This window comes from Cervus canadensis, chromosome 28, assembly GCF_019320065.1.
Source record: "Cervus canadensis isolate Bull #8, Minnesota chromosome 28, ASM1932006v1, whole genome shotgun sequence".
In the NCBI taxonomy this organism is placed as follows: domain Eukaryota; kingdom Metazoa; phylum Chordata; class Mammalia; order Artiodactyla; family Cervidae; genus Cervus; species Cervus canadensis.
Window position 1 is genome coordinate 21,757,766 of NC_057413.1, and position 60,948 is coordinate 21,818,713.

Genomic DNA, 60,948 nt, shown 5'->3' on the forward strand with positions numbered 1-60,948 from the left:
TATTGTTTTAATTGGGCCTTTTGTAAAGTTTAATCATTTAATTTATATTTATGTAATAAGTGTTCTGTCTGTTGCTGAATATTGGAAGGGCTAGATGTACCTTGAAATGGCAGAATTACAGCTTTAATAAGAGCCCATAGGGGCTAGAGATCAATTGGAATATTTTTTCCTTGTTTGGCTGCTCATTTAACATTTTCTTTGACCTGGAGCCAAATTTCTAAATCAAAACTGCATTTATCAGGAAACTAAGGATTATGTTCAACTACTGTTTGAAGGCAAGCCTCTATTCATTGGCGTGAAACAAGAAGTCCCTGAAATTTAAACAAATGGTGAAGTAAAGCAGAAAAATAATGGGGCTGGCCAGCTGTCTAACCCATGCCTTAGTACTTACTGACCTCAATAGGTCCCTGAGTCACTCCGCCCGATATGCCACATATACCAGTGTTCCTGTTCCTTGGCGCCATTTGTTGGGGTCCTTTAATGGACTGGAACCTTGTGGTACGAAGTCGACAATAAGAAAGTGAAAGAGAGAAAGAGGCTGATATCCCTTGGTTTACGCAGAAGACCGATAAAGTCCTTGACACAGGACTTGCATCGCTCACGAAGGCACCAGGCGCCCTCTCGAGGGGGTCTTAGAAACCCGGGCAGAAAAGTGAGCACGATGGGTCTCCACGCTCCAGAGAGTCAGCCAGAAAAAGAGAGAGAGAGAGAGAGAGAGAAAGAGAGAAAAGACCCAGGGACCTAAGCTCTGATGGAGCAAAGGTGCTTTAATGATTTTTCTATGAGTATATATAGGCTGCAGTACAAGAAACTTCTTTCGGGAATGATAGAGATCAGAAAACCAAAGGTACAGCAACCGTCACCAAGGGAACAAGGGGTAATGTTAGTCACAAGGTCAGGAGACAATCCATATCTCAAGAAAGGGGAAGGAGATTAAGCTGTTTTGTCCTAAGGAGAATGTTTACTAAAGGAGACTCATGCTTGCCTCACACAATGACCTCAGTCCCTGGGAGCAGCATGTTGTTCTGCTTGAAGAGGGACAAAGGACTCATGAGAGACAGCATGTAGGAATCCTCCCGTCAAACATTCCCTGACACTATCACTTTGCAGATGACATGATCCTCTACACAGAAAACTCTAAAGACACCACCAGAAAATTACTAGAGCTAGTCAATGAATACAGTAAACTTGAGCGATGTAAAAATCAACACACACAATCCCTTACATTCGTATACACTAACAATGAGAAAACAGAAAGAGAAATTAAGGAAACAATACCATTCACCATTGCAATGAAAAGAATAAAATACTTAGGAATAAACTTACCTAAAGAAACAAAATACCTATATGTAGAAAACTATAAAACACTGTTGAAAGAAATAAAAGATGACACAAATAGATGGAGAAATATACCATGTTCATGGGTCAGAAGAATCAATATAACGAAAATGAGTATACTATACAAAGCGACCTACAGATTCAATGCAATTCCTATCAAGCTATCAATGGTATTTCTCACAGAACTAAAACAAATAATTTCACCATTGGTATGTAAATGCAAAAAAACTTTGAATAACCAAAGCAATCTTGAGAAAGAAGAATGGAGCTGGAGGAATCAACCTGTCTGATTTCAGACTATACTACAAAGCTACAGTCATCAAGACAGTATAGCACTAGCAAAAAGACAGAAATACAGATCAATGGAATAAAATAGAAAGCCCAGAGATGAATCCACACATCTATGGACACCTTATCTTTGACAAAGGAGGCAAAAATATACAATAGAGAAAAGACAATCTCTTTAACAAGTGGTGCTGGGAAAACTGGTCAACCACCTGTAAAAGAGAAACTAGAACACTTCTTAACACCATACACAAAAATAAACTCTAGGCTGATTCATATCAATGTATGACAAAACCCACTGAAATGTTGTGAAGTAATTAGCCTCCAACTAATAAAAAATTTAAAAAAATAAAAATAAATAAATAAATAAATAAACTCTAAATCAATTAAAGATTTAAATGTAAGAACAGAAATTATAATACTCCTAGAGGAAAACATAGGCAGAACACTCCCTGACATAAATCACAGCAGGATCCTCTATGATCCACCTCCCAGAGTACTGGAAATAAAAGCAAAAATAAACAAATTGGACCTAATTAAACTCAAAAGCTTCCACACAATGAAGGAAACTATAAGCAAGGTGAAAAGACAGCCTTCAGAATGGGAGAAAACAATAGCAAATGAAGCAACTGACAAAGAATTAATCCCCAAAATATACAAGCTGCTCATGCAGCTCAATACCAGAAAAATAAATGTCCCAATCAAAAAATGGGCCAAAGAACTAAATGGATATTTCTCCAAAGAAGACATACAGATGGCTAACAAACACATGAAAACTATGCTCAACATCACTCATTATCAGAGAAATGCAAATCAAAACCATAATGATGTACTGTCTCATGCCAGTCAGAATGGCTGCTATCAAAAAGTCTACAAACAATAAATGCTGGAGAGGGTGCGGAGAAAAGGGAACCCTCTTACACTGTTGGTGGGAATGCAAACTACTACAGCCACTATGGAGAACAGTGTGGAGATTCCTTAAAAAACTGGAAATAGAACTGCCATATGACCCATCAATTCCACTGCTGGGCAGACACATTAAGGAAATGAGAATTGAAAGAAACATGTGTACCCCAATGTTCATTGCACATTGTTTACAATAGCTAGGACATAGAAGCAACCTAGATGTCCATCGGCAGATGAATGGATAAGAAAGCTGTGGTACATATACACAATGGAATATTACTGAGCTAATTAAAAAGAACACATTTGAGTCAGTTCTAATGAGGTGGATGAAACTGGAGCCTAATATACAGAGTGAAGTAAGTAAAAAAGAAAAACACCAATACAGTATATTAATGCATATATATGGGATTTAGAAAGATTGTAACAACCACCCTATATGTGAGACAGCAAAAGAGACACAGATATAAGAACAGATTTTGGACTCTCTGGGAGAGGGTGAGGGTGGGATAATTTGAGAAAATAGCATTGAAACATGTATATTACCATATGTGAAATAGATGACCAGTCCAAGTTCAATGCATGAAACAGGGCACTCAAAGCCAGTGCACTGGGACAACCTTGAGGGATGGAATGGGGAGGGAGGTGGGAGTGGGGTTAGGGAGAGGGGAGACACATGTACACCCATGGCTAATTCATGTCAACGTATGGCAAAAGCAACCACAATATTATAAATAATTAGCCCCTAATTATAATAAATAAAATAATTTTAAAAATAAAAGATGACATATAATGGAATCATCTATAGGATTTTATAAGCCACATGGCTATGCCACCTCCCAAAGCAATGAATTATATTTGCCAAAAGGCTAGTGCTCAGCCAAGATTGAAAACAAGTGCCCTACAAAATTAGAAAATCTAGAATAAGATGTTCAGAAATTTGAGTCAGTCCATCACTTCATGTAGTTTTTGCTAGGGTTAACATATTGTAGTATAGTGACAAAATTGAAGATGAAAAGAAAGAAACAGATATAGTAACTGTGAGGGAAGCAAAGATGTTGGAAGTAAAAAAAGACATTTTAAGTATGGTCCTTGAAATGCCCACTGAAAGTTTCCAGTGGAAAAATTCACTAGCAAATAATTCTATATCCAAACAAATTGTATTTTATATGTGAATGAAACATAAGTTTTTCTGATATGAAACAGCTCAGATAGTAGAAAATTCATGTAATTTCTTAAATTTTTCAGAAGTAATGAAGCCAAGAAAAAGATCAATGAAAATGCCAAATAACCCAGAACCAACAGACTAAAGAAAGAATTGTTAATAGTGTGTTAAATATATTATTGATTGATACTCAGAACTCATTTTAGCTGCCCTCTGTCTGGTTTTTGGACTATAAGGCAAGAAAGTGAGGACAATTATATATATTCATGTAAGAATCTAAAGGAAGAGGCAGGTAGAGACCATTCTCTGCAGTGTTCTTTTCTAGAAAGTGAAGATGTAAAGATACCAGTATTTCATCTCTAGATTAATGGTTGTCAAGATGCAGACTGGATGGAAGTATCAGCCAGATTTTCTGTTTCAGTGTCCTTAATTAATTTAGTAAAGACTAGTTACCAAAAACAGCTTGAACTACCACTATGTTTAATAATGAAATAATGAATATTTTCCTCCTGAATTCAGGAACAAGGTAAACACACATTCAATTTAAAACTGTAGTAGAGACTGTAACAAGAATTAATAAGTGAAGTTGAATGGTGGCTCAATGCAAGGTGAAAACTTAAACCAAACTGTATTTCTATATGAGCAATAAACAATTGAAAGTTGAAAGTATAAAATAATGGCAGTTACAATAGCATTTGAAACAGAATAATTTAAATGAATGATGTACAAGACCTCTACTTTGAAAACTACTAAACATCACTAAGAGAACTCAAAGAAGGCCTAAATAAATATGGAGCTAGACCATGTTCATGGATTGGAAGACATAATATTGTCATAATGTCAATTTTCCCCAAACTGATCTCCAGATTCAAAACATCTCCAACTAAGTAGGAAGAATAATGGCTCCCCCAGAGAGGTCCTCATTCTATCCCTTTGAACTTGTGAATCTATTATGTGATGCAGTAAGAAAGAGTTAAAGTTTCAGATGGAATTACGGCTGCTAATCAGAAACCTTAAAATAGGGAGAGTGTTCTGAACTATATGGATGGACCCAATACAACCACAGGCATCCTTAAATGAATGAAAAAGGATGCAGAAGAGTCAATGTCAGAGTGATCAATGTGAGAAAGGCTAGACTGGCCATTCCTAGCTTGAAGAGGGAAGGAATCGATACACCAATGACCATGGCAGCCCCTAGAAACTGGAAAATGCAAGAAAATGAATTCTTCCTAGAGCCTCCAGAAAATAATGCAACCCTATCAACACCTGGTGGTTTTCTCAGAGATACCCATTTTGAACTTCCAATCTCCAAAAATGGAAGATAATAAATTTGTGTTATATAAAGCCACTAAGTTTTTGGTAGTTCGTAACAGCAGCAATAGGAAACCAATACATCAACCAATTTTTTTAAGAAATTCACCAGCTGATTGTAAAACTGACATGGAAATGCAAAAACCTACACTATCCCCAAATCTTCTTAGAAGAACAAAACTGGAGGAATGACATCACCTGATTCCTAGATTTACTATAAAACTGCAGCAATCAGGACAGTGCAGTATTGGCCTAAGCATAGACAAATAGGTCAATAGAGAGCTCAGAAATTGATGTATAGGGTCAACTGACTTTTTGCAAAGGTGTCAAAATTTAATAAGGAAAGATAATCTTTTAATGAATGGTGTTGAACTTACTGGATATTCTATGGAAAATACGAAGTTCAACTTCTACCTCACACCATAAGAAAACTTTAACTTGAAATGAATCACTGACTAAAAATAAAAGCTAAAATTACAAAGCTTCTAGAATAAAATATACAGAAATATCTTCATAAGCTTTGAGTAGGTAAAGACTAATCATAGAAGAAAAATTCGTGTGTTGAACTTTTTAAAATTAAAGTTTTGTCTCTTCCAAAGACACCGCTAAGGAATTAGAAAAGCAAGCTATAGCCTAAGGTTCCTGCATATTCAGGAAGATCTGTGCAATCACCAACAGACAACACTGCCTTTCTGAAACCCTGGGAGTCCAGTGAGAAGTACCAGCACATCATTGGAGCAGAGACAAATACAAGATGGACACACTGATGAGGTTAAGAAGAATAGTTTTACTTTACTACCTACCACCTCTCCTCCAAGGTGTCACAGCTCAGCGCCAAAGGAGACATCCTTAGCCTGTGATTTCTCCACTGGGAGAACGTGAGAGTACCTGAGTGAGCAACTGCCTTCCTTAGTTGTGCAACAAAGACACTGACAAACAAACTGACTCCTTTCTCACCATATTCAGTATGCTGAGATGTGCTGCAAGACTCGTGGAGAGTGGTGACCGTGAGGAAGGAAGAGCCTGAAAAAGCAGTAGCTTGGGCTCTTGGAGGGCAACAAAAAGATGCAGTTCCTACTACACGCATTGCAGATTCCATCAGCAAAAAAAGACAGAGGCCAAAAAAAAAAAAAAAAGACAGAGGACAAAAATAAATAAAATCATTTAAGAGACATTACAACTGCTACCACACAAAATAGATAGGATCAAAAAAGACTATACCAATAAATTGGACTACTTAGAAGAAACGGTTAATTTCTAAAAACATACAACCTACCAAGACTGAATTAGAAAGAAATATTGGTAGAAAATCTAACAGACCAATTACTAGTAAAGACATTGACTCATATATGACAAGCCCAGAGCAAACACCATACTCAGTAGTACAAGGTTGTAAGCTTTTCCTCTAATATCAAGAGCAAGACAATGATGACCACTCTTGCCACTTCCATTCAATATGGTTGGGAAGTCCTAGAAAAGGAAAAGAAATGAAAAGCATCCAAATCAGAAAGTGAGAAGTCAAACTGTCTCTGAAGATGACATGATCTTTGATATAGAAAATCCTAAACACCTAATAAAAAAAAGCTCTAAGAACTAATAGACAAATTCTGCAAAGTTGAACATAGAAAAAATACAAGCTATTTAGACATTCTGCACATATGTAGGGGAGTGTATCAATGTATAAATTATATCCTAATATAAGTACGTGATGAACACAAAATTCAAGACCATGATTCCCCTGGGAGTTAAGCAGGAACACAGACTGGACAGTGTAAAGCCATATAGGCAGCTCTAAGCTATTAGAGCTCTAATAGCTTGAACAGAATGTCAGGCTGAAATGTATTCACAGTATTATCTTTAATTTATTGAAAATGAAACAATGATTATATGGCTCATGAACCTAGAATTTTAATTATTCCATGATTTTTTAATCAAATATTTTATTTCCTATGGACACAATAATTGCCCATATTTCTCCAACTACACGGATATCTTACCATTGAATAAACCAAATTTCAATTAAATGTGTTATTTTAATAAATATGGTTTACATTATATTTATAATATTCAATAGTAAATTAATACAATACATAAATTTACCTCTAAAATTAATTTCCATGGAAGAAATCTAAATAGAAATGAAAAGATAGATGCCAATGTCTTAAGGGAAATTTTTGTAAAATTGTTGTTTGGATAAGATTCTGACCATAGTCAAAGATTGGTTAATCACCTCCCTGGGGCACCAGTCCCCAAGGTCTAAATCACATCCACATAGTAGCCTTTAAAATTACACACAAATATTTCCCTGCTACATCATTACAATTCTTGTAGTACACGTAGACCAATATAGCACTCTTTTTGTTTAATTAGGCAAAAATCAATCTAAAATGCATTTAACAAGAGTATACACTAAAAGACTACAAAAACACTATCAAAAATACATTTAACAAAACCTAATTCATCAACTCTTCAACCAATCCCACATCTAGCTTTTCTCCAATCCACATTAGATGAAGACATCTATTTAATCTCAGTTCAGCTTTTGTATTTAAATGTGAATTTGATTGACATGTTATTAATAGTATAAGAAACTGGTGGCTATTCCAATATTTCATAGACTCAGTGACTTGCCACACAATTTTTCTGAATTATCAATGAAATGATCATCAAAGTGCGCACAGAAGTACATATGGACTACATAAGAGCATGACAGCCGTGAATTCTACCCTCATGAAAGTATAATTACATTCTAATATTTTTTTTCTTCTGGTAAGTATGCCCTGCTATCTCCAACAGAAGACATAGAGTAGAAAACAGATCCTAGGTAGCACAGATGTTAGATCTCAGTCTAACATGAAAGCAAATATGTGACAGATATGTGAGATAAAAATAAACCCTAATATACTAATTCCCTCTCAGGAGTGAAGATTATATTAAATTTCAACAAGAGCAGTTAGTGAATATTTTAACTTAGTAAATGCTCTCTATGCTGAGCATCTTACTAAACAGTTAATATGTAATATATCATTTAATTATCCTCACAAACCATTCTATGAAGCAGGTGCTCTAGAATAACTATTTTACAGATGAGGAAACTCTGGCTTAAAGAAGATAATCAGTTTGCCTCAGTTCACACAGTGAGAAAGTAGTTGAAGGGTGTTCTAATACCATCACTGATGGTCTGACTGAGTCGGGGGTCTTAACTACTTTTATATTGTATTTTTCTGCTTTGGCTTTGTATGGTTACAGCAATGTACATCTTACTTTACAGTTACAAAAGATCCATTTAATATCTTTTTATTTTTTTATAAAATTTTAGACAACTATGAAATAACTATTTATGGTGAAATTTTATGTATCTAGTTTTATCTCCATATCATTGTGTACCCTCAAGTTATGTTTAAATATGTCTGGTTATGTTTAAATATGTCTTAGATTTCACTGAAGAAAGTAAAATGTAAAGTTATGCCTCATTATTAGAAACTGAAGTTCATACTATGAAAAATGAAAGTGAGTTTTAATTAAAATATAGCATGCCTCTTTTTAACATCTATTTCTTCAACTCATGTTCTAAGTCTCTTTCTTATATCATATTGACTTTTAAATTTAAAATGATATCTAAATTTTGAGACTTCAAGGCTTAAACCGAAATACTAAAAAGCATAAAATGAAGTCTTATATTTGGGTTCACAAGAGTAAATTACATAAAGTATAATCCTTGTCTTGACAGCACTTCTAACAAGGGGCCTTATATAATCCAAAGTTTAAATTAAGACTGCAATGTTTTCCACCTGCTAAAACTGGGTACATTTTAGAAAGCTTGTGTAAATCATAGACTGTCACTATTCTCTTCAACAGTGTAGCACACCTGGTGCACTGTGTTTACTTCTAAACTCACTATTCTGAGGCATTTGATAAACCATGGTGCATCCAATGGACAGCAGCCAGAAGAGCATAGTAGTTAAAGATTGTTCAGTGACTTATGCACTTGGTCTGGGAACATAAATGTAACTGTATATTTAACAATAGATTCTAATATTAAAAGAGACTTAAAAGACATATAGAAATTCTTAATGAACCAAATTAAACAATAGTGTCTACAGATGCACATTTGAGTAATTAAACTAGTAAAATACAAGGAGGTGGTTACTATGAACATCAAGATAGTGGATACTTTCAAGGACAGAGAAGGGTTTATGACTGGAATGAGGCACAAAGAGAAGCTCCTGGGGTGGCTGGCAGCATTCTGTTTCTTGACCTGGGTGTCAAATGACAAAAATATTCACCTTAGCCCACCAACCTTTTATTTTTCTTTCTGTACATATGTTTTATAATAAAACTACCTTTATAAAACCATGTCAAATTGACTTATTCTGTATTTATTTCCAGAAAAAAGAAAAAGAGCCAGTGCCTGGATGTTACAGAGGCATCTTTGAGTTCTACATAAGTAAGTAAGAGACACTGATTAAAGGAAAGAGGTTGCTTCATGTGCAAATGACTTTCCTGTCACTGAATTTATGACAGCAGGAGTGGAAGTGAATCCTCCTGTGGAAGGATTTCCTGTGCAGGATAGAAGGCTGGATTCATGGTGCCCGAGGTTCATTTCAACTCTAAAATTCTGTGGCCTTTTAATTCCCAACACTATCCCAACCTGAAGTGGTCAACACAAGCCAAGTGCATTCTGTAATCAAGTCATCGTGGAAACCAAGTCCTCTCCTCCTTCCGAAGCTTATTGGTTCAATCTGTACACTGTGTTTGAAAGTAATTTTGTGTATATAAATATGCTTGGGCACTTAAAAAATCATGCCAAAAAAAAGTACTTAAGCATTCCACTTTAGTTATAGACCACATGGTGAATCATCAGCGTGAAAGACAAAGGAAATGAGGGATAGATAGAGTAACAATGATTTGGGGGTAGGTGAATATAGCTTTTCATTTTTAGAATTAATTGTGAACGAAGGATTTCTGCCCTGCATAGGAAATCTTTCCACAGAAGGATTCACTACCAAGTGTCTTCACAAATATTAACCTTCACAATCTCCCTTCACATAACACATAGAGAACCTAGTATACAGACAGGTTAAATAAATTGCCCAAAGACACATTGCTTCCAAGTGGTGAAGCTGGAATTTGATCCCAAGCACTCTGAGTCAAGAACTGGTGCTCTTAAGCAATATGCTTAACTTAGTCTGACATCTACTCCATAAAAACTGGACACTCATAATTAAATTTCCATTTTATATTGAGAAAAACTACATCTCTATCTCATACTACTTAGTAATAACAGTTCTTTCTTCATGATTATAACGTGTAATTTCTAACTAAAATGCTTATAACAATGGAACACTGTAGGTAATTTATCTTTACTTTAACTCACTGTAACTGCAACTAATAGGTAATTATTCCTTGGCCCCAAAGACACTATAAATGTAAAGTATACATTTAGGTCTGAAGTTTATGGTCAAAGATTATATACATTAAAAAATTCATAAATAAAAAATAAAGATATGATACTGTATCTATTCACAGTAAGACTGATATAATTGTATCTCTTATCTATATTCTTTTAGAGATGAAATTAGGTGATAGTTTTACCTAGAGAGTTCCAAAGCAGCTAAAGGATAAACTCATGCAATTAGTAAATTCCATGGGGAAAAATAACTCATTGATTGTTTAATAAAATGCTTTTTGTTTCAATTAACTGCCTGGGTAATTTTGCTGAATGGCCAGGTAAATAGGAGCTAACACAGATTGCTGCCATGTGTATGTGTGGATGAAAACCTTTTGGAATTAGTTCAACTTTTAACTCTGCAACAAATCAATAAGACTACGTAGATGGTGTAATAACATTTATAAAAGGTGTTCAAAGAATTATACAGCCTCTGTACATGTGAATAAAAGTTAATAGTACTAATAAGGACTTTTATCCGGCATCAAAAACACATGCACAAAAAAAGGGCAGGATAGTAAAGAACATCAAAATTAATACAAGAACAACAGTGTAATGTTGAAGAGGGGGGAAAAGAGGAGGATGCTGGTTGTGATGATAATTATGATTACAATTATAATGGTTGAGATGTAGACGTTTGAAAGTGAATATAGAAAGTGATTCTCTTAGCAAAAGGTAGAGCTTACCACAGGAAAATGTCATTTAACTTTTACCTTAAGCTCAACAGCTTTGTAAGAAAAATATCTGTGTGACTCAGTGGTCAAAAATTATTTTTAGAAGCATTCTGGGGAATTCCCTAGCAATCCAGTGGCTAGGATCCATGTTTTAACTGTTGGGAGTGCCAGGCTCAATCCCTGGTCAAGGAACTAAGATCCTAGGAGCCACATGGCAAGGCAAATAAAAAAAATAAAATAAAACTACACTTGATATGATTAAATATGTAGATATTTGGGGAAATGAACACAGCAGATATGTTAAGAGGTGTTCCAAAATGGGAGAAAGCATGCAAATAAGTGGCCTTTGGATATTCATGAAAAACTTCAGAGGTTTTTAGTTCTACCTAAGGCTGACACTATTTTTTTCTTACCATGGTACAGCCTCCTAGTTTTGCAAAAGGAGCAATGGGAACCAGCAATGGAAGTTCCAGAACAGACTTCATCCTTCTGGGCTTTTCTGATCGGCCCCAACTGGAACACATCATCTCTGTGGTTGCCTTCATCTTCTATATTATTACACTGGTAGGAAACACAACTATCATTCTTGTATCTTACCTAGACACCCAGCTCCATACGCCCATGTATTTCTTCTTATCCAATTTGTCTTTTTTGGACCTCTGTTATACAACTAGCATTATCCCCCAGATGCTGGTAAATCTGTGGGGTCCAAAAAAGTCTATTACATATGGAGGGTGTGTGCTCCAATTCTTCTTTGCCCTTGACTTGGGAGCCACAGAATGCCTTCTCTTGGCTGTGATGGCTTATGACCGCTATGCTGCTATCTGTCAACCTCTTCACTACACAGTAATAATGCACCCTGAGCTTTGCCAGAAGATGGTGTTGATTGCCTGGTTAGGTGGTCTTGGCAGTGCCTTAATTCTTTGCTCTTTGACTTTGAAGTTGCCAAGATGTGGGCACCGGGAGGTGGATAATTTTTTCTGTGAGATGCCAGCATTGATCAAGATGGCTTGTGTCTATTCAAAAGTAATTGAAGTTGTTGTCTTTGCTCTTGGAGTGGTATTTCTTCTGGTACCTCTGTCACTAATTCTTATCTCATATGGAGTTATCACTAAAGCTGTCATGAGAATCAAGTCAGCAGCAAGGTGGCGAAAGATCCTTAATACATGTGGTTCACATCTCACAGTAGTATCTCTGTTTTATGGAACAGTAATTTACATGTACATGAAGCCACAAACTAGCACCTCACAAAATGAGGGGAAATTCCTTACTCTCTTTTATACCATTGTCACACCCAGTCTTAACCCTCTGATATATACTTTGAGAAACAAAGATGTAAAGACTGCAATAAAGAGAATATTGTGGATAAAAAAATGGCCAGCAAAGTCATGAATTAGATGGAAAAATCAGAGTGTAGAGAGCTAAAGATATAATATTGACCTTGCCCAACAGAAGATGAATCAAATCATTTATTCAAAGAGTATTTCTAGGGTGTTTACCACATACCAAGAATTGCACTAGGTACTGACTCTGTAAATAAATAGGAAGTAGGGATAAATAATGAGACAGATAAATAAATATACATAAATAAAATGTAATTCATGCATTCAAAAGCTTCAAGATTAATCAGGGACTATAGATAAATAAATAATTATGAAATGTGGTAACAACAACATACAAAATATTGAGAAATTATTTATCATAAGCATCTATTCTAAAATAAAATTGTACTGACTTTTTTCTTCCCAGACGTATCACTTTTATTAGAAATAACAGTCTTTCATTCACCTGATTCTGCCAAAGGAGACATTGTGGTGGAGACTAACAGCTCACAAGTACCCATTCCACCATCTGCCTCAAGTTTTAACAGAGCAGAAGGCTACTACGCTGGGGCTTCCCTGGTGGCTCAGTGGGAAAGAATCCGCCTGCCAATGCAGGAGACACAGGTTGGATAACTGGGTTGGGAAGATCCCATGAAGAATGAAATGGCAACCCACTCCAGGAGTCTTGCCTCAGAATCTGCTGGGCTACAGTCCATGGGGTCACAAAGAGTCAGACACAACATAGCAAATAAACAACAACTACAAGTTGACCATTTATACTGAAGTCAATATAAAAGGCTATTCCTTATTTAACACTACCTGCTTGCACTTTCACTTTATAATGTTCTTTCTTTTCTTGAATTATAGTGGTAGTAGACAGTAATTTGGAGGAAAGGTTTTGATGCTCTTACTTGACAAAACAAAAATTTAGTAATCATATGTTTAATCCCATTTTTATTTTATTTTCTTGGTAAATACATTCAAAATCTGGGGATCTCTATGCTGGAGAATAAATTAAACTTCTCTACAAGTTGATCATTTCAGAGACTGAAAATCATCTCTGCAAATGAAAGAGTCTTCACATCCACAGTGCCACTGCTATGTCATTTCAAGTGCAAACAAATCCACCATCTGCCTGAAGTATCAAATATTTGGGAAAAACTGACATTAGGCTATTTCTCACCTGTACTTTCAGTTCTGTTAAACAAAAGCAAACCTTTGTTAGGAAAAACAATTCCTTTCTGAGAGAATAATATTAGCTATTTGACAGTTTTCAGAAACAGCAGATACTTCTTGAAGAAGACACTAATTATTACCACTAGTCTAGAAAAATACAGGTTTTTCTTTGGAGTTGAGGATTCAAGAGAATTTGTAATTTTTTTAAGATACAGTAGTATCATCAAAGGAAATAACATCAAAAAATAACATAACTTTAACGCATGTTTATCTAATATTTTAAGTGCACATTCACAGTAGCCACATGAAAATGATGGGTTTTAAGTTCTTGTGCGCCAACCAAAATATCAAAAGAAAAGTTTCCATCCTTGCTGTCCTGCTGGTAAGAAACATTTCATGAACTTAAATATGGCCCATTGCTTTTCTTTATTGTCATTATTTTGCAATTTATTCATCAGCCCCCAATTGCACTATTAACAGAACGTTGTCTCCATTTTGCGCGGCCTTTCCCCCAGAACGATCTCCAAACCTGAAATTCCCAAAATGAGTTTATATCCGTTCGCATACCGGACCAGGAAAGGACTGGTAGCTAAGTTCACTACTGGCATTTCGGCTTACTGCCACAAGGTGGTGCTATGAAAAACGGTCCTTCGAGATCTAAGCACTGACATTCTAAGAGCTAAGGAGGTTTTGCCATACAATATTGTAAAGTAAAATAAAAATTAAAAAGAGCTAAGGAGGTCACATTGGTTCTTATAAGGAAACTGACTCTCCCCTTTGCTTTTTCATAACAATTCTGTACCAGTGAGCCCGGCCTTCAGTCTCCCTTAGTGGCAGATTTTTGTTTCCAGATTTTCCAGTTTGAAATTCACCCATCTTCATCAGAGGACCTGCAGCCCATTAACTCTGACCGAATTTGCTTCGGCATGAGGTTCTTGAGGCCCGGATCACTTTGCTCTCTTTTTCGTTCTGGATCCCCATCTTCATAGGGTCGGACAATTTTTCCTACACCCAGCTCTACACACACACACACACACACACACACACACACACACACACACACACACACACACACACACACACACACACACACACACACACACACACACACACACACACACACACACAAAGTTTTATAATTAATTACACTCTTTCCCAAGAAGATGGCAAACTCTACCCACATCCTCTCGATATCCCCAGCATCTCTAATTCATAAATTTGCTGCAAGAATGTGGTGCAGAAGGCATTAGGATAAATACTGCAACATCACACAGTGAGAACCAAAGAACAAAGATTTATTGGGGAAACAGAGGAAACCAAGAGTCAGGAACAAGAGGCAAAGTACTTCCACCCTCTCATAATCTCAGGGAGAGGAGAATCAGCACCAGGGTCAAGCTGTTCTAGTCCTGACACAACTGCTGTACCTTCTCAAAAGGTAAACTTGAATTCTATTTCTCAGTGAGACATCAAGACTACTTGGCTGCCAGACAGTCTAGGTTTAGATGCCAACTGTTTGAGGAAGGCCAGCTGCCTGGCACCTGAAGACCATGAATACCTGGAAAGTTGGAGCCTATCCTGTTAGGGAGTGTAAGGCACTGGTCCAATGGAAAACTGAGTTTAAGTGCAGTCCTTCCCTCCAGGAAGAGGGGGAAACCCCAGTTCCAGCTAGCCCCTTTCCTAGGCAACCTAGAGTGAGATCTCAGGATCACTTTTGAGTAGTTCTATTCATTGCCACACAGAAGATTAAGAAAAATATTTCACCCAGTGTTCAGTATAGTCTGTAGTTAAAGTTCTCAATAAATAGTAACTATTGTAATTAGTTCTATATGACTATTATTGCTTTTATATAAGTCTATTAAAAATCTCATATGGGAAAAGTATCAGAAGCAATTGACAGGGATGGACTTAGTCTTTTCTGACTTCATTAGCAAAAAGAAAAAAAAAAAATCTAAAAGTACCTCAAACCTCACCCTCAACTCTGTGTGTGTAAACTGGACTTAAACTATGCACTAAACCAGATGGACAAAACATTCCATCCAAGAATAGCAGAACACATATTCTTCTCAAACACCCATGAATATTCTCAAGGATAGATCATAAGAACTAACATTGTTAAAATACCCATACTACCGCCCAAGGTAATCTACAGATTCAATACAAACCCTATCAAAATTCCAATGGCATTTTTCACAGAAATAGAAGAAACAATCCAACATTTCTGTGGGACCATAAAGACCCTAAATAGCCAAACCAATTTTGAAAGAACAAACTAGAAGGCATAACACTTCCTGATATCAAACTATACTACAAGGCCACAGTAATCAAAACTGTATGATATTGTAATAAAAACAGACACATAGATCAATGGAACAAGAATAGAAAGCCTAGAAATAAGCTCATACATATACAGACACTTAATTTACAATAAAGGAGCAAAAACCATGCAATAACCAAAGGACAGTCTCTTCAATAAATGATGCTGGAAAAACTAGATAGCTGCATGCAAAAGAATGAAACTAGACCTCTCACAGTATTTAACTCAAAGTATTACACCTCTCACAATAATTTACTCAGAAAAGGATTAAATAAAGACTGAAATTTCATGACCTGACCAAAAAATTCCTAGAGGAAAACATTATGGGAAACAAATGGTTTTTAGGATATGACACCAAAAGCACAGTTTAAAAAAAAAAAAATGCAAAGACAACCTATGAAATAGGAGATAATCTCTGTAAAACATATATCTACCAAGAGGTTAATATATGAAATCTATAAGGAACTCATACACGCAATTGCAAAAAAGCAATTATCCAATTTTAAAATAGACTGAGTACCTGAATATTTTCCCAAAGAATACATACAAATGGCCAAAGGTACATGAAAAGAGACCCAACATCACTAGTCATCAGGAGAATGCAAATTAAAACCACAATGAAATATCACCTCATACCTGTCAGAATGGCTATTATTAAAAAGCCAACACAAATAACATGTGTTAGTAAGATATATAGAAAAGGGAACTCTCTACACTACGAGTAGCAATGTAAACTGGTATAAACCATTATTTTTAAAAGTATAATGAGTTCCTCAAAAAATTAAAAATAGAAGTACCATATGACCCAGGAATCCCACTTCTGGGTATATATCCAAAGGAATGAAAACAGAACTCAAAATGATATCTGCACTCCCATTTTCATTGCAGTGTTAGTCACAGTAGCCACAATATAGAAACAATGTAAATGCCAATCAACAGGTATGAATGGATAAAGAAGGTGTGGTATATATGATGTAGAATATATAATGGAATATTACTCAGCCATGAGAATGACATCCTGCTATTTGTGAGAATATGGATGGACCTTCAGTAAAATGTGCCAGAGAAAAACAAATACTTCATGGTACCACTTATATGTGGAATTAAAAAGAAAAAAGAGGAGAAAAAATGGTTGACAGGGGCTAGGGAATGGAGAAATAGAGAAAGATTTATAAATGGTTACAAGGGGAATTCTTTGCCAGTCCAGTGGTCAGGTTCGATGCTTTCACTGTCAGGTTCGATGTTTTGCACAGACCTGAGTTCAATCCCTGGTTGGGGAAATAAGATCCCACAAACCACATGGTGTGACCAAAAAGGATGGGAGGGAAATGGTCACAAACTTCAACTATAAGATAAATAAGGTCTGAAGAGCTAATGTAAAACCTGGTGACTGTAGTTGATAACATTGTATTTTATAGTTGAAACTTATTGAGAGAACTTAAATGTTCTCACTCCCCCTAAAAGAAGAATAAATATGTGAGGTGATGGTGTATTAATTAACTAGATGGGTGGGGAAGAGGGTGATATCCTTTCATAATGCATACACATATCAAATCACAATGTACACTTTAAATATCCTACAATTTTATACTTCAATAAAGGTGAAATTTAAAAAAGAAAGGCAAAGCAGGGAGGGGAAAACAATCATGGAAAGTGCTATTTAGAAAGGATGGTCAGGAAGTTCTGAGTGTGTGAATGTGAGTAGAGACCTGAATGAAGTAAGGGAGTCGGTCTTGCAAAAAAATATAAGAGAATTCCCAAGAATTGCAAAAGATATGTTTCACGTGCTTGGCAAAGAGCAAGAAAGTCAGTGTAAAGCAAGTGGTAGAACTGTAGGAGATTCTTTCTACAGGGACAGTGGGGGGAGCTAAAAGGAGAGGCCTTATACTTCACATACTATAAAGCTTATTCTGAAAGTGATCATTCAGAACGTAGGATGGTTCTATAGCAGCTGTTCCCAACCTTTTTGGCACCAGGGACAGGTTTCATAGTAGACACCACTTTTCCACGGACTTGGGGGCAGGGGGGGAGGGTGCAAAAGGGGGATTGTAATGGTTCAAGCTCATTCTATTTATTCTGAACTTTATTTCTATTATTATCACATCAGCTTCACCTCAGATCATCAAGCATTAGATCTTAGAGGTTGGGGACCCATTTTCTATAAATCAGATTGCCATGAAAGAAAAGTTGAGTGATTTGTTCTAGTTCCACATATCCAACAAAAATACCACATAAGCAATAAACGCAAGTCATGTAAGTATTTTAAGTTTTCTTGCAGTCATTCTTAAAAAGGTTAAAATGAATAGCTGAAATTTTAATCATTTAATTTGTATATCTAAAATATTATTTCAACATGTGATCAATATAAAAACTGAGATATCTTTTTTTCTGTACAAAATCAAAACTGGTGTGCATTTTAACTGACAGCACATCTCAATCACATTGACAGCATTCAGCTCAGTAGTTACATGTGACTAGAGTCTACTATATTAGACAGCATTGCATTAGACAGCATTGTTGTTGTTCAGTCATTAAGTCATGTCCGACTCTGTGACCCCATGGACTGTAGCCTACTAGGCTTCTCTATCCATGGGATTTCCCAGGAAAGAATACTGGAGTGGGTTGCCATTTCCACATAGTTCTAAATTAGACTAAAGAAACAACTACTGCAATGTGTGTACCTTAATTGAATTCTGATCAATGGTACAGCTATAAGACTTTGGAGGATAATGGGGAAATTTGAATGTGGGCTGGATGTTAGCTGTATTATTGAATCAGTAATTTTCTTGAGTATGATAATGGTATTTTGACTATGAAAAAGAATGCCACTATTGTCAGGAAAGTATTCTGGAGTATTTAGGGATAAGTATCATGATATCTTCAACTCATTTCCAAATGGTTCAGACAGAGGCAAAGTAAATATGACAAAAATGTTTTATAAAAGTGGGGAATGATGGGAAGCCACTGGAGAATTTTGACAGCACCTGATTTGTATGTCCAAATAATCTGATTGACTGCTCTGTAGTCTGTCTGTATCTATCCTGTAGGGTGGCCAGTGTGACATGACCTAAACGGAGACTGTGAGAAATGTATTCAGGATATATTTTAAATATAGCATTAACATGATTTGCAGGTCTTCTTGAGGAAAAAAAAAAAAAAGGAAGACGACTTTCAAGAGTGGTATAAACACAGGTATTTATTTTTCCCATTCCACCAGCTGCCTTGAAATGATCCCATGAATACAGAAATACCATGTGTGTGGCTTATATAAACATATTGCTGACATAGAGATGATAGCAGAGCATCATTTAGTTTAACAGGATTGGAGTGAGGGTCAGGAGAAGATACAATTAAGACCACCTGCCTAAAGAACAGACCATGATACTCAGCCACAACTTAGATCAGGGGAACCAAAAGGAGTCAGCAAAAGCCAGAGGAAAGGAACAGTTGTAGACATTGAAAGGCAACCCTGAAAAAGCATATGATGGAAACCAAGCATTCCAATCAAAAAATATCTTACTGTGCCCCCCCAACACCACATTTACCAGACAAGGTTCTAGTGACCTTGAATATATCAGTAAACAAGAGACTAAGTTTTTTGTCCTCATGGAGTTTATATTCAAGGAAAGGGATAATACACATCATAAACATTATAAATGAAGTATGTATTAGAAGTTATTAAGAGGTATGGGGAAAAAGTAGGGTAGGATAAAAGCAATTGAGAATACCAGGAAGCAAGATACAATATTAAATAAGATTAAGTTCCCCCAAAAAAATAATAAGGGTTCTTTGGTGTCAGTTACAGGGAGGTAAATGTGGATGTGGCTGAGAAAATAACACTGGACTTAATTTTTTACTTTCACACTCAGAAAGTTTCTCTTCAATATGTGTTCTTCTCTTATGTTCACTGGGATCTGTATTCAGTCTAAAAGCTTTCTCATACTTTTCACATTTATATGGTTTCTTTCCTATATGGACTCATTCCTGTACATTAAGTTCTGAGCTCGGATGAAAGGCCTTCCTACACCCTACATCCAAAGGGTTTCTCCTCAATATGTACTCTTCTGTGGTGCCTTAGGCCTAAGCTATAACTAAAGGCTTTTCCACACACTTGACACTCATAAGGCTTCTCCCCATTGTGGGTTCTTTTGTGTTCAGTAAGATGACTTCCCACCCAAAGCCTTCCCACATGGGTTACAACCATACGGCTTCTCCCCATAGTAAATTATATTTGATGTCAGATCTGCAACTTAAAGACTTCCCACATTCAGCACACTGGTAGGGTTTTTCTCTTTCTCCAATGTGGATTCCTTTGCATTTGGTAAGGTCTGGACTCCCACTGAAGATCTTCCCACTTCTGCACATTCACAGCGCTTCTCTCCAGTGTGGATCCTCTGATGCACTGTAAGGTAGTGCCTAAACTGGGATTGCCAGTCAGAGCACTCATAAGACTTCTCCCCACAGTGATTTTCTGGTGCATGGTAAGGCAGCTCCTGGTCTTAAGGGCTTTCCCATAGTCACTGCACTCAGGATTTCCCTCCATTGTGTATCCTTTTATGCTGAGAAAGGACTGACCTGCTACTGAAGATCTTCCAACATTTATTACATTCAAACGGTTTCTCCCCATTACGGATTCAGTGGTGTTTAGATAGGGTTGAGCTTTTCTTAAAGGATTTCCCACAGTCCTCACATTCACAGGTTCTCCTCCAGTGTGAATTCTCTAGTGTTTATTAAAATAGAGCTGAGCTCCCACTAAAGGTTTTGTAACACTAGTCACACATACAGTTTCTCCCCACTGTGGATTCTTTATAGTGTTGGATTAGGGCAGAGTTTCAGCTGAAAGCGTTCCCCCACACATCTGCAAGGTTTCTCCCCAGTGTGGATTCTTCTATGTACAGTGAGAGCTGAATCACCCTGAAAGCTTTTCCATATTCAACACATTCAGTTTCTCTTTGGCATGCATTTTCTCGTGCAGAATAAGATCTGACTACTGACAAAAGTTTTTAAAACCTGTACTACACTCAAAGAAACTGTCCCCATTTGAAATTTTCTCATACCTGGCATATTCTGAGCTTATGTGCACGCCTTCCTCTAAATCCTTATCTTTTTGTTCTGAAATGAGGATTTTCTTACCTTTGTCTTTCAGCTTCCTATAATGTCTATTCTTATCCTTCAATGTTTCTGTAGATTTTCCACTTTGATTTTTATGAGAATTTGTCAAGATGACCCTTTGTCACTTCTCATTTTCAAAAGATAAGTTTTTCAGTTGATTCCCTACCTCCAATCTTGGTCTTAACACTGGACACTAAAGGAGAAAGAGAGAGAGAAGAAGAAGAAAGGAGGAAAGGAGAAAAGAGAAAAAGAAGAAAGGAGGGAGAAAAAAAAAGAAAATGTCACTTGTTTATTGCACTCAGGTGGGGGGAAAATGGATGGTGATTATATGGAAGAAGAAAAATGAGCTACGGTGAGACATTCTCTAAATCTAAATATTGTTTAAATATTAGGGACATGACAACAGACAAAATTAAGAAACACCAGGATAGAGCTATCGAAGAAAGGTAAAGGAGAAGGAAAATGAGTTGAAGCAGAAAACAAAAGGAAATAAAATACGTGGTAAAATAAAATGGAAAATCTTAAGCACATAAAGAGGGATTTTGTTCATAACCTCAGAATACCCTCCAAACTGAACAAAATGAGACTAAAAGACGGGTTACATTTGCAGTGATCCCACCAAGGAGGCTCAAGAACAAGAGCAACTCAAGGAATCTGTTTAGCCCAGGCCTAATGTCACACATCTCACTTTGAATACATTCTCTTCTGAATGCTAGGTTTTCAGTATTTTCTTTCAAACTGTATCTCTGAACTCCTCTTCTCTATATATAAGTCACTAAACACCCCTTCTATAGGAAACCTCCCAATTAACTCAATCCAACTTTTGTCAAACAAGGACTGAGTTTGTCTCTATTACTGTTCACTGTGTACTAGTATACACTATTTTGTTAAATCTTAGCTAATTAGGTCATATTTGTCTCCCAAACAAGAATGTCAAGAATATGTAGAATCTCTGGCATAGATTCTACCTATTCTAGGAATAATCTCTTCATCAAAATTCAAAATAAAGTTACAGGAAGTCCCCTACATACAAACCTTCAAGTTGTGAATCTTCAAAGATGTGAATGTGCCCAGAGAAAGGACAAAGACAAGAGGAAGAAATAACTCAAAAACTGAAGAGATTCAAAACAGGAAATGGCAAGGGGATTTTGAGGCGGCATTGGTAGTTTTTGAGGCATAGGACACACATGTAGAATGGTTTACAAAGGTTGCAGCAGTCATCCAGAATGCAATCCAGTGCCACTATGTCATCTATGACAAGAAAAAAAGCTATGACCCAGACATCATGGAATCGTTTTTCAAGAAAGTAGACAGAATTGAATAAAGCAAGGAACCAGAACCAGAACCTGTGCCATTGATGTCAGGTGTGAGTGAAACTGCAGCTTGCTCTATCTCCTATTGCTGACGATCCTTCAGCTCTACCATTTCCCACCTCCTCTCCCATCTCCAGTCAGTAGTTCTTGCCTGTTCACTCAATGCCTGTAGGAGACAGGCCTACTAAAAGGCCTGGCAAAAGAATTAAACAATCTTGCTGAGAGGACATGACTCAGTATGTGACTCCTGGAGGAATCCAGGAGTCAAGAAGGATCAAAGAAGGATCAAAAAACATCTTGAAAGCAGGATGTATGCCTGGGGATGGAAAGCCATCAACAGACTGTTCCTATCTTTGGTGGCTGGGAGGCACATAAAGATTAACTGGGTCTTTGTCTCTGAGGCAGAAAAACAGGGATACAAAAATGTTAAATGTTAACTGCACAGGATTATCATTGAAGGCCACGTGGCCTGCTATGCTCATGTAAACATGTACAAGCAAGTCTCAAAAAGTATAATAAAGCAGGCTTGAGATCAGTCTGGGCACCTTTACCTCATGGTGGTCTTGGTCCCCTGATCCCCGCTATAACTTTCTTGAGTGTTTCTCATTCTTTCGTCATGCGGCGCTTTCAGGAACCTGTGCTGTCAAGCTGGACTCGACAGATGCCAGCCCCTGTAAGCCAGCTGTTATAATGTACCACTGTACTTTCCAAGGTACTGTACTATAAGATTTTAAATGTTTTATTTTTGGTTATATATTATTTGTGTGAAATGTATTATAAACCTATTATTGTACAGTACTAAACAGTTCATTGAGTATATAGTTAGTTGGGTACCCAGGCTAACTTGTTGGACTTATGAACAACTGGACTTACAAACACACTCTCAGAACGGAACTTGTTCATGGAACTTGTTCATTTGTAGGAGACTTACCGTATCCTCAATATAAGCACATGCATACTAAGTCACTTCAGTCATTTCCAACTCTTTGCAACCCAACGGATCATAGCCTTCCAGGCTCCTCTGTCCATGGGATTCTCCAGGCAAGAATACTGGAGTGGGCTGCCATGCCCTCCTCCAGGGGATCTTTCCAACGCAGGGATGGACTCTGCGTCTCCTGCATTGGCGAGTTCTTCACCACCTGGGAAGCCCCAATATAAGCACAGTATAGTTGAACAACATGCGGGTTATGGGTGCTGACCCTCTGCTCAGTCAAAAATCCACATGTAGGGACTTCTCTGGTGGTCCAGTGGTTAAGACTCCATGTTCCCAACACAGGGGACACCTGTTTGATCATATGCAACTAAGATCCCATATATTGCACGATGTGGTCAAAATAAATGACAACAAAAAAATTTACAACGAGGTACCACTTCACACCAGTCAGAATGGCCATCATTAAAGAGTCTGCAAATAACTAATACTGGAGAGCATGTGGAGAAAAGGGAATCTTTCTATACTGATGGTGGGAATATAAGTTAGTACAGCCACTATGGAAAACAGTACAGAGGTTCCTGAAAAAACTAAAAAAAAAAAAGAAAAATAGAATTACCATGTGATCCAGCAAGCCCACTCCTGGGCGTATATCTGGACAAAACTATAATTCAAAGAGATATATGCACCCCATGTGCATATTAGTACTATTTATAATAACCAAGACATGGAAACAACTTAAATGTCCATTGAGAGATGAATGGCCAAAGAAGATGTGGTACATATATATAGTGGGATATTACTTAGTCATTTAAAAAAATCTGCTTGTAATTTTACAGTCCACCCTCCATATTCAAAGTTCTATATCCTCCCATAAATCGTGCAATACGTTTTAAAAAAAGAAATGCATGTAAGTGTACCCACACATTTCAAACCTATGCTGTTCAACTGTCAACTGTCTATTATGCAATGATGCTATCTATAGACTGCAGACATAGCACCAACACCTGAAATAGAGACCAGTATATACATGGGCTTTTTCAATGTTCATACAACAAATATTTATTAAACACAAATCATATGTCATGATGTTCTAGGGATGACTCCAGTCTTTTGCCTCAAAAATCTCAGTCTAGCACAATGCTTCTCAAACCCTTTTCTCTGATATACCCTATACATATACTCAAACATAAAGCCAAATATTTTATTCCCATTTTACCTCTGATCCTACTCCCACAAAACCCTGTCCCTGCTTCTATCACAGTGTTTATCACACTGGATTGTTATCACAGATTTTCTAGTCTGTTTCACCAACCAGACTGAAGTACCTTGAGGTACCATACTTGGTACCAGAATCATTATATAGCACTTCAAATACACTCAACAAATGTGTGAATGAATGCATGAATTAAATGAATAAATAAATGAATTGTTTAGCATCTGCCCCAGATGTACAAGGCACTGACAGGGAAAGCTGGTGTTATTAAACTGAAGGTTGGCCTCTCCTCCCATAGATATATCAGGTATAGTACAGCCCAGTGTTCACTTGGGTCTTTTTTTTTTTTTTTCTTTGTAATAGTCATATGTGTAACAACTAAAAATCAGCTCTTGGTACCATCATTTTAAAGATATGCTCTGGCTCCTTTTTCACCAAAATCCACCTCATAAGCAGAAAGATGACTGCTAGCTCCCCACCTCTTTTGCAGGACTCAAAAAACAAGGAATGATATTTTCAGGCTGGATGACTATGGGCCAGTGTTGAGTAAACAGTGAATCAAAAGCCAGTGCCAAAATTTCACATGCCAAACTCTGCCTTTCTTGAGTACTGGATGGAACCTAAATGTATGAATGTCATCAAAAGGAAAGGAGGGACTTCCCTGGTGGTCCAGTGGCTAAGACACTGTGCCCGTAATGCAGGGGTCCAGGTTCGATCCCTGGTCAAGGAGCAGGATTCCACATGCCACAACTAAAAGTTCCCATGCTGCAACAAAGATCCTATATCCCACAACTAAGACCTGGTGCAGGCAAATGAATATATGGTTTTTTGTGTGTGTTTTTTTTTTTAAGGATTATTTACATGTTAAAATTAAAATCCCAGTAAAGATACAAAAGAGCAATCTCTCTGGATTACAGTGAAAAGGAAAATCCAAGTTTCATTCCATTTTAGGAAAAGACAAACGATACACACAGTCTTTCCTACAAAAGCATGCAACTTTAAAGACCATCAATACAGTCAATAACAAAGCGGTAAAGGGAGAATCTCAAATGAGGCATTTTGTCAGTATTTTCTTTAACCATTAAGAAAATCACATAATTCACTGTTTCTCTCCCCTGGCCTTCCCTTACCCATTCTTCTCCATCCAGATCTGGCTTTCCATCTCCCATCACTCCTGTGACCATCTCTCTACTAAGTGAATCACGTAACCATATCCAGTACCGTCTCTCTCCAGGTAAGACATCCAGGGCCTGCTGCTCAGGATAGGCCTCCTCAAGGGAGCAAAATCCCTGTGAACCCCATCAAAAATAACTGCCTTCTCCCAGTAACTGACATTTTGAGCCAAGGGGCAAGAGCTGCTCTGCATTTTTTGTCCATTGGCAGTATGGCTTTAGAAACCAGTGAAATTTAGAAGCCCCACTCTCCATTTTAGGTTACTGGCCTGAAAGAGAAGGGCAGGGAAAAAAGAGAGAGAGAGAAAGTCATGAATGGGAGCAGTACCACATCAACAAAACTCACAAAAGAACCCAGCAGCCTGACAGGAAAGAAACTGGCAAAGAGGAAGTTAAAGCTCTAATCAGAGATTCAGAATTCGTGAGGAAACTAGTGTTGAGGTTAAAAGCACCATATCGTTTAGGTTTTTTTTCCTCATCTTAGCAGTTATGCGACTGTAGGTAAGTTTTTAGTATGCCTGGGTTTCAAGTTGCTTATCTAAAAACTGGGGGAGTGATAATACTTACCTCATTGGATTGTTTGAGAATTAGAGTTAAAGCATATACTGCACTTAGAACCAAAGCCTGACCCAAAATAAATACTTTATTAACCGGTTTGCCAAATAAAAAAATTTTAATTCTAATATTAAAGAATGGCCTAAAGAAGGACGAGCGGGGGCAGGGGGAGGAGGGAGTGGAAACATGACTAGAAGAGGTAAAGATAAAATAGGCTTCAGCAGGCAGGCCCTCCTACATCCCATCCCACCTCGAATCGCAGGCCCAGCCCCAGAAGGCCAGAAAGAAGCTCCCGCCAGAACCCCGAAAAGGGCCTAACAGACCTGACCCACGACCTCCGCATCCTCCCGGGTCTTGCCGGTCCTGTCTTCGCCGCACTGGGGCCGAAGAAGCCCAAGGACCTACCCAGAAGAGGTCAGAAAAAACCCCACCCTTACCTCAGAGTCTAGGGGCTGAGCCCGGAAGTGCAGATAGCGCCTTTCCAGTCTGCGGTCTCTATGGTAATGCGCGGCTTGCCCTTCTAGGACCTTCGGAGGACTCTTCTCTTTGATCCAACGCTGCAAACCCTGAGAAGCTGGACGGTTCCAGTCCCTGTTTACTAGATTGGGACTGATGCCACGTGGAGAACAGATGAGCTTAAATATGAAACTGATTTTCTTCAGCGTGTGAAGAGGGAAAACAACGAAAGAAAATGGAGCACCGAGTTAATCAGAATTATATGAATGTAAGCTCTACCACGCAGATATATTTGTTTATTTATGTAAACCAAGCTCTTAGAACAGTTGCTGAAGAAATTCTTGTTAAATGAATGAATTGAAATGATTCTGAAAAGCTATTGCCACAAAGCATCATTTACTAATACAAGTATTTGCCTCTTATCGGTAGCTTTATTTAAAAGAGAACTATGTGTCACATACATTGAAATATGTTATAATTTAGGGATCATGAAAACTCACAAGCATACATTATAAGTAACATATGCTGTATTTTCCAAAATATTATATTTCTAAAATGTTATATTTTCTATATTTTCCTTACGTTATGTTTCAGTGTAATGATTAGCAGTAGAAACTTGAACAGAAAATATTTAACATATGTAAGTAAGCACAAAAGTTATATTTAAAAATTTGAGGAAATGGCAAATACTTTTTAGATTGTCCTTTCTTACACTGGAATATGAATTGGCTAGCATAAAGTCATGGGACATAATCATTTTAGAAGGGGAAACTCCAAGAAAATGATTTCAAAAAGACAGCCAATATAAACAAAATGAAATCTATAAACTCAAAGACTAAAAACAAATACTTGCTGAATTGTGAGCTGAACTGGAAAAATAATCAGAATAATGAATAAGATTATTGGAAGGAAAATGAAAAATACCTGTGACATAAGACAAATGAGCTAAAGATAAATTTTTCATTAAGGATAAATCTCAGAATCATGAAGCTGAGTGTGTACAAAGTCCATAATAACCCCTATGAAGCATTCTTGCCAAAAATACTGAACCTAAATCAAATCAAGCCTTTCAAACTTAAATGTGTACAGAGTGAAACTATATGTATAAAATTAGAAAAACAGGTAAATTATACTATAAAATGTGTATGGCTACCCACATATGTACTAACAATATTTAAACATGCTTTGAAATAACAACATCAATATCAAGGTAGTAGCTAACCTGAAAGAAAGAGGAGAGCAATTGGAGAAGAGTAGACAAGGGGATATAATTATATCTGTAATATTTATGTCTTAAGATAGATGTTAAGTGTTTCTTATATCATTGCTTTGTAAGACTGAAATATTTGCTGTCTTTTTTAAAAAGCCCCTGGAAATGAATTTAGTAATTTCAACAGACAGAAGAGGGGCTATAGAATTACTTAACACCAGTCAGGCTTCTGTTTCTCCATCTTCAAACTGGGAATGGTAGGACAAACATTAATATGAGGAAAGAAAATTTCAGGACATACAAGGAGATAATGAAAGAATAACTACTTGCCTTAAATGAGTGCAAGTCTTCATACCCAAATAAAATGGCTATAAGTATTCAAAATACCAATTGCAGGTTGATTGACCACAGGGCCCCTGAAGGCCATTTTTAAGAAGTGTGACTCTTGGCTGAGATTGGCAAATATCCAGATTTTCAAAAACTAAAAAAAAAAATAGAGAGATGAACTGTGGAATTAGGCTGAAAAGCTTGACATGAATCCCTGGCAAAATTCCAGCATTAATTATTTTAGGAGACTTTATGAGATTAGCATTAACCAAGAATAATGTAAATGAATTATATCTCAATTGGGGTAGATTATTTAAGTGGTAGTCTGAGGGTCTGCTGTGCAAGGAAGGTATCTTCATGTCCGCAAAGGTTATAGCAAAGTCTCTCATAAATGTACCCTGTGATATGTGTACTGGACTTTAATACTGTTAAGAAGATTGATATCAGGAAGAAAGACTGTAGCAACTCAGCCTGGAGGGTGAGTTGTCACGGTCTTTATAGACCGGGACCTGGGGACTGGAGTCCATGAAAAGAAGGACACAGGGGACCCAAGTCTCGAGTGAAACAAGGATACTTTATTTGTAGCAGTGTGTGCTTTATATATCTCCATACAAGGAAGCTTTAGGCAGCAAAAATAAAGTTGAGCAAAAACAAAACTAGGCTGTCAGGGGACGTTCAACTTTAAGGAATCCAACATGTTATTCTTTTCTTTTGTGTGCCCTTTCTCAAGGATTCTCTATTCCTTATCAGTTCCTGGAAAACAGGAACAAGCAGAGCTGCACTCAGTTCTCAGGACTGAGATCATGAGAAAGGGCACCTGCTTGGATTCCTTTCAGTAACTGCCTTCAATGACTCCCTTCAGTGACCTTACTTAAATGTAATCTATTCAGTTATGCCCCTCTTACTCAGGATATAGAATGCTTTCTGGCCCTTTGAAGACGGTTATTTGCTTGGCTTTGTTTTTGCTCAATTTTTTTACTGCCTAAAGCTGCCTTGTATGAAGATATATAAACATGCTTTTCCGCAAATAAAGCACCCTTGTTTCACTGAATGCCCTTGGCAAGCGGACGGAGTGACTGTTAGCACCTACGGAGGTCGGTAAGTGCGGGGTTACGGGACAAACGGCTGGAAAGCCCCACCACTTTACTACTTTACTTCATCATTTATTTAAGGTTCAAGGACTTTCGGTTTCGCATCAATGGATAGAGGCTTGTCTCCAAACAGTGGTTGAATATAATCCCTGGTTCCCTGATGAAGGCAGTTTTGATTTAGAAATTTGGAACCGAGTCAAAGGGAATGTTGAATGAGCCGCTAGACGGGGAGAAAATATTCCAATAGATTTCTGGCCTTTATGGGCCCTCATTAAAGCCATGATCTTGACGTTTCAAGGCAACTCTAGCCCCCCTGATATTTGTCAATAAGCAGAATGCTCATTATACGAATATAAATTAGATGATGAGACTTTACAAAAGGCCCAATTAGAGCAACATAAAATGTTTCAAAACTTCCCCACCATCCCTGCTCCGGCTGTCCCAAGTGCCCCTCCTCCTCATTTCAATGGGCATGAAACCAAAGGTCCCCTCAATTAGAGGACAAAATGAATCTGATGATGATTCTTCTGATGCTCTCTTTGACACTAAAGCCAACAATACTTTTTTTGATGACAGTGATAAACCCCTAACACACACTCACATTTATGAAAACAGACAATCCACTCATTCTCCTTCACAACGAAGGCTTTCTGATTTACTGGCTTTGCAATCTCAAGTCTCTGAGGCTGATAATCTTTTTGCCTTTCCTGTGTGAAGAAATATTAATGCTCAAGGGCAACTAATACCTCAATACGAAGGCATTGATTTTTCTCACATGCAACAAATGAAAAAGGCTGTAACTATGTACGGCCCTCATTCTCCTTTCACTAAAGAACTTCTAAACTCTATGGCATCTTCTACTGGAAATTTTATTCCTTTATGATTGGCGAATTTTGATAGAAGTTCTTCTTAAACCAGGAGAATATCTTCAGTGGATAATGTAGTTTCATGATGTGGCCTGAGATCATGCCAATTCTAATGCTCGAGCTGGCGCTCCCCAAAACCAAATTACTTTTGAAATGTTAAGGGGTACAGGGCAATTTGATTCGATGGAAGTTCAGATACAATGCCCTCCTTTGTTACATGAACAGTTGAAAGAAGTTGCCCTTGAAGCTTGAGATCTAATTACTCCTCAAGGGGAACCTAAAGGTAGCTACACAAAGATATTACAAGGGCCTAATGAAGCCTATGCTGCTATTTTAGCTAGGCTGGGAGTTGCTATCTCCCTTAGTGTTGTCAGAGAGGAAGCCAGAGTGCAATTAGAAAAACTGCTTGCATATGAGAATGCAAATCAGGAATGTCAAAGAGCCATCGCTCCAATTCGTGAGACCGGGAATGTTATTGATTATTTGAAGGCTTGTCGCAACTTAGGATCAGAAACTCAGAAAATGCAAATGTTGGCTGAAGCAATGGCTGCTGCCTTTAAAAAGGGAAATGAAGGATGTTTTGTTTGTGGAGGTAAGAGCCATTTAAAAAAGGATTGCCCTAAAAAATGTCCAAAAAAATGAAAACTATTAAAAAGCCTCCAGTACTCTGCCCTCGCTATCATAAGGGGGGATACACTGGGCTAAAGAATGTCGATCTAAATATGATGTTGAGGGAAATCTTATATCAGGAAACTCAAAGAAGGGGGCTCCCCAGGTCCCCATCAACAAAAACCAGGGGCAAACTCCATCTTTTCCCTCAAACCCTCAACATCTGGCAGTGCTGCTGTCGATATACTAGCCCTCAATGATTTTCTTTTTTTTCCTCAAGCAGTCCCTTCTAGAATACCTACCGGACTTTATGGACCCCTACCCCCACGATCCTTCGGCCTTATACTTGGCTGGTCTAATCTGACTTCTAAGGGAATTACTGTTCACCCTGGAATAATTGATTTAGATTATAAGGGAGAGATTCAAATTATGATGTCATCTCAGATACTATGGCAATTCAAAATATAGATACAAAATTCAGATACAATTGGGGACAAAATTGCCCAATTACTTCTTTTACCTTGCATTTCTATTAACTCCTCTAATGGTATACGGAGAGGTGGATTTGGTAGTATAGATCAAAAGCAATCCTTATGGCCATCAATAATATCTGAATATGCATGACCAAATATAAATGTCAAAATTAATGGCAAAAGATTTTCTGACCTTCTTGATACTGGATCCGATATTACTATTATTTCCAAAAATTTATGGCCCAAATCTTGGCATATGCAGAGAATTTCTTGGCAAATTGCAGGAGTTTCTCAAACCAAAGTACAAGAGGTTTATCAAAGTGTCCAAATATATCCATGTGAGGAACCAGAAGGCCAGCGTGCAACATTACGATTTTATGTGATAGGTGCACCCCTTAATTTAATAGGAAGAGATTTACATATGCAATGGCAAACTCAAATATATATTCCACATTTTTCCTAGGGGCCACTGCCCATTTAACAAACAATACAATTATTAAAATAACTTGGAAAAATGACGAGCCTATTTGGACAGAACAGTGGCCCCTTACAAAAGAGAAATTAGAGGCTGCTAAGGACTTACAGATACACAATTGGAATTAAAACATATAGAGGAATCTTGTTGCCCTTGGATTCTCCCATTTTTGTAATAAAAAACAAATCTAGCAAATGGCGTCTTTTAACAGATCTTCGAAAAGTTAATGCATCTATGAAACCTATGGGTGCATTGCAACCAGGAATTCCATCACCTACCACTATTCCTCAAAACTAGCATATTATTATTATAGATTTACAAGATTGCTTTTTTACTATACATTTACACCCTCTAGACCAAGAGAGATTTGCTTTCTCTCTTCCTTATCCTAATCATGTCGGGCCTCATAAATGGTGTCAATGGACTTGTTGCCTCAAAGAATGATGAATTCTCCCACCATATGTCAATATTATATAGCCAAAGCCCTTGAACCTATGAGAAAACAATTTCCTGACTTTCTTGTTATCCGTTACGTGGATGATATATTGTTTTCGGCTCCATCTGTTTTAGAAACTCAACACATGTTTGACATAGCTCAACAATGCTTAAGAGCTTCTGGATTAATCATTGCCCCTGAAAAGATTCAAACCTCTACAGCTTACCATTACTTGGGATTTATTGTTAATAGACAATGTATTGCTCCCCAACTAACACAGATTCCTGTTGACAAATTATCAACCTTGAATGATTTTCAAAAACTTTTAGGTGATATAAATTGGATTAGACTCTCTTTAGGCACTGCAAATTATCAACTGACTAATTTATTTAACACTTTAAAAGGGATCCCGATTTAAATAGCCCATGTTCATTTTCACAAGAGGCACGAGAGGAACTCTGTTTGGTGCAAAATAAATTGCAAAAGCAGTTTCTTACTCGTATTAGACTTGAATTACCTCTACAGTTGTTTATACTCCCCTCTCTCCATTCTCCCACAGGACTTCTTGCCCAACAAGAAAACCCAATAGACTGGATCTATACCCATTTTAGAGGGACGAGGTCACTTACACCCTATCTTGATTTGATCACTCTAATCATTATCAATGGAAGAAATAGAGCTGGACTCTAATTGACTCCGATCCTCATAAAATTGTAGTACCTATTAATAAATCTCAATTTGAGAATGCATTACAAACTTCTACCAATTTCCAAATAGCCTCCTTGGAATATTTTGGAGAAATTTCATTTCATTGTCCCTGTAACAAACTTTGGAATTTCTTCAAAAATACTGAATTTATTATCTCTCACATTGTCACATCACAACCTATACCTCAAGCTGATGTTTTCTATACAGATGGGACTAAAGACACCAAAGCCTCATTCTGGTCTCTCAAAGAATATAAAGTCTTTTATACTAAATTTCACTCTGCTCAACAAAATGAATTATATGCTCTTATTCAGGTTATGCACTACATTCTTATCCTATTAATATAGTTTCTGACTCCTTATATTCAGTTTTTGTACTAAGAAATATAGAAACTTCTACCATAAGTTCTAATCTATTATCCAACAACTTTTTTTGAACTACAGTCTCTTATTAGGAACCGCACTTCCCCCATTTATATTACCCATATTCAAGCACATTCTTGTCTTCCTGACCCTATGGCCCATGGCAATGAACAAGCTGATAAACTTGTCTCTTTTGCTACTCCTGAAGAACAACATGCTCTATTGCACAATAATGCTGGCTCACTACATCAAATTTGGAAAATTCCATACCAACATGCTAAAGAAATCACTAATAATTGCTCTACTTGTAGGCCCCTAAATCTTCCACCCATTACACAAGGTATCAATCCTCTAAGATTACAACCTAATGAACTATGGCAAATGGATATAACTCATTGTCCTGAACTTTCTCCCTCTTCCTTCTTACATGTCTCAATCTATACAAATTCTTTTATATGGGCCACACCTCTCCGAGGTGAAACTACACAAGATGTTATAACTCACCTGTTAGCTTGCTTTGCAGTAATGGGAACACCTAGTTCTATAAAAACAGACAATGGCCCTGCCGATATTTCTAGGCAATTCAAACAATTTTTACGATCATTTTCTGTTCAACATATTACAGGTATTCCTTGTAATCCACAAGCACAGGGCATAGTTGAATGAGCACATCACACACTGAAACTACAAATAAAAAAATTAAAAAGGGGAGAATACACAGGAACACTTCTATCTTCCTTATCCAGAGCAGACTTTACTAGATTCCAATGCAATATATTCTTTAAGCCTTTAACTATTGTTAGTACAGCTTTTTTTGTTTAAAATTTTTTAAACTTACTGCAAGGAGATATTTTGACAAAAGCAGAAAAACATTTCAAGGCATTGAAGGACACCTCCCTTCATCTGCCCATTTGGTATCAAGATGGGTTGACTAAACAATGGAAATCTGGAAAATTAATCTTACAGGGAAAGGGGTATGCTTGTATTTCTCCAGATGGATCCAACGAAATCAGTTGGCTCCCTCTTCAGAAGATCTGCCCCCCGGGGAGTCACTCGCATTCAAGATAGAGAGGAAATGGCAAAATCCGCAGGAGGAGGAGTTTCCAGTACAAGCCATGGTGGCTTTAAAAATTTCCAAGAAACACCACACTCGACATCATCAACCTTATGACCTCCCTACTTGGGGACAGATTAAAAAACCCTTACTAATCAAGCTGAAAATCTGGTTTCTCAACAGGGAATGCCTCGGAATCCTGAAAATATTTTTGTCACTATGCTTGCTTTGCTTGCTTTTGCTTCCCCCGCTCAGACTGACTTGATTAATCACACTTATTGGGCTTATATACCTAACCCACCTTTATTGCAGGTTGTAGAATGGACAGATATAGGACTGGTCGTATCCACTAATGACTCAGTATATATGCCTCCTCCTTGGAGCTTGGGGGGGCCCTCTCATCCTGAGGAAGAAGGAAGACTAATTAACATTCATCTAGGCTATGAAATCCTTCCTTTATGCGTGGGCCCAGCAGAATTATGTATTAATGTTAGTCGGCAAACGTGGGCTTTCGTCCTGCCTCCAAAAAAGAACTTCCGCACATTGCTTGGACTGTTTACTGCCCTGTCCCTTTCTGAGAACCGTGTCAATACTACCAAAACTCTAGGAAAAGGACAAAAATTGGAATGTAAGGTGTTTACTTATAAGGACTTTAAATATACTCCTGTTTATTGGGATAGATGTCAAGCTAAATTAGGGAAATTAATGTTTGTGGCCAATTACACCATTGTTGACTGGGGACCCTATGGTATGTGGTTATCTAACTGCTCAGATGATATTAACAGTACTATGTGTGGTTATGTTACTCAAGTAGCATGGAAGGTTACCAAAACTACGATGGAGCACTTCCATGACAAAGGACTCCTTGGCTGGATTGACGGCGGAATGGCACCCCCTCGCCCTCAAATCATCCTCAATAAACAGATTGGGCCTGAACAATGGGACATCTGGAAACTTGCTGCAAGTACTGAAAAACTTGGAACTTGGACTGGATATTTCACAGGGACCAGTCGTAGTCATAGTAACTATTCCTTCTATTATAATCATTCATAGTTTATACAAGCTTGTGTTCCCCTTCCTTTTGTTATAGCCATAGGGAACTTACAATTTAATGACTCTATGTTCTGTGACTTGTATAGATTGCAAATTGTATACTTGTCTTAATTCCTCTATTTCTCTAAAAAATGAATCCCTTTTGATTCTTCGAACTCCATGTAATCTGTGGTTGCCAGTAGATCTCCAACGACTCTGGAAAGAGGGTCCCATGGCAGGACTTGCCTCTCAGTTACTCACTGAATTACTCTGATGATCTAAGCGATTCATTGGGTGGTTAATTCTTGGCATTTTGGGGTTAATAGCCATTTGCACCACTGCTGCTGTCACAGGCATTGCTTTACAAACTTCAATTCAAACACAAAACTTTATTCAAAATTGGACTAAAGATACTCATACTATGTGGGCCACTCAAGCTCAGATAGATGAAGAAGTTCAGGATAAAATTCAGGAATTAGAAACATCCATCCAGTGGGTTGAAGATCAATTACTAGATTTACAAAAAGAAGTATTATTACATTGTGGTTGGAATTCTACTCAATTTTGTATCACTCTTGTTCAATTCAACCGTAGTGCTTACCATTGGGAACAAATCAAATTTCATCTGCAAGATATACATAATAATGCTTCCTTAAATGTACAATTATTGCAAAAGGAAATTTTTGAAACCTTCTCTAAGAGTCTACCCTCTTCCAAAATTTGGAAACCTTAGGTGAACAGCTAACTGATCAATTATCTGGGCTGGACCCTCGAGGATGGTTTCAAAGCATTACACGTAGTATTGGATCTGGAACTATAATGTTGATAATGGTCCTAGTGATAATATTTGTAGTATACCAATGCCTTTCAACTAAAATTGTTCAAATTAAACAAACTCAATTGGTCAGGGCGTTTTTCACAAAAGTATCTACAGTCACCCACAATTGTGAAAAAATTAAAAAGGGGGGAATTGTCAGGGGACGTTCAGCTTTAAGGGATTCAATATGTTATTCTTTTCTTTTGTGTGCCCTTTCTCAAGGATTCTCTATTCCTTATCAGTTCCTGGAAAACAGGAACAAGCAGAGCTGCATGCAGTTCTCAGGACTGAGATCATGAGAAAGAGCACCTGCTTGGATTCCTTTCAGTGACTCCCTTCAGTGATTCCCTTCAGTGACTTTACTTAAATGTAATCTATTCAGTTATGCCCCTCTTACTCAGGATATGGAATGCTTTCTGGCCCTTTGAAGATTGGTATTTGCTTGGTTTTGTTTTTGCTCAGTTTTTTTACTGCCTAAAGCTGCCTTGTATGAAGATATATAAACATGCTTTTCTGCAAATAAAGCACCCTTGTTTCACTCAAGACTTGGATCCCCTGCATTCTTCCTCTCGTCAACTCCAGTCCCCAGGTCCTGGTCTGCAAAGACCGTGACACTAGGCAAATAACAGTCATCACAGGGCCAGAAGACAATCCATATCCTGAGTAATAGGGTTGTGACTGAGTAGATTACTTTAAAGTAAAAGGTCATTGAAGGGAATCCACGCATGCACTCTGTCTCATGACCTCAGTCCTGAGAACTGCATACAGCTCTGCTCGTTGCTGTTTTCCAGGAACTGATAAGGAACAGAGTGCCCTTGAGAAACAGCACACAAAAGAAGAAAATAACATGTGGATTCCTTGAAGTTGAACGTCCCCTGACAATTCCCCCATTTTTTACTATTTTTGTGAAAAAGGCCCTGACCAACTGAGTTTGTTTAGTTTGAACAATTTTAGTCAAAAGGCATCGATATATTACAAATATAATTACCAGGACAATTATCAATGTTACAGTTCCAGACCCAATACTATGAGTAATGCTTTGGAACCATCCTCGAGGGTCTAGCCCAGATAATTGACCAGCTAGCTGTTCAGCTAACATTTCCAAATTGTTGGAAGAGGGCAGACTCTTAGGGAAGGCTCTAAAGATTTTTTTTTTAATAATTGTACATTTAAGGAAGCATTACCATGTTTGTCTTGCAAGTGAAATTTGATTTGTTCCCAATCACATGCACTATAGTTGAACCTAATAGGAGTAATATAAAATTGATAGAATTCCAATCACATTTTAGTAATACTTGTTTTTGTAAATCTACTAATTGATCTCTGACCCATTGGATAGTTGGTCTCAGTTCCTGTATTTTATCTTGAACTTTTTCATCTATCTGAGCCTGAGTGGCTCACATAGTATGAGCATCTTTGGTCCAATTTTGAATAAAGTTTTGTGCTTGAATTGAGGTTTGTAAAGTGATACCTGCGACAGTGGCAGTAGTGCAAATGGCTATTAATCCTGAAATGCCAAGAATTAGCCATTCAATGAATCGTTTAGATCGCCGGAGTAATTTAGTGAGTAACCGGGAGGCAAGGCCTGCCATAGGACCCTCCTCCCAGAGTCGTTGGAGATCTACTGGCAACCACAGAGTACATCGAAATCGAAGAATCAAAAGGGATTTGTTTTTTATAGAAATAGAGGAGTTAAGACAAGTGTATAGTTTGCAATCTATACAAGTTACAGAACTTACTGAACTGTAAGTTCCATATGGCTATAACAAAAGGAAGGGGAACATAAGCCTGTATGAAATATGAATGATTATAATGAAAGGAATAGTTACTATGACTACAACTGGTCCCTGTGAAATATCCAGTCCAAGTTCCAAGTTCTTTGGTGCTCACAGCAAGTTTCTAGATGTCCCATTGTTCAGGCCCAATCTGTTTATTGAGGACAATTCGAGGGCGAGGAGGTGCCATTCCACCATCAAGTCATCCAAGAAGTCCTTTGTCAGGGAAATGTTCCATCGAAGTTTTGGTAACCTTCCATGCTATTTGAGTAGCATAATCACATATAGTGCTGTTAATATCATCTGAGCAGTTAGATAACCACATACCATGGGATCCCCAATTGACAATGATGTAACTGGCCACAAATATTAATTTCCCTAATTTAGCTTGACATCTATCCCAATAAACAGGAGTATATTTAAAGTCCTTATAAGTAAACACCTTGCATAATAAGGGCTATTTAAATTGGGATTGCCTTTCAAAGTATTAAATAGATTAGTCAGTTGATAATTTGCAGTGCCTAAAGAGAGTCTAATCCAATTTATATCACCTAAAAGTTTTTGAAAATCATTCAAGGTTGATAATTTATCAACAGGAATCTGTGTTAGTTGGGGAGCAATACATTGTCTATTAACAATAAATCCCAAGTAATGGTAAGCTGTAGAGGTTTGAATCTTTTCAGGGGCAATGATTAATCCAGAAGCTCTTAGGCATCATTGAGCTATGTCAAACATGTGTTGAGTTTCTAAAACAGATGAAGCCGAAAACAACATATCATCTACATAATGAATAACAAGAAAGTTAGGAAATTGTTTTCTCATAGGTTCAAGGGCTTTGGCTACATAATATTGACACATAGTGGGAGAATTCATCATTCCTTGAGGTAATACAGTCCATTGACACCATTTATGAGGCCCGACATGATTAGGATAAGGAAGAGAGAGAGCAAATCTCTCTTGGTCTAGAGTGTGTAAAGGTATAGTAAAAAAGCAAACTTGTAAATCTATAATAATAATATGCCAGTTTTGAGGAATAGTGGTAGGTGATGGAATTCCTGGTTGCAATGCACCCATAGGTTTCATAGATGCATTGACTTTTCTAAGGTCTGTTAAGAGATGCCATTTGCCAGATTTCTTTTTTTATTACAAAAATGGGAGAATTCAAAGGGAAATAAGATTCCTCTATATATTTTAATTTCAATTGTGTATCTATAAGTTCCTTGCTGCTGCTAAGTCGCTTCAGTCGTGTCCGACTCTGTGCAACCCCATAGATGGCAGCCCACCACGCTCCGCATTCCCTGGGATTCTCCAGGCAAGAACACTGGAGTGGGTTGCCATTTCCTTCTCCAATGCATGAAAGTGAAAGTGAAGTCACTCAGTCGTGTCTGACTGTTCGGAAACCCCATGAACTGCAGCCTACCAGGCTCCTCCATCCATGGGATTTTCCAGACAAGAGTACTGGAGTGGGTCGCCATTGCCTTCTCATAGTAGCCTCTCATTTCTCTTTTGTACGGGGCCATTGCTCTGTCCAAATAGGCTCGTCATTTCTGGCTTCTTCTCCGATTACACTACGGGATATAGCAACTTCCAATCTGTTATGCCTGATGTCCGAATCCCCGAGCGGGAAGAGAGAAGTCTTCCAAGACAATGCAACACGCAAAGAAAGGGGAGTTCATTGCTGACTCGAGTCAGGGCTCTTGCCGCAACCAACGCATTGGTGCAGGGTCCAAGAGCCCTGGGCCCAAAATGTTATCCAAATTTATAGGGTGCGCATAAGCAGTTGGTGGCTGGCTTAAGCAGATTGGTTACCTGTTTGCAAAGTAATCTTATTGGTCCAAACCTTCGCAGGCTTTTTTCAAACTTGGTCGTTCGCGGGCTTTTTCAGCTTTCCCTGATAGGTTCCCTTTTTCTTGCTAGGCGCATGTTGATTGGCTGGCTCCAGGTGGCCTGATAATCATGTTACCCTGGAAAACCAGGCCTACTCCTAATCTAGGCTTCCTGTCATGGCGCAGCCTCACACAATCTAGCTAAAAAATCAGCATAGGCTTCATTAGGCCCTTGTAATATCTTAGTGTAGCTACCTTTAGGTTCCCCTTGAGGAGTAATTCGATCCCAAGCTTCAAGGGCAACTTCTTTCAATTGCTCATGCAACAAAGGAGGGCATTGTATTTGAGCTTTCACCACATCAAATTGCCCTGTACCCCTTAACATTTCAAAGTAATTTGGTTTTGGGGGGGCACCAGCTCGAGCATTAGAACTGGCATGATCTCGGGCCACATCATGAAACCACATTGTCCATTGAAATCGAAATTACCTTCATCAGGGAACCAGGGATTATGTTCAACCACTGTTTGGAGACAAGGTTGACGTGAAACTGAAAGTCCTTGAACCTTAAATAAATGGTGAAGTACAGTAGAAAAGTGATGGGGATTTCCAGCCGTTTGTCCCATAACTCCGCACTTACCGACCTCTGTAGGTCCAGGTCCTAACAGTCACTCTGTCCGCTTGCCAAGGGCATTCACCAGGTCCCTGTTCGGGCGCCTCTTGTCACGGTCTTTATAGACCGGGACCTGGGGACTGTAATCCACGAGAAGAAGGACACAGGGGACCCAAGTCTCGAATGAAACAACAATACTTTATTTGTAGCAGCGTGTGCTTTATATATCTCCATACAAGGAAGCTTTAGGCAGCAAAAATAAAGTTGAGCAAAAATAAAACTAGGCGAATAACAATCATCACAGGGCCAGAAGACAATCCATATCCTGAGTAATAGGGAGGTGGCTGAATAGATTACATTAAAGTAAAAGGTCATTGAAGGTAATCCACGCAGGCGATCTGTCTCATGACCTCAGTCCTGAGAACTGCATGCAGCTCTGCTGTTCCTATTTTACAGGAACTGATAAGGAATAGAGGGCCCTTGAGAAAGAACACACAAAAGAAGAAAACAACATGTGGATTCCTTAAAGTTGAACGTCCCCTGACAGTGAGTGACCATGTATTGCATCTTTCCTGCAGCCTCTTGCTCAATGCCTTTGTGCAGTATTCCCTGAACTCAATTTCAGAATTAGGTACTTAGGGATCAGTCTAATCAAAACCCAATTTCCTTTAGAGGAAAAGGATACATTTGTATTAATTTGGAGAACTGAAGAAAATTTTTAATATGATGATCATTATTTAGCAATTATGAGCTATGCACTTTCATATATATTGTATTTTCATCCTCACAATGTTGTTGTTGTTTAGTCAATAAGTTGTGTTCAACTCTTTTGCAACCCCATGGACTATAGCCCACCAGGTTCCTCTGTCCATGAAATTTTCCATGCAAGAATACTGGAGTGGGTTGCCATTTCCTTCTCCATGTATGAACCAGCATCTCCTGCATTGGTAGGTGGATTCTTTACCACTGAGCCACCAGGGAAACCCTATGCTTACAATGAGCTGAGATTAAAGAATTTACTACAATTTTATAGGTGCAGCAACTGAGATGCAAAGCAGTTAAATGACTTGCCCAAAATATCAAGTTAGTGAGTGGTAGAGCCAGGAATCATGTCTTCAAAATATAAGACTGATGAACTTTGTATAACACTGTTTTATAACTAATGTGCCAAGTGCTTTCAAATCTCTTTTATTTTTTAATAAATAGAAGCCCTGATAGGTCTGGAAGACTACTTTTTATCAAAATAGCCCCAGTATGAGATCCAGGACTCTAGAGTCCTTAGTTTCTTTTCTAATTTTATCCTCCTTTGTAGTTTTAGACAGAATTTTAATCTCTTGGGCCTCAGGTTTCTCAAGAGTGAATGAATGAATTATACTTGGTCAAAACTAGGGTCTCTTTCAGACTTGCAGTTCTATCATTTGAATCATGAAATTTGATGCCAGACAGAGGATGAGATGGCTGGATGGCATCACTGACTCAATGGGCATGAGTTTGAGTAAACTCCAGGGCGTTTGTGATAGACAGGGAGGCCTGGCGTGCTGTGATTCATGGGGTCGCAAAGAGTCAGACAGGACTGAAGACTGAACTGAACTGAATGTTTTAAATGATTTCCGCATATTGTCTCATTTGGGAAACATGGACCTTGCTTAGGTTCTCATGTACCTGGTTACCAAGTAATTTAGTCTGGATTCAATCTCATAATGAAGTTAATTTTATTTGATTTTGATAAGCTGTAAAAGAAGTTATAACCATTCACAAAGCTATGCAATCACTCATCCCACTGAAAGGAACCAAGACTTCTTGAAGAAATGGCTAATTCCAGGTCTGGAGCAAGAAATATAGAAAATGATCCTGAAATATCTTGTCCTGCCAGAACTAAAAAAAAAGGAAAAAAAAAACTATCAAAGATTCAGAGTTAGACGAAAAGAACACAGGAAATAAAATAAAGGGACTCCCACTGGCCAAAGATGGAATCACTTGAACATCAAAAAGAAAAAATAATAATGACTGCAATTAAGACTCCTTTGAAGAAAAAAAAACTCCTTGAATGTTTTTTAAAAATCTGTGAGTTAATGATGTTCAAAAAGAGAAAACAATAAGAAATATTAGTTACCAATTACTGCATAATAAACTACCCCCAAATTTAGAGTCAAACAGCAAATATTATCTCACAGTTTCTACAGGTCAGGAACCTAAGAGCAGCTTAGAGATGGTTCTGGTTCTGGTTCTGTCTTAAGGTTGCAGCCGATTTGTTGACCCAGGCTGCAGTCATCTGAAGGCTTGGCAGAGAGCTGACAGTTCCACTTCTGAACTCACTCATATGGCTGTTGGCAGAAAGCTTTAGTTCCTCACCACCTGGGTCTCTTTTTAACATATGGCAGCTGGCTTTCCCCAGTGTGAGTGATCTGAGACTACGGGAGAAAAAGAGAGACCAAGAAGGACACCACATTTTCTTTTATTACCTAATATTAAAAGTAACATAACATCATTTCTGCCATACTCAATGGGTCACACAAACCAACCCTGGTATAATATGGGAAGAAGCTACACAAAAGTATGAATACTGGAAGGCAGTGCTCATTGATGGTTATTTTGAAAAGTGGTTAATGTATAATAACAGCGGCCATGGCACCTAGGGCACGGCTGTTTACCCTGAAAATTGGCAGTTAAATAGAAAGATAAACATTTATTCTGTCTTTTCTGTTAGAACTGACATTTCAGAATAACCAAACAACCCTGAATTGACAGGTTAAGGAGATAAAGTCCTTCTTTTAAAAGGAATTCCAAATCATTAGTGTGAAAAAAAAATTTTAATTAGAAAATCCCGGTTTTGCAATAAAATGCTTGATTCAGGCAAAGATCATCAGTGGATGAAACCACCAGATGAGAGGTTGATGAACTTTACATGGAAGGATCCAACTAGCAAGTGCTGCTTCCCTGATGAATCTTAACATCACAGAGAGTGAAATAATCCAACATTATATGCCTCCTGATGTAAAGCAAAAGGAAGTAGGTAGCACCACGTAAAAATAATGCTTACCCATAAAGGTAAAGCAAACTCTAAACCTTTAGAGCTAACATCTAGTTAACAAATACAAGGCTAGAGAAACAAATTAAATGGGGATGGACTCAGACCAAGCCAGCATGTGGAATATTCAGGACAAATGGCCAAAGGTGTTCGATGGGGGAGAAAGTGAAAGATGGAGGAACTATTCTAGATCTAAATTTAAAAAGATTTAAGACAAATAACCAAATAAAGTACATAGACTTTAGATCTTGATTCAAAAAAGCAGCATATTTTATCTATTTGGGAAATTAAAATATGGACTCAGTATTAGATGATACCCGGGAGTTATTTTAATTTTGATAGTTGGGATAATGACATTGTGCTTTCTGTTTTAAGAGATGCATTCTGAAGAACATAAAACAAGAAATAACACGTTTGGGGCTGCGGTTGCGGAGGGTTTCTAGGGAACTCCTCAACCAGCGAGTTGATGATTTCCTAGAAAGTCACCGGAACTGATTATTGAAGGACTAGGAAGTGGAGCTAGAACAGATTCCTTTATTTTGTCATTTCTAGAGAAGAATATCGGCAGGAAGGTCTGTGTCTCCAGCCAGCGTGGGATGGGACTGTAGCTGACGGGCTCCCAAGCTGCCACTGGGGTCTCCGAACCCTCCGAGGGGCGGCTGGAAGGAGGCCGACACCACCACCTGCTTCACTTAAATCTTAATATTAATACACCTCCTCCCAGGGGCCCGGAACGGCGGGCGGAGATGGGGCGGGGCTTTGGGGCCGGGTTGCCCGGGATCTGGAGTCCGCCGCGGATTCCTGCCCGACAAGGACTTTTTTCTCCGCCTCCCCCGCGCTCTTCTTGCTCTCAGCGGCCCTTTACTTTTTTTTTTTTTTTTTTCACTTATTTTCCTCCCCAGCATCCATTCGTGCGTTCTTTCATTTGGCCAATTTCTAGCTGAGCGACTGCTGGTGCAGGCACTGTTTTAAACGTTGGGGATAGAGCAGTGAACAAAATAGACAAGAAGTCCGTGCTCTCAAAAGCCTAGAAGCTTACGTTATAGTGAAAGGAAGACCTACAATAAACAATGCAAAGTATATAATTAACTTATGCACCTTGTTGGAAAGTGCTGTATAGGAAAGCAAGGCATGCCATGATTGGAAGGAGGTGGTAGACTGTAATTTTAAAATTTTAAATAAATTTTAGTGCACCTAAAGTAGGTTTCCTAGGGAGGATTACATGCAAGCAAACAGTTGAAGGAGGCGAGATAATTCATCGTGAGGATAGCTTGAGGTAGAGGGAACAGCCAGTGCGAAGTCCCTAAAATGGCACCGTGCCTAAAAAGGAAGAGAAAGATCTGTGGGACTGAAGGGGGTTGAACGAGGGGGAGAATAGTAGGAGAGGTAATAGCAACCCTGTAGACTCATATGGCCCTGTAGGGACTTTAGCTTTTATTTTGAATGAACAGAGGCGATGCAGTGAGATTCTTTATATGCTACTCCTTATTTTGAGTAAGATGGACGCATTGAGGGCTTTTAAGCAGAGAGCTGAAATAATCCAACTTAAGTTTTAAATGGCCCACTTTATCGTATTGAGAAAAGACAAGTAGAAGACAAGGACAGAAGCAGGAGACCAGTTTGATGGCTAACACAATACAGGGCAAGGCAGGCAATGGTGGCTTGGGCCAAGATGGTGGCAGGAGAAGTTGTATTATGGATATATTATCATATTCAGTTTGTTCCTCTTCTCCCTCATCTCTCATAGATACTCCAGATTCTCAGTGATTCCTTCTTTTCACTTTGGTCACATCCCTCTATTCTCTCTTCTCTTCATCAAATATACAGGAAAACAAGCTATGGGATCACCACTAGCTTATTACTGCTGATGAACCCCACATCTAGGGCAGTATTGATACATCAAACCAAAAAGCAGCTGCCCTGTGGGTCAGAAGCAGTCTTTGACTGGTCTCACCAAGGCTTATATCCCTGAAAGGAGGCTAGTATCCGCTGGAGCCACTTCAAAACTGGTTATCTGAGCAAAGCCAGGATTGACTTTAGGAGCTGGATCCAACCAGCAGAGAAGAAACTGGGACAGTACTAGAAGACTGGAAAAGAAAACATGCAGCCGGTAAAAAGAGGAGAATCTACAGTGTATCACAAGGAGGAAGAAGAAGTGAGTCCAGGAAAGGAGGAAAGCAATGGAAGTATGGTGGGCTTGGATTGACTGTGTGGAAGTTTTCTCCTTCAAAATACTTTTTTTGGATTACCTGGTGATGTTTTTAAGTTATAGAATAATTGGATGCCATTTCTGTTTTTCATAAGGTATATCAGAGACTGAGCCCCTGTTTTTCTCACCCCTTTTGGTAGTTTGGAGAGTTGATTTCCATGAATAGAACTTTATAGTTGGTTGCATAACCAACCAATATGCAGCTTACCATAAATTTTCTGTCCCTCCATAACTTCTCCAAATGTTTTCTATTCCTTGCAATAGGTCGTGGTATCAGATGAGAGTCCAGGATCACCAAACCAGTTTGGCATCCCTGATACCATGTTCCTACAGGAAAGAGGTAATGTACACAGGGTATTGTGGCAGGAGTTATGGCAGCTAAAAATGGGGCAGGGACACGACTAGGTGAGAGATGCTTCCTGGGGCCTGGAAATGTGCTCATTATTGAGTATTTATAGAAAAATATATTCTTTCTATATTAGCCTTGGCCTGGTATTGACAGGAACTAAATTATTCAGTTTCTGCCCTCATCTTAAATCAAATTTGGAAAAAAAATAAAAATTCATAAGAAAAGATTCTTCAAAGCAATTTATGGAAGCTTTGAATGTATTCATCCACTTATTATATGTTCAACTCGATATATATATGACAAGTAGCTTACATATGGGTACATGAATATTTGCACATGTTAAACTTGTAGTATAATTTGGTAACGCCTCCCCAACCACAGTTTTACCAACATGTAAATATTGATTGTATGTCATTTTATTTCTGTACATCTGTTAACCCTGAGATTTTTACAGTATAGTATAGGTATACCTGAGAAATAAGATAAAGCCATGGCAAAAGAAGGAGCAAAGGTTTTGTTGTGAAACTTTGGGAAAAATAAAGAAGGGGAAATGTGGGACTGGGCTTTAGAAATGCTCTTCGGTGGCATACATAAAGAGAAAAGTGGAGAAGATTTGTGTGCTAAGTCGCTTCAGTCATGTCTGACTCTGTGCGACCCTATGAACTGTAGCCCACCAGGATCCTCTGTCCATGGGATTCTCCAGGCAAGAATACTGGAGTGGATTGCCATTCCCTTCTCCAGGGGATCTTCCCCACCCAGGGATGGAACCAGCATCTTTTACACCTAACCAGCATTGGCAGGCGGGTTCTTTACCACTAGTGCCAGGTGGCGCTAGTAGTTTGTATAGACAGAGGCTATTAGACAGAGGACTAGGCACCTAGACACCCCTAAAATAGGCTTTTAGGCTGATACATATTACCTGCAAAGAAAAAAAAAGGTAAAATGAATTTCTAAGCATATTATTGGAACTTCCAGAAGAGAAATCTTGAAATTTCTACTGTAAAGTAATCATAAAGGAAAAATTAATACTATAGAACATATTTATCACAAATTTAAGAGGTAGAAAATAATGGATATTGCTTAACTTGGTTGTTAATTTTATTTCATTTTTTTAAAGTTTAAAAATATATATAATTTTATGGTTCACATCTGACCTGAGTATTCCAGTCCTCTTTTTCTCAAAAGATATTGAATTCTCTTCCTATAAGTGATTTTTGGGGCCATAAAGTTTATAATTACTTAGCATAATATGTAAATGAGTTAATCTCATCCTAGATAATATCTGTACATTGCTTTAACAAATAGTTTTGTCATGGGCTGAATGTTTCTATCCCCTCAAAATTCATATGTTGAAGCCCTACCCCCCAACCCAGTGTTATGATATTTAGGGGTGAGGCTTTGGGAAGTAATCAATTTTAGATGAAGTCATGAAGGTGGGACCCCAATGATGAAATGAATGTCCTTAGAAAAGGACACTCTCACCCATGTGTGAATTCCCCCAAGTTCATTTTTAACTGACCTTTCAAATTCAGAAACTAAGAAATAAAGTTTAAGAATCACTACAGTAAAGAGAATTCCCTCGCACTCCAGTCATTAGGACTGCTGCTGTTCCCTAAGTTCAATCACTGATGGGAGAACTAAGATGCCACGAGCCGCACTGCACAGTTCAGTTCAGCTCAGTCGTTCAGTCTGTCCGGCTATTTGCAACCCCATGGACTGCAGCACTCCAGGCTTCCCTGTCCATCACCAACTCCTGGGGAAAAAAATCACTACAGTGGTTACCAGGGGCTGAGGAGATGGAAAAACAGAGTTGTTGTTTTGTTGTTTAATGGGTAGAGAGTTTCAGTTTTGCAAGATGAAAAAGTTCAGGAGATCTGTTATGATTTTAGTGTGGTACATTTGTTACAAGCGATGAGCCAATATTGACACATAATTATTAACTAAACTCTAAACTCCCTAGTTTATATTGGAGAAGGAAATGGCAACCCACTCCAGTATTCTTGCCTGGAGAATCCCAGAGACAGAGGAGCCTGGTGGGCTGCCGTCTATGGGGTCGCACAGAATCGGACATGACTGAAGCAACTTAGCAGCAGCAGCAGCAGTTTATATTAGGATTCATGCTTTGTGCTATACAGTTATACAGGTTTCTACAAATGAATAATACTATGTATCTGCTATTAAAGTAGTATGCAGACTATTTTGATGCCCTAAAAGTTCTGTTCCACATATTCATCCTCCCCCCACCACTGTGAATATTTTAACACTATTGAAATACTTAGAAATAGTTAAAATGGTAAATTTCCTTTTATATTTTTTTTACCACATTTAAAAACAGTTTTTAATGTAATGAACACTTAGGGGAAAAAAAGCCACTACAAAGTAACAAAAGTTTTGTAATTTATGAAGAAGATATGGTAAACATCCAACTGGGATGCATATGGAGGAAAGTTTGAGTTAAATAAGGGTATGCTTTGTCAAAAATTTAAGACTTATACATTTGACTGTATATAAATTTTACTTTAAAAATAAGAATGTATACAAATATTCAACTTTAATTAATGATATGTGTCATAGTGTTAGGGGTCATGTATGCTGATGTCTTCAACTTACTTTGAAATGCAACAAAAAATAAAATGAATTTATAGATAGTTAGATGGACAGATATGCAATAAAGCAAATATTGCAAAATGTTAATAGTAGAATGTCAGTGGTAAGTATATGGATGTTTCCTGTATAGTTCTTTCAACTTTTTTGTATATTTGAAAATGTTCATTATAAAATGGTGATTGAAAAAAAAACAATTGGGAGCTTAAAGTTTATTGATATTATAAGGAAAAGAACTGTTATGGAACATTTTGGAACAAAGCATGTGTCTGCTGTGAGCTCCGTGCCTTCCAGGGGGTTGGTTTCCCAACCAACTAACTTTTTGAGACAAAGAGTCATAAAGTAACAGACTTTCAGAGAAGATAGTGGGGAAACTGTATGGAATCCACAATGATTGTGAACACAGACCTGTTTTGATCAAAAGCTAAGGGTGACATAGACCAAAGAAGAATCTTCTTGACACATTTCTGAAGAAAGAAGCCAGTTTTTTCCTAAATTGAGGTTTTGGTGAAATTGAAGTGATAGTTTTGGGGTCCTGAGGCCAAGGGATGACCCTAGAGTCTTACCGATAGGTGACTTCAGACCAGAAAGGAATGGTCTTGGACTGGGGGATATGTTGATAACTATCAAGAAAGATAAACCACCATAAACACGGAAGCTACAGAAAGGCCAGGTTGGCCTTCAAGGAATAAAACAGGGGCCCCATTAACCGGTAGTGAGAAACTACTTTTTTTCCCAATCCATACGGATCATACCTGGTCATTTGTACACTCTGAGAAAGTTTCTTTTGCATTTTAAAAAGTGGTGTGCATTATACTATACTGGGAGGGCAGTTGGGGGTGGGGAGCAGAATTGCTTAATACTAGGGAATTAACAGGAAAAAGACTCAGAATCAAAGGGGGAAAGTGATTTTCTCTAATAAGAACAAGAGAAAAAATTTTTCTAGTGAACTAAGTGGAGGTAGACCAACTAGTAAGTTACATAAAGAAGTAAGCTTTGGACCTATCCCTTTTTATTTATATTTATTTATATTTCCTTAAAAAAAAAATACGTATTTGGTTGCATTGGGTCTTAACTGCGGATGCAGGGTCTCTCACCTGATAGCTGCAGTGCCGGGGTTAGTTGCTCTGTGGCAAGTGGGATCTTAGATCCCTGACCAAGGATCGAATTTGTGTCTGGACCACCAAGGGAAGTCTCTCCATGGATATTTCTGATCCATACCTCTCCTTTTTTCCCCTCCACCTCCACCCCAAGTCTTTCTGGACAAAATTACTGCAACATTCAAACACAGGAAGCCGAGCTATCATATTAAGCTGGTAGTCAGTGATTTGGACCTTTTAGGTCTTCTAGGATTAAGAGAGACAGAGTAAAGGATTTAGTAGGTGAGAGAAAAGAAGAGTGCACTTACAGTTGGCTTGGCTGCTGGCCAGGTCATGGTACCTCGCACTGGAAACTGAGACTAGAGGAATGAATGGAGAAAGAGGATACTGTAATGCAGTCAACTCACCCCCTAGATCAGAGCTTCATAAGCTTCTACATTGGGGGAGGAGAGGATGAAAGTAGGCTTCATTAACACTGTGCTGAATTGACTCTAGGCTTATTTCCCTTCTCTCAGCTCTACCATTTCCTCAGTGCCCTGCCTTAGCCAGAGATGAGAGCCAAGGAAACCTGCCAGGAGCAAAACATACAGTGATGAGCCAGCCTCAAGTGAGCTAAGGCCCCTTCCTTCCTTCCTGAAAATATATCTCTGTCTCCTAAATGTGTCCTTGTCCTCACTCCCATACCTGGCTATGCCACTCCCAAGTCCAGGTGCTCCCTCTCCTAAAGGATGCTTTTTTGGATGACAGACCACTTGTGGATTGTTTGTTCTTTCGTTATTTTTTGCTACTGAAAGCCTAAGCTCCCTTTCACCTCGTCCCCAGATATACACCAAACAGTAACAGCCTTTCACTTCTGTAAACCTTCTCCCTACAAATTCTTTTCTTCTGCCTCTGTTTCCTGAGGGAACTATGAAATTTCCTCCCACAATAGCAGGAACATGTTGTTTCAGGAGTCAGTGACATTTGAGGATGTAGCTGTGAACTTCAGTCATGAGGAGTGGCAGTGTCTGACCCACGCTCAAAGGCACCTCTATAAAGATGTGATGTTGGAAAATTATGGGAACATGGTGTCACTTGGTAAGAACTTTCCCTGCACTTGGCTTAGTACTTTCTCCCTTCCTTTTTCTTTTCATTGCTTTGTTGATGTGTATGGGGTCTCATATTGAAAATCAGAGCCCTCGTTCTTTATCATCAGCTTCTTCCTCCCAGATTAGTTTTGAGTTGTCCCTGTTTACATAGCAAGATAATTTCCTGGCTAACTTAATTGCTGTTTTCTGATTCTCTGAAATGAAAGTCTCTCTGAATAGAACGGAAATCCTTAGCTTCTATTCTCCCTAGATTCTTGCCTTCTCAAGCCTCTCATTTTCCATTAAATGCTTTGTATCCATCACCTAGTCATGAACTCCTTCCTAGCGGCTGAAAGTAGATCAGCCTTCCTTTACAAACTTCCATTCTCCTAAAAAGAACAGGGAAAATATAACCAACGACAGTTTTCCAGAAACTCTTTCTTTGCCTTTCTGAGTATTGACTTCTGAGAAAGTCCTTCAACCTGTTTCATTTACAGGTTACCAGACCCCTGAATAAACCCTTTTCTCTGCCCAAATAGACATTTCTTTCCTATTTTCATATGCAAACAGAGGGATCAAAGTAAATGTTAGGGCAGTTCTTTGTTGCTATACACACTTATTCCTTCTTCCTTCTGTACAACCAGGATTTTCATTTTCTAAACCTCCTTTGATCTCCTGTCTGGAGCAAGGTACAGAGCCCTATGTTCAGGATCGACAGGACTGGGAGTTCCTGAGCTGCTCCTATCCAGGTGAGTGCCAGAGAAGCTGTCTGTCCCCTTGTGTGTTCCATGTGACAGAATGGTTATAGAATGTTCTTAGTGGTGGGCCATCCATCCTCAAGGGCCCAGAGGAAATCTATTTAGGAAATCTTAAAAGCAGAGAAAACATACTATTTGGGTAATTATTCTGTCATTATCTAATCAGCTCTCTGCAACATATCTAATAGACTTTTTGCGATTTCTTGCAAAAAGGCTCTGACAATTTATCTGCCCTCTGTGTATCATTTACTACAATGCTCAGAGAACATTGCTTTTCTGCCTCTGGATTTTAGGGGATTTTGTTTGTTTGTTTGTTTTTTCAGGACCTTCCCTCATTCGGAGTCCTGAGCCTTTGACCCTTGTCTTTTTCTATTCTCTGTTATTGTGAAGTTGGATGCCTGCCATCCGAAGAGGTAACCTTTACCTCTTTCCTGGGCAGCAGTCTCATGTTTCTAACTCCTGATTTTTATTTGAATATTGCATTGTCATCTGGGAAGCAACATATCTAAAGTCAAACTCATCTCTCCCTCCAAGGCTGTCTCTTCATTAAGCTCTCCCTATTTCTATATCTGGTTCTACCTCTTTCTTACTTTTCTTTACATTCCCTGAACCTCTTATGTAGTCAGTCATAAAATATTACCAGCTCTTCATTTAAACTGTTTTCTACATTTGTCATTCAAAAAAATTGTCCTTTGCTTACAGGGCAACTCCAGCTTCCCTATCCAAATACCTACTCTTCGGTCCTACCTGCCATCTAAAAAGCATAATTGGGCAACTGTTATGTGCCAGCTATTATATAAGGTTCTAGAGATAGACAGTCAGATAAGATATGGGCCCTGACTTCCAGAAGCTTGTTTTCTAGTGGGGAAAGCAAATAGGTAAAGAAGTAATTATACAGTCCAGTATCATGGGACTTACTGAGATATGTAGATAAGGATAAGCATCTGGTATACATAAACAGAGAGGAAAAACACCTAAATCTGACCTGGAGACCAAAAGACTGCAGGAGGAACAACAATTGAACTAAGTTATGTGGAATAAGTAAGGTCATTTCGTTGAAGGAGGGGAAAGTCCATCTAGGCAGAGGGGAATAAGAATGTGAACTGTGAATAGTTCAGTATGACCAGAGCAAAGGACTTGCAGTAGCCAGTGGAGACACTACAGGAGCAGTGGACAGGGCAAGATCATGACCGAATGAGTTTTTGGTAAACTACAGACCTTGAACTTTATCCTTATACTAACAGGTAAGATGATTAAGTACTTATTTCAGTGTTGCAGGTGCTTTACATACATTGACTCATTTCATTATCATGGGTAACCTAGATCCCATTTTATTGATAAAAACAATGGGTCATAGAGAGAAGTTACATCATCCTCCCAAGTTGGCACAGTTATTAGGTGTCAGAACTAGGACAGTGAGCTGGGGCTCTTGACTGTACATTTTACTTCCTGTCTGGTTAACTATGGAGCACCATTGAAGTGTTTTAAGCTAAAGAGTGATGTGATTAGATATGATTTTTAGAAGGAATAATCTGGAAGCAGTGTACAGGATGGATTAGAGAGGAAGCAGACTAAAGGACTTTTGAGGGGTATTGAAGTTAGCTAGTGAGAATGCACTCGAAATAGAGATGAAGAAGGGATAGAGTTAGGAGATAATAAGATAGATTTGGACTGTGGTTGCCAATAGTAAAAATTAACTCACGCTACCTTAAGCAAGAGAAACCAAATGTACTTATTATTCAGGGTGTCGTGGAACTTAAGAGCAGGTATACAGGAGGCTTAAGAAGGGCTGGAATGCCATCAGGCCCTGCTCTCCAGCTGTCTTCTCTGCTACTCTGTGGGTCTGCTCCATTCTTCTTTCTTGGCAGAGCCATCTCTGCTTGTCAGTCCCAGTGACAGAGCTTTCCATCCCCTATACAACACCCATATCCCAACACCACTCAAATTTAAGTGCTAAAGATGCAGCCGTCTTCAGAGCCGGGCCTTACCTGCTTTCATATCATGATTCCAGAGTTCATGAGGAGAGAATCTGGCCTGGTTTGGATCAGGTCTTCCCCAGATCTAACCTGTCCTACCCAAGTGGGCAGAGGTACACCACAGAAATACGGCTCTCCAGGGTCCACTGTCAGGAACAAAGCAGACAGATCCTTATGAAGGGGGCTACACTGGCACTTGAGCACCACCTCTGCAGCTCACTTCACTGGTAACATCTGTAAAATGTTACTGAGTATTAGAATGAGTTGAAAATGATTTCCAGTTTCCTGTTTAGGGGCTTAGGTGTATGAAGTTATCATTCGCGAAACTAGGAGATTCTAGAACATGAGTAGACTTTGGAAGGATTTTTGTCAGGTTTACTCAGTTTTGAATATCTTCGTACTTTTCAGTGTTTCAGCCTCCTTTGACCTTTGCCATAATGTTAGCAGTTCTTCAAGCATGAGAAAGTCATTTACTCTTCCAACAATTTACCATTGCTTCCCCTGTTCCAACTCACTTATCTCCTTTCCTCTGAACATCTGACATTTTTATTTTCTTGTTTCAGCTGCCAAGACGTGGCCTGAGAATGAGAAGGCAAGATCAGAACAGGAGGTTTTTGAAAATGGAGAAGTGTGCTGGGTGAAATTTAGAAGTCTCCTAAAAGTTGTCTCCCGGGATCCAGAAGTTGGAGAAGTTTGTGTACAAGATGTCGAATTAGAGAATCAATGCGAAATGCCTGTGAGGGAGAAACGGAGAGAAGAGAAAGAAAGCTGTGAGAAAGGGACTTTCAGGAAAGGAAAGAACCAGAAGGGACTTAGAAAACACTTCAGTCCAAACTCAGAATGTATTCTGTATGGAGTTCTTACAGAAAAGAAACAGCATGAATGTACCCGATGTGGCAAAAACTTCAGTTGGCATTCTGACTTAATTCTCCATGAGCGAATTCATTCTGGCGAGAAACCCTATGTGTGTAATGAGTGTGGGAAAGCATTCAAGACCAAAAATCAACTTTCCATGCACCAGATAATCCACACAGGGGAGAAACCCTTTAACTGTACCCAGTGTGGGAAGGCCTTCAGTAGTAGATCCGCTCTTTGCCGACATAAAAAAACCCACAGTGGGGAGAAGCCACACCCGTGCGGTGACTGTGGGAAGGCCTTCAAGACCAGGTACTGTCTCAGGATGCATCAGATCATCCACACAGGAGAGAAGCCTTATGAATGCAGTGACTGTGGGAAGGCCTTTCAGTTTAAGCATTCCCTTATCATCCACAGCAGGAGCCACACTGGAGAGAAACCCTATGCGTGTGAGGAGTGCGGGAAGGCTTTCAGCGGGAGTTCAGACCTCATCAAACACACAAGAGTCCACACTGGGGAGCGACCTTATGAGTGCAATGAGTGTGGGAGGGCCTTCAGCTGGAGCTCAGACCTAAGCAAACACAGAAGACTCCACACTCAGGAGAAACCTTGTGGGTGCCCTCAGTGTGGAAAAGCCTTCAGCAACGAAGCAGAGCTCACCAAACATAGAAGAATCCACATCGAAGAGAAGCCTTACAAGTGTAAGGAGTGTGGGAAAGCCTTTCATCATAACTGTAAATGCCGGGCTCATGAACGAGGACACACAGGGGAGAAGCCCCATCGATGTGGGGATTGTGGGAAAACTTTCCAAGATCAGCACTGCCTTACCATCCATCAACGAGTCCACACCGGAGAGAAACCTTATAAATGTTCAGAGTGTGGTCGAGCTTTCAGTGGGAAATCAAACTTGACCAATCATCAAAGAATCCACACCGGAGAGAAGCCTTACAGGTGTGAGGTGTGTGGAAAGGTCTTTCATCAGAACTCAGTCCTGAGACAACACAAAAGAATCCACACGGGTGAGAAGCCATTTACCTGCCACGAGTGTGGCACGTCTTTCCGTCAGAGCTCGGCCCTGATTGGACACAAGCGAGTACATACTGGAGAGAAACCTTATGTATGTGAGGAGTGTGGAAAAGCTTTCAGAGTGAGCTCAAATCTTACTAGACATAAGAAAAGAAAACATAGAGTGTGGGAAACCCACAAACTTGGGGAGACTGGGAAATCTCTCTCTCTAGTAACTGGTTCTCAGACCTTTTCATTCATCAATATTTTGACCACCAACACCTGAAAGCAGTGATTCTGGTGTTTACACTTTCTCATTTCTCCTTCTACTTCTTATACTGATCCCTCTTGTCTCCTGTGTTGGTTCTTCCTGGTTCCTTGACCCCTCTAATTGTGAGATCCCCCAAGTCTTTGTCCTTCACCTTCCCATTCAGTGTTTCTTCGGTTCCAAGGTTTTGTCTATCAATAATAGTACTGTGATACTACATACTAGTACCCTACACATGCCAGGCACTATTCTTTACGTTTTAAATCATTTAATCCATACAAGGTCCCTGTGGGATGAGGAAATTGAGGCATAAAAAAATTAAGAAACCTGTTATGGATCCTGTAACTGGTAAATTCTAAACAAATGCCTGCTGAATGCTCAGACTTCTCTGAGCAATTTCTGTAATCCTGTACCACATTTCTTGAATGTGCGGCTATACCTCAGTTTAGCACAGAACATTTTTTTGATTAATAAACATTGATCACTTTTAGTAAGTTTTTTATTTCTTTTTTTTTTTTTTTTTGGCCACAGTTCTCAGTTCCCTGACCAAGAACCAACCCTGTGCCCCTTAAGTGGAAGTAAGGAGTCTTAACGACTGGACCACCAGGGAAGTTCCAGCAAATTTTAAATTAAAACTTAAATGGCACTCTCCTATATAGATTCAGAATTTCTGAGATTCAGCAGAGGAAGGAAGACAAGGCAAAGGCAGATTTTTTTAATTACAAGTAAGTAGAAGTCAGTGTGAGCTTCCCAGCTGTTGAGATAGTAAAGAATCCACCTGCCAATGCAGGAGATGCAAGAGATGCAGGTTTAGTTCCTGGTTCAGGGAGATCCCCTGGAGCACAACATGGCAACCCACTCCAGTATTCTTGCTTGAAAAATTCCATTGACCGAGGAGCCTGATAGACTAGAGTCCGTGGGGTTGCAGAGTTGGATGTGACTGAGTACACACAGAGAAGTCAAGTGTACACAGCTCAAGTGAAAGTTTACATATGGAAAGAGCATGAAGCCCTCCCCACTGTGTTATAAATGTACTAAAAGGTCTTCAAGGTGTTGATTTCTTAAATATTTGTTTTATCTATCTGCATGACATATGAAATGCTCTTTCACAAGGATTAATAAATTTATATCTTTTCAAGTCTTTCAGTGTCTCTTAACATCTACCCTTTCTCTTTCAAATGTTACAGGTTCTTACTGCAGACAGAATTTAAATACACACATTCTATAAGGCTAAGGAAATGGCAACCCACTCCAGTATTCTTGCCTGGAAAATCCCATGGACAGAGGAGCCTGGTGGGCTACAGTCTGTGGGATCGCAAGTGTCACACATAACTGAGCAACTAAACCACCACATTCAATATGACTACTAAGATAGAAATTGAAAATCCTACAAGAGGATGCAAGTGTGTGTCAGTTAACACAATGACCATAACTGAGTATTAAATTTAGTTCTCAGTTCCCTGACTGGTCAAGAAAGAGATGAGCAGTGGGTTACCCAGTATTTGTCAAAGGTGTTTTACAAGCTAATGTTTTTTAAAAGTAACAAGTTTAAGAAATGCTGGCTAGGTGGGGATTTTTATTCCCTTAAAGACTTCTCAGGGTTTATAATATGCTGATGTCCTTTCTAAATCTTAAACAAAGGAACTGTAAGAAGCATTGCTTTCCCAAAGGGAAGGACAAAAAGAATCCTGTTTGGAGGAGCACCTTCATGCCCTCTTGTTTCACAGAAAACATTTTGGGAAATGGTTACACCTTATCTAATTGGACAAAGAGTCCAAGATATACAATTTTCTAGTAACAAATTCCAAAGGGAATTACATGGCTTATTACACAATAGACAGATTAAACATTGGTCTTTAGGTTCAGTGTCTATAGGATATTAGAGCATGTGCCTTATATAGACATTCCTTATATAGGCATTTCTCAGTTGAAGAAAACTTGAGATGAAAACATTTAGGCTCTAGCTCTAAAATTGTTTCTATGCAAGATGAAACTCTGTATATGTGGCTTTCAGATGATACAATGTGACTTAAGAACAGAGTTCAGGATGTGTCTGGAGAGTTCATAGTGCTTTTCTAGTCTTTTTTGAGCATGAACACCCCTTATTTGATGATGAAAACTTTTCACCAACACCCTCTCCCTCATGCATACACATACTACAAGTAGTTGTACTTTAATGCTTGATGGCAAAATGTTGTCATGTTCTCCAGAAAATCTGAGGTTTTGTTAATTACAACACCATATAGGCTGTTGTAAAATGTATATACATGTTCAGAATGTTTATTTTACCTGCAAATTATGATGTGCATTTAGATTTTGGACTCAAAAGTCCTTAGCCCATCATGAGAACCCTCAAGTGCATCCTTTCATGTCGCTTCTTTAGTCCATCTTCTAACAGAATCTGGCGAAGTTTCAATTCCAGTTTAAATTCTGGACAATCCTGGAGTGTTGCTGTTTTGTGTTATTGACTGCAGAGTCATATCTTTCAAACGCTGGTTAACTGAAGGAGGTGGCAAGCCTGACATCCCATTGTGAAAGCTGAGCAACATCTGTATTGACCCCAAATAGAGTAGACTTCATCCTCATGAATCCATTTTCAACATGACCGTTGTCTCCCTAAAACAGTCCTATGATCGTGACACCTGGCTTTATTTGTTTTTATTGAAGTATCGTTGATTTACAATATTTTGTTCATTTCAGGAGTACAGCTGCCTTTAAAACTCCCAACTGACTCCCAGTCCTGCAGTTAAAAATCCCCAAATTACTAGCTCAAACTCCAGGAATCTTTTGATATCCCCTTAACACTGAAAATGAACATGATGAAAAAACGCTGGAAAAGTTTCAGATACTTTACCTGTGGAAAAGTCAGTACATTTTCAAAGAATCCTAAAGTGGGATGACAGAGAAGGCAATGGCACCCCACTCCAGTACTCTTGCCTGGAAAATCCCATGGACGGAGGAGCCTGGGAGGCTGCAGCCCATGGGGTAGCTAAGAGTCAGACACGACTGAGGGACTTCACTTGCACTTTTCACTTTAATGCACTGGAGAAGGAAATGGCAACCCACTCCAGGGTTCTTGCCTGGAGAATCCCAGGGACGGGGGAGCCTGGCGGGCTGCCGTCTATGGGGTCGCACAGAGTCGGACACGACTGAACCGACTTAGCAGCAGCAGCAGCAAAGAGGGGTGAATGCTCAGTCACTCATTTGTGTCTGACTCATTTTAGACCCCAGGAACTGTAGCCCACCAGGCTCCTCTGTCCATGGGATTTGAAAAGCAAGAATTGTAGAGTGGATTGTCATTTTCTCTTCCAGGGAAATTAGGATAGACTCGACTCTGCTATATCCTTGTAAATTTCGGGAAATGTTTGTATGCCCTCGGGTCAAGAAAAGATTTTGCAAACAAGGCCCCGAAAAAAGACGATTTTGATACTTTTCTCCATTCCCATACTATAAGTATTTCCAAATTAGAAGACACGAAGTAAGTGAGCTGAGAGAGGCTGGAGAAAGGATAGTGACTATTTTGAGCATAAATTATTCCCTCGGAGGCACTGGCAGGATCTATATTGAATTGCAGGGCATTCCCAGGAAGCTGACATCCATTCATTTGTTTGTAATAAGGACTGTATGCATAAAAGCACTTTTTGTTTATGTTATTGATTGTTATTGATTCTAGGCATCCTCAGGGCCTAGAATGATGCCGAAAATATACTGGCCGCTCAAATAGATAGACTGAACAACAACGTGTAGACAAATAGATTATTCGAGCGCATGTTTTCCGTTGAGCATTGTTCTGAGGTAGTTACCTATGGCCCTTGGGAAAACAGAAGTCAAAAGGGGGGTGAGATAAGGACTAAACTTTGTAGGATATTAGAACTGCCCACTTCGGGCATGAAGAAAATTCGTTTATCAGGCAAGTCTTACACAATAAAGAAAACTGCCCTGGCAGCGGTGGGATTCGAACCCACGCCCCCGAAGAGACTGGAGCCTTAATCCAGCGCCTTAGACCGCTCGGCCACGCTACCTCTTCCGATCCGTAGTTTTTCATCATTTTCCCTAAGAGTGATAGTCTTCCCCTTACGGTTTCGTCACGTCTCCCCCCTTAGGACTCCTACCTGGCGTTTTCCTCACCAGTACTACCACAGAATTTCTGCCTGGCGTTCAACCACCACCCAGCCTGATCCCTGATATCCTACTTCCCCACAGTTGGGAGTAGCGGGGAAGGAAACCAGGGGATCTGAGCCGCCCGCCCGTTTGTTAACCAACCCGGGAGGAAAGAGCTGCAGGTGGTCGTATGGGCTGCGGGTCCGCGGTGGAAGGTGATGTCCCGCGCAGCCGCGACACAGCTGAGAGTCCAGGAGTGGTTTTGGATGAGGGGACGCTAGTGCGGAAAGACAAGCCGACGAAAGGAGCAGAGAGCCCAGTCCTCAGGACGAACGCGGTCTCCGCAGAAATGCCCCCAGGACCAAAGGCATTGGGCGGTTCATTTTGAAACGCCAAGGTTTCAATCAAAACTATAAACAGACGCGGGTTCCATCCCTGGAACGGGAAGATCCCCTGGAGAAGGGCATGGCAACCCACTCCAGTATTCAGGCCTGGAGAATCCCATAGACAGAGGAGTAGCCTGGTGGGCTACAGTCCATGGTGTCGCAAAGAGTCAGACACGACTGAGGTCACTTAGTATGCATACATGCATTATCCTTAGCTGCAATACTTTAGCAATTACCAGGTGTTATTTTCTAAGGAGATTACCTTAGGAAAATCACTAAGAAAAAGAATTCTCAATAGAGCAAAAGCAACATAGTCACCCCCCTACTCTTGCTAAAGCTTTTTTCCCTAGTTTCTCCATATATCCCAAGCTGCTGCTGCTGCTGCTAGGTCACTTCAGTCGTGTCCGACTCTGTGCGACCCCAGAGACCGCAGCCCACCAGTTTCCCCCATCCCTGGGATTCTCCAGGCAAGAACACTGGAGTGGGTTGCCATTTCCTTCTCCAATGCATTAAAGTGAAAAGTGAAAGTGAAGTTGCTCAGTCGTGTCCGACTCTTAGCAACCCCATGGACTGCAGCCTCCCAGGCTTCTCCGTCCATGGGATTTTCCAGGCAAGAGTACTGGAGTGGGATGCCATTGCCTTCTCCAATATCCCAAGCTAAGAACCTCTTTTCTCATCTGCTGTGTCATTCCGAGGCCTCTCCCTCGTTCTCCCTCTCGGTCCCTCACAACACCAGTAGACTCCCCTCCGCTATCAGTATTATTAATATGTACTCCCACCAGTTCTGGATGGCAATATGGACATAATTTGATGGAAGCTGACCACTTTGTGACAACTTTAACCCTCAAAGACAAAGAGCAATGATATCCTCCTGCTAG

The 60,948-nt window shown here is 39.0% G+C and overlaps 2 protein-coding genes and 1 non-coding gene across 13 annotated transcripts; 2 read left to right on the forward strand and 1 right to left on the reverse strand.

The window, feature by feature from the left end:
- Nucleotides 1-11,557: 11,557 nt before the first annotated feature.
- Nucleotides 11,558-12,517, forward strand: LOC122429412 (putative olfactory receptor 2W6). The gene has a single exon (XM_043449708.1). The coding sequence runs from the start codon at nt 11,573-11,575 to the stop codon at nt 12,515-12,517; it is 945 nt and encodes a 314-aa protein (XP_043305643.1). The 5' UTR covers nt 11,558-11,572.
- A 14,283-nt stretch (nt 12,518-26,800) lies between these two features.
- ZNF311 (zinc finger protein 311) lies at nt 26,801-56,724 on the forward strand. 11 transcript variants are annotated; one of them, XM_043449683.1, is made up of 7 exons: nt 26,801-26,960; nt 40,821-40,910; nt 45,866-45,941; nt 50,170-50,261; nt 50,605-50,731; nt 51,366-51,470; nt 54,019-56,724. In XM_043449683.1, exons 1-7 carry the CDS (start codon nt 26,928-26,930, stop codon nt 55,599-55,601), a joined length of 2,106 nt encoding a protein of 701 aa, XP_043305618.1. In that variant the 5' UTR covers nt 26,801-26,927; the 3' UTR covers nt 55,602-56,724. The 11 variants fall into 11 exon arrangements, with proteins under 11 accessions (XP_043305618.1, XP_043305626.1, XP_043305622.1 ...); XM_043449686.1 differs by lacking the exon at nt 40,821-40,910 and adding an exon at nt 45,220-45,547 and having other exon boundaries at nt 26,943-26,960; XM_043449685.1 differs by lacking the exons at nt 26,801-26,960; nt 40,821-40,910 and adding exons at nt 43,945-43,964; nt 45,220-45,547.
- A 2,799-nt stretch (nt 56,725-59,523) lies between these two features.
- Nucleotides 59,524-59,605, reverse strand: TRNAL-AAG. Its single transcript has one exon. It is a non-coding gene; the product is annotated as a tRNA-Leu (tRNA).
- Nucleotides 59,606-60,948: the final 1,343 nt, after the last annotated feature.

Coding starts and splice junctions, on each gene's coding strand:
- LOC122429412 (XM_043449708.1), top strand. CDS start 11,573: ATGGGAACCAGCAATGGAAGTTCCAGAACAGACTTCATCCTTCTGGGC.
- ZNF311 (XM_043449683.1), top strand. CDS start 26,928: ATGGAGCACCGAGTTAATCAGAATTATATGAAT. Junction 26,961..40,820: donor TTAATCAGAATTATATGAAT/GTAAGCTCTACC, acceptor CCTATTTTACAG/GAACTGATAAGGAATAGAGG. Junction 51,471..54,018: donor CCTGAGCTGCTCCTATCCAG/GTGAGTGCCAGA, acceptor TTCTTGTTTCAG/CTGCCAAGACGTGGCCTGAG.